The sequence below is a fragment of the Sylvia atricapilla genome, chromosome 4 (assembly GCF_009819655.1).
Source record: "Sylvia atricapilla isolate bSylAtr1 chromosome 4, bSylAtr1.pri, whole genome shotgun sequence".
NCBI lineage: Eukaryota > Metazoa > Chordata > Aves > Passeriformes > Sylviidae > Sylvia > Sylvia atricapilla.
In genome coordinates, this window is record NC_089143.1 from 67,514,094 (window position 1) to 67,586,182 (window position 72,089).

The 72,089-nt window shown below is 41.5% G+C and overlaps 1 protein-coding gene across 1 annotated transcript; it reads left to right on the plus strand.

Moving 5' to 3' along the window:
- Positions 1-3,261: 3,261 nt before the first annotated feature.
- Positions 3,262-43,044, plus strand: ANKRD50 (ankyrin repeat domain containing 50). Its single transcript, XM_066318201.1, has 5 exons — positions 3,262-3,492; positions 4,243-5,529; positions 25,619-25,848; positions 34,261-37,808; positions 40,041-43,044. Exons 2-4 carry the CDS (start codon positions 5,051-5,053, stop codon positions 37,803-37,805), a joined length of 4,254 nt encoding a protein of 1,417 aa, XP_066174298.1. The 5' UTR covers positions 3,262-3,492; positions 4,243-5,050; the 3' UTR covers positions 37,806-37,808; positions 40,041-43,044.
- The last annotated feature ends 29,045 nt before the right edge of the window (positions 43,045-72,089 follow it).

Sequence of the window (72,089 nt, forward strand, 5' to 3'; positions counted from 1 at the left end):
CATGCATGCACCAACCACCACAGAGCCAAGCTCCAAACGACACACAAAGCTAACCCAAGTTTGTGTACATACAGGACGGCTCCGATTTTGATGACTTCAAGGATCAGCCTCACGCTCGCCTTTCTCATTGTGATCTATCATGTTCTCTCGTCCATCAGGAATGCCTGCTTTCATGTCCAAACAACATCGCGCTGAAACTGCTGAAATAATTGAAAAGCACGTAGCAGTCTTTCCTAATACTCTGCAAAAGATGTGGCAAATCACTTGGAAAGCATAAAAGATTTTTGCTAAACCCACCCCCTCGGGTTTTCCCAGCGTTACTGCAGACTTCTGAATGTCACAACTTTTTGTGCAACCTTTTCATTCAAAGTTCCTTCTTTTTTTTAGCCTTAGCTGACTAAATACAAAGCCATACCTAAAATCATGCACAACACAAACATCTCATCATTTAAAATCAGGTGCCTCAGTATGGCTCAGATTAACCAGGAAGGTCCCCACAGCTTCAGACCCCTGAAATGAAAAGTATAAAGCATTTTTGAGGGGTTTTTATTCAGATAGGAAATTTTGCTCCGTTTCATCTTCTTTTAGGCCTTGTCTGCCAGCCTTGTAGCCTGCAAGGGTGCAGCCAAATAGATCATGGCTTGTTTGCTATCTGTGTCAAACGAAGTCATACAAAACCACAAAAATAACGTTTGGTTCTTATCCTGATACTGTCTCATTAACTACAACATTGCACAATTGTATCAGAAATATCTGACCCTTAGCTATAATAATTCACTAGGATGATGTCATCTGAGCTGTCACTTAGGTATAGGAGGTACTATGCAAATAATCTTGATAACAAAATGCCTCCCTTGCTTTTGAAGGTAGACTTCAGGGTCTTAGTTTCTTGTGTACAGATGAAAGATCACGGCGGCGCCTCTACATGCCAACCTTGGGTTTTTAACCCTTTGAACTTATTTTCAGGATTTTTTCTTTTTTTCCAAAAAAATAATTTATCATTGAAAGTGTTTATAGGCTGTTGCTTCCTAGTAGTAGTTTGAGGGGGGTTCAGTGCAAGGCCATTCACTTTTGGCTTGTCCACAGAAAATTTTTGAAAGGTCATGCTTTGGACTTTGCAAGATTTTGCCTAATTATACTTTAGGCCTGCCACATTTTTTTCCAATTTCTATTCCTCTCTCCCTCTACCTCTCCTTCTTCCATTTGTAAATCCAGCAGGTATTTCATACTCCTGATGTCAGCTGTAGGAGTGATATCCTGAAGGGAAACTTAGCTCAGATGCAGTGCCCAGCACTTAGTTTTAGGGGGTTAATTATTTTGTGTCCTCTGTGCCACGCTAAAATCAAATTATTGTCATCTGTTTTAGCATTTATGTATTAGCATGGAAAGGTTAAGTATTTTCAAAGATGTTATCTATAACTCCATCATGCATACACTTAAATATCTGATTTTAGTAAACCATGCTGTTATTCCACCTGCTTCACTATATTCACACCGGATGTTGTGAAATCTGACAGCACCTTTTCATCTAAATTGGGTTTTCACTTCTGTCTTGGTCATCAGAAAGGCACAAGTTGCACCTTCCCCTGTATCTCATCATTGTCCAATTTCTTTTTCTTTTTCCTCCTTGCGTCACCTACCAGTCTAATGCTCGTGCCAAGATCTGCTTCTTAACATGTTGAATCTGCAATTATTTCTTGTGGGTTTTTTACCTTTTTTTCTCTCTCTCAATTTCTGTTTTTTCTATAAGCCTGCTCAGCAGACTAGAGCCGCAATCCCATCATTCCAACCATAACCTGTCTCTATCCCTTTATTGTTAAAAGGAAAAATAAATGAAAAAAGAAAATATTTTACAGTTCAAAGTCTCTTGAACTTGCATTAGCATTAGTTTTGGAAGTCTTGAGTTCCCACAACATTTCAAAATGGAAGGGTGGTGCAGCTGAGAAGAAGAAAAAAAAAACCAAGCCTAGGGAAGATTATCTGCCAAAAGCATAGGGTTAAAAAAATCCAAACCCAACCAAGTCAGAAAGCTTAAAAAAAACCAAAACAACCACACAACGTTTTCTTACTACTTATCTTATTTCTGTTTCTCCCCCACTCCCAATTGCTCTGCGAATTTGTAATTCACTGCTTCCAAAGGTTCTTCAAACTTGTTCTACTGGTTTTCAGAAGCAGACAGACTTGTTTTCCTAAGCTCTTCAGTACACCAACTGAATTTATTTCATTTTTCATTTTGCTCCTGCAAAGAACCGCGGGACGCTCCTTGAAGGGCCCTAAATCACTCCGTTGTATCCTATGGATACATTCAGTGTGTACTCCACACAATGCTGTAATTACCTGGTGTATGAATCCATACAGAGCCGTGCTGAAACGAAGGAACTATTTAGCAGCCGTAAAGACCTCGATCCTTGAAGGAAAAGTGCCTTATCATAACTAATGCCGCCAGCTGCAAGGGGAGCAAATTTTAATAAAAATCCTTCCCTTGCCCTATCCCAGAAAAAAAAAAATAAATATATATATATATATAGGAGGAGAGCGCTTGCTTTGTTGTCATGTGTGGAAGGGACATGTGTCATGTGTTGTCATGTTTACAAGGGCCTCGGAAAGGTGTCCTGGAGCAAGATCCACCCTGTTTTCTTCAGTATCAAAGCTGTCCTGGAGACAGTTCTACCCTGGTTTCTTCCATATTAAGGCTCCTGGTTCCAAGGGTTTGTAGGGACCCACAAGCTGTAAAGCTCAAGGATCATTTTAACGTGGTCTGAGGGAAGGATGTGGGATGCCACTTGGAGTTTTCACAGTCTCGGAAACGTGATTTTTGGATCTGTGTATCGCCAGAAGCAAGCGGGGAAGGTAGTAAAGGTTCAGAATCGGCGCTACGATCTGAGGAGGCTGTCAGGGTAATTACTGGGAGTGCTGCATGAAACGGGCCACTTCGGGGCACCAGGAGAAACGGCGAGGAGAAAATCAAGCTCGGAGCTCTGTGCCTGGTTCAGAAAGAAGACTCAAACGAGGCGTTAATGTCAGGGCCGGAGTCAGCCCCGCGGTAGGAAGCGCTCCCCTCCGGCAGGGACCTTTTCGCTCCAAGTTCGGCGGCCCCGGAGCGCGGCCGTCGGGCGCCTGAGGCGGGCGGGGGAGGCGCGGCCGCCCCCTGCAGGGCCGCGGCGGGACGGAGCGCGGCCCCGGGGCCGGGACAAAGCCCGGGGCGGCGGCGAGCGGCACCGCCCGTCTCCCTCCGCCCCGCATGTCCCCGCCGCCCGAGGGGAAGGAGGGCGGGCCGAGGCGGGGCCGGGGCGGGCGGAGCGAGGGAGGCGCCGAGCGGGGAGAGCACCGGGCGGGCTGAGGCAGCCGCGGAGCGGGAGCGGGGTGGCCGCGGCCCTGGCACGGCGGCGCCCGGGGGCGGGAGCCCGGGGGCCGGGCGGAGGAAGAGGAGGGGCGCGGGCAGCGGCCGGAGGAGCCGTCTGGAGGAGCCGCCGCGGCGAGGCGGCCGCGGAGGTGAGCGAGCGAGCGGCGGGAGGAGGCCCCTGCCCGGGCGGGGCTGACACCGGCCCCGGGGCTGGGAGGTCCCCGCCGGGCGCGGAGCGGGTGCCCGGGTCGCCGTGCGGAGCCGGCCGTGGGCGCGGCGGGAGCGGAGGCTGAGGAAGGGCTGCGGCGGTCCGCGGCCGCTCGGGGGTTTCCCGGAGGGAGGTGGTGGGCTGCCGGGCGGCTCCCGGGCCGTGCGGCGCTGCCCGGGCTGGCGGGGCTGAGGCTCCGGTGCCGCGGGGGGCACGGCCGGCAGCGCGGGGTGTCACGCCGTGAGCCCGGGGCTGCCCGCCGCCGCCGCCGCGAACAAAGAAGCGAGCGGGGAGCAGCGCTGCCCTGCAACACAAACTCCCGAAAACGCCCGCAGCCGGCGGGAGGAGAATGGGGTGAGGAGAGGATTCCGTGATGAAGCCTCGCTAGGAGGAATGTTTCTAGGATGAAAGGATATAGTGGGTTCTCCTCGGGAGAAAATGCAAGACTTGCTGTGGTTTTGAGGCCGCTGTCATATCTGCTCATTGTTTATTGTTGGGGTTTTTGCATGTGGCTAATCACACCTCGTAACAACAGTTTTTCTTTTTTTTTAACGGCTGTCTTGATTAATATGACGGTATTAGCAAAAATAAGGAATACGAGCCCTTGACTTTGGTCTTTGTTGTCTGCGTTTGCAGCTGACTGAATTATGACTTGCATGTAGGGTTAAAAGTGCTGTCTCCTTTATTTCAGAGCTCTAGGGGAAGATGTTGTCTCTTCTGACATCTTGCGATAGAGATACCTGAGAACAGGTTCAGTCAGAATCCAAGTTCCTGAAGAAGACACTACGACTGTATTGAAATCAGAAGCTGTAAACATTTATTTTTTTTTTCCTCCGTCGCCTGTACCGCGTAAGAAATTGTAATGTGAAACACTTCTCGGACACTCTCCCAGATGTATGAAGTCTGCAAAGCTCTCTGTCCAGGCTGGCTGCTGTAGTCAGTGGTACTTGCCACGTTTGTGGTGTGTATATAGTACTCTGAAGAGAAAACACTTTTTTTATGAAATTCCCAGAAGGAACATTTTACTCTGGACAGCTTTTTCTGTATGTATATGCAGAGAGATTAATGCCTAGAGTTGAAAGGCATTTAGTATACACTGCAAAGTTGGCTTTCCCTCAGCTCTTCCAGATGTATTGTCTCCCCTGTACCCTGGGAACACACACAACTGCCTGAGCCACAGATGCAGCCATGGAGCTGCGTGAACTTGTGAGCCGCACCAGAAGTCTTGCTGAGGGCTGGTCCCAGCCACCGCTGCACGATGTCAGCTGAGCTGTGATCGTGCCATGCTGATCCCAGCACAGCACACAGATGGAGTGACACCCTTCCTGCAGAGGAGAGGCTGCTGAGTTTTACGAGGAAGGGCGGCTGGTTGCTGTCAGCTCTGTCAAGTTCTGCGCACGAGATTTGTCCTGTGCCGGATGAACGCGAGTCTCCCGGCTCCTGAGATGTTGAAGATGTGCCACAGCTTATGACACATCCAAGAGAAGAAGCTTGGTAAAATGGCTCAAACCAGCTTGCTGCAGGGAAAGCACTTTTACTGTAGGGAGTGGGTTTTCCACAAGCTTCAGCACTGCCTCCAGGAGAAAGCGAGCTGCGGCGGCAGTGCTGCCAACAAACCATCTCTTGTAGCGAATCCTGGGAATAACACCGGGGTTGTCTCTGGGAAAGGAGCTGCCTGGGGTGTGTTGTTGGTAGGAGGGCCCGGTAGTGGGAAGACAGCCCTCTGCACTGAGTTACTGTGGCCAAGCTCACCTGCAAACCTACAGAGAGGCTTACATCGCCAGGCCCTGGCCTTCCATTTCTGCAGGGCCCAGGACTCTGACACGCTCTGTGTCGGAGGCTTCATTAGAGGTTTAGTCACACAAATATGCCGCAGCGGACTGATCCAGGGATATGAGGACAAACTAAGAGATCCTGCCATTCAAAGTCTCTTGCAGCCCGGGGAATGTGAGAGGAACCCTGCTGAAGCGTTTAAAAGGTAAAAACAAATTAAAAACAAAACAAAGCCTAGCGAAAACAAACCCAAAATAAAACAAACAAACAAAAAAAAAATCTGCTGTTTAGGTCTTCCTTCCAGTGAGCCTAAGATGCAGATAGTTTAAAACATGTTTGTTTCGTGGCTTGTTATCTCTGTCAGAGTGTGCAGACTTAACATGGAAAAATCTAACTGTCGTTATAGCTGACATAAATAAATATTTACTTTTAAAACAAAGTTTATTATTAATAGTGAATTTATTTACATTTGTATATTAGAACCCTCAGATGTAACTGGGTGTTTTGGAAAGACTTGAAAGTAGTTGACTTCAGAGTGGAAAATACCTAGTCCATGGTCTCCCATGTGCCATAAAGGTAGGGCAGTTGTCCTTCACAGACCTGAAACAGACCTTACAGGACCCTTGGAAAAACTTCCAATAACGTGCTCTGTCTAAGAGGAAACTGGGCTAATGGATCTCTGGGTCTGATCCAGCACATCGGTTTTATGTTTGTCTAAAAATATGTGGTAGGAAAATGTCAATTAACTCCTTATGTTACTTCTCACAATCTGCACAGATTGTGTCAAATCTTTATTGCTACTTCTTCTGCAAGTACTTCAAGGTGCTGAAAGGATCAGAAATTGATCAAGAGGGCTCACCCTGCCCCTTAAGAGGTTTGTCAGCTATCTAAGCTGAATGGTAAAGAAATAATTTTTTTATTATTATTAGTGTTCCCTCACAAACCACAGTCTCCTGAGTATGTCAGTGATAATTCTGTTTCTGTGAGGATAAGGATATTGAAAAGGATATAGTACATGTTTATATCAGTGTATATCCATAGATATACTTAGAACAATGTACAGTCTCAAGAGCACAGCCTGTATCAGTGTGTGCCTATAGGTCTTTATTCCTTTGGGTCACAGTGAAGGAAAATTCATGAAGGATGAGGCTTTTCTTCATGAACAGAGCTTCAGTTGATTGTGTTGCCAGGATAAAACTTCTCCGGAATATTGGTTAAACTGAAATTTTTTTGCTGTTATGTAGTGGTGTGACTTTCTGTGGTACTTGAGGGTTTATTGCCTGGTTCCAGTGTAAAATTCCTCTCCTCTGTTTTTTCTTTCCTGATTGCTAGGATTGTGGAGACAAGTACTGAGGTTGAACTGTAGTGCTTGCTCTCATTGTCATGGTGGTGTAAAAGAGCCTTCTAGTTCTGATGGCTGTTATGTCCTTGCCTGCTGAATAAACAGGATGCATGTCTACATTGTTCTCAGTGTAGTGTCTTAAAGCAAATAGTCTAAACCGAGACTAGTTCTGTTTTTTTTTTGTTTGCTGCTGAGTGAATATGCAACTTCTAACAGCTATTAGGGTCCTACTTTCAGAGGTATTAAGCCCTCTTAAATTCTCATGAATAAAAACTGGGTGCAATTAAGTGTCTATAAATGGAATAGCAGACTAGCCATCTAGCTTCAGGCAGTCTTCTAAAATCATGAAAGTGGATTAATCTGGTGAGTAAGAGCCTGTTCATGTTTAAAAGTCTATTACAAGGAAATCTTTCTAATTTAGTATAGGCAGGTTCTCAGTAAGAGCTGGAATCCTTCCTCTGTTCTAAAAGTGATTTCCTTACTGCACAGAACAGGAGCTGGGTAAATGTCTTTAGATAAAAATGCAACCTAGAAGTGTAAAATATAAGAGATATTTGTTTGGACTGATTTTTATTGACATAGGGTTTAATAATGAGCTGTTTTGAGTAGGTCAGTATACAGGATTCTTGGTTTTGTACTGGAAAAATAAAGTAGGCACAACATCCAGGAATAGTCTTTTCCTCCTCAAATTTTGCAGCAGTGATTGTGAAACTCCCATTATTACACTAAAAGTACTTATGGGGTAACACAACAGCTTCAGTCAAGGAGATTTTTCTTTTCATCCTTCATGTATTCCCTTGCTCCTACTTATGCTGATCCCCTGCTCTCAAAAGCAGCTGTGGTGGATGGTCTTCATTCTCCTGTTTCAGGTTTAGGGGAGATGAGGTGTTGGAGACAAGGTGCTGTGCTGGGAATACCGAGTTTTCAGCACTGTGGCAGGGGACCAGGAGGTGGCTGTTGACAGCGGCACCACGAGCTTGTTCTGCTGGGTGACACAATCTCTGTCCACAAACAGGAGGAGGCACTTGGCAACCCCCATTCCCACCATCAGACACCTGGGTCATTGGTTTAATTGAATCTTTGCTTTGTATAAAACCTGCAAGGAGTGCTTTCACAAAATTGTAATTTAGAATGTTCCATGGTTTCTAAGACTTGCCACACTGAGACCTTCAGTCCTCTGCTCTGGTGTGTTTATAGTTTATGTCAAGTGAAAGTTGTTGCAATGTGAAATGAGTTCTAGGAAGACTTACCAGTCAGATAATTGCATCTCTCATTGTGTAAAGGCACTGAAGAAGCACAAAGTGCTTGTCTCAGTGCTCCATCGATTTTTGCCTTATTTTAGTTTATTCAGTAGGAGAAGAGAAAGATTTTTCTTTAAAGGCACTGTCAATTTTTCGCTCTGCTTTTCGCAGCTGCTCCAGACCCAGCCGTGTATTCATGGCCTAAAATGGAAAGATTTCTCTTCATAAGTGCTAAACAAGATGATACCACTCGATTTTTATGCTAATTGTCCTGGAAATACTGAGAAAGAAAAAGCTTCCCAATGTCTTGTAACATGCCGGTTTATAAACAATATAAAGTTTGTTAGTTAAAATAGTGACATGTTTTCCTGAAGGATGTTTCTTTAAATAGATTTTTAACAGTCCTGATGGTCACAGTGATACATGTGCAAGTGATGACCCTCAGAGGTAAGACGTTTCTCACACTATTTAAATGTCTCCATCTTAAAAAAAAAACTTCTTATGCATTTATAAGCTTTAAATGCCCTAAAAATTCTTCCAGAGGCAGATCTTGCAGCTTTGAAGAACCGGAAGGGCTGAATTATACAAATGTATTTAGCGTTTGGCATTTGTTGCTGCACTGACAGCTGAGAGAAAGAACAGCTACTTACAGTACTTGTCTTATCAGGCACTCAGTGCTGGAGCAGAAAGCAGCTTAAAATGTGAGGGAGAGTGCTGAACCCTCACACTCAGAGATTTTCAGTGAAAGTAAAGCAGAAGGGAAGGAAAAATATGTTACAGACACCAGAAGTTAAGAAATGATGTGATAAACAAAGAATTTAACTCAAAAGGTCTATTAGGCTCTTCTTCCCTATTGATACAGAAAAGTTAAATTCTGAATAACCCAAATTTTGCAATGCTATCTCTAGGGTTGTATTGGTTTTGCTGCAGCAAGTTTATGCTTCCAGTGGTTTGGTAGGAATACAGGCAGATACCATTTATCCAAGGCCATGAGGGCACAGAGGAACTCTGATATAAACTATGGATAATGCTGACACTTGTGTAAACTAGGCTGTAGAAAGGCATTTCTCTTGTTCCTGGTGATGTTGTTCAGACAGAGGAGATGACATTGAACACCTTGGGGAGGGGAAGGCTGATAATTCCCATGTGTTGTGCTGCAGTTGGGATTACTGGTGGGAGGCAGAGCTTGCTTCATTCACAGCCCAGAATGTGGCTGTCACTAGAAGTGTCAGCATAGCTTACTCTGCAGAGTTGATTTGTTTTGTAGCCGTTGCTCTTGAATTTGAAAGATACCCAAGGCCAAAGTTCCTGGGACAGATAATTTAGGGGTGGAAAGTCTTAAATAACATAATGTTTTTAAACTTCCACCAAACTCGCCTTTAGCATGTGTTGGTCTGGTACGAACTTAAACCAAACTTTGAATTTTGCTTGGGTGTGTTGCTGCAATTAATAAGTCACAAAAAAATGATGAATTTTCACATCTCCCAGCAGGCTGGTGCAGGTGGAGCTACTTTGCTGTCACTCACAGGTGAAGTGTTTTTTTCCATCATCTGTCTTTTCAGGGAACTTCAAATCTTGTGAGACTGTTCACATCCTTATTTCTCACACACTGAATTTGGGTCAATGTGTCCTAGTGTCTCCTAGCTTGTGAAGTATCCTAACATTTTATTACTGAAAGTATTTCTCATACAACTGCTTTAATGTAAGAGGGTCTAAGTGATTTTTATGAGGAAAAAGAATGAAGGTGTGGATTCAGATTTCCACTTATTGCATTGCTAAAATCGTGTTCACATGCAAGTACATGTCCCTGATCAATAGAGACCTAAAAAACCCAGAAATTTAAAAGAAATAAAGCCACAAAACTGAACCAGAAAGAGCTGCTGAACAAATCTATTAAAGAGCTTCACAGAAGTTTTCTCAAGCTGATGGTAGCATCCTCTTTACCAAAAATGAATACAGGGAATCTGTACCCCAGAGCTTAAGTATCCTTTCTTTTTCAGAAAGGAGACCAAGTTCTATGCATGCTGGTACTAAATTCAGTGCAGTGGTTCCTTTTGCAGATTCCCAGACTATCACAGCTTTTCTTCTGTTTCTATCTCCTGATCTCTGCGTGCTCAGCAGATTTGCCTTGTAATTTAGCATAACCAATAATGTTAAGTGATGTAAAAGCCAAACAGTTTTATAGTTCTCTAAAATATGCAAATACCTGGAGACGAGTGGAAGAGGTGTGAGAGGTCATGTGAGGTTCTCTGCTGACTGCAAGTTTGAAGCAGGGGTTTATGTTGATTAAATTTGAAAGCTTTGCGTGAGTCACTCCCTTGGACAGCGTGTAAGTGCTGCAGGTCTTGTGCCAATTGCTGTTATCTGTGTAAAGTTCCTTCTGCCTGCTTGGAGAACTCGAAAGGATTGAGCCTCTGGTGTTTTGTCTTTGGCAATGTAATGGAAACCTCATAAAGGGCAGAATTCAGAGGAAAAACCTCTGAGTGTCAGCCAGTGCTAACAAGCATTTCCTTCCCCCAGCCCTTCACCTGTATTGCCTTTCCACGTTACTAAGTTATTTATCTTCTTCTTCTCTCAAGAGTTGTGTATCACCAGAAAGTTGCAAATTGTAGGTGATAGTTTTTGCTCCTATCTAAATGTTACGGAGTAACAAGCTTTATTTTAAGTTCTGGATTCTTTGTCTGACAATGTAGAAAACAGTGGTTTGTTCAGCAAACCTTCTGTGACTTTTGTCCAGGGACTTTCAATCTGCACTACTGAAATGTATTTTTCCTGCTTAGATGAAGGAAAAGATGTAGACGTTGAGTTATAAATGATAACAGATGAAGTGTGAAGAAGCTGTTCATTTTTAGAACTTCTTGTACCATCTTTGAAGTCAGTAATATAATTAAAACGATAATGGATTTGTGTAGGCTTTATTTGAACAATTAACTAGTGAGCTTTTTGCTGGTTTGGAGTAGCTTATTTCTAGTTGCAAAAATTTGAGTGCATTTTGGAGTAAATTTGAGATGAATTAGGAGTATCCTGACTTTAATGGGTTTTGATATTGCGCCCTACAAACTTGAGAGTTTTCCTTGCTAGTGAATTAACCACGGTATGTGCTTCTACTGCAGTTTGCAGCACCCAAGTTCTTGGACTGCTGTGAAAAGGTGAGAGGCAGCACATTGGAAACAGTTAAAGATACCTGAGCTTGGGCTACTGGAAACCCCAGAGCTGCTGGGATTTCTATCAATTTACTCTAGAAGACATTAGTAATTCAGTATTAATCTTTTATGCATGATAACTGACTCAATTTTTCTCACTCAGGTTTCAGACTGTCTGGGAGTGATCTACCTCTTTTTCTCTCATCTACTTTCATCTAGAAAAGGGCTGCTACAGAGCCTTTCCCTCTGCTTCCAGAGCTTCAGTACAATCTTAGGAGCTGTAACTCTCAAGTGGTGGCAATAAGGGTGTGAATTTACAGATTTTATCGGACTCTTTTAATTTAGTATAGCTCTAAATGGTACAGGCAAGGACTAACTGTATCCTGTTTCATGCAAAAAAGGATCTGAATGCATAATAAATTAATTTACAAGACCCTTTAAAGAAGAAAGCTGTTAAACTTCCAGTTGGTTTGTTATACATTTACCACATGTAAAGTTCAAATGTGCAATTGTCTGATTTGAACATTGAGGAGGTTGGAAGAGGAGCTCAGAAAAATCAAGTCCAGCATCTCCTTCACCATACAGAAAAAATTGAAGATCCTAGCTTCATCTGCTCTTATGCTTCACAGTTCTTCTAGAAAAAAAATTCCATATGTTACCCTGAGCTGTTTTTTTCTTGCTATAATCCAAGTTTTTTTACTACTTAGGGTGTTCTCCAGAGACCTGGAGAATAAATTCTTTCCTTGCTTTTTGGGACAGCCTTTTACATCTTTGAATATAGCTTTATTCTCTTTCATCTCAACCTGTAATTAATTAATTCATTTGGTTATTGTCTTCGGAGGTCACACCTAAGAATGTGGCATTAAAAAATTCCTTACCTAAATAAAAGGGTTCAGTTTCTAAAGGGGATTTTTCTTACCAATGTTGCAGATGTGTAAATAGGCAACATTCTACTTCTGTACTTCCCCAGATTTTTGTCCATTCCTGTGTCTTTCACTTATGCTTGATTAGAATCCTGAAGCTAGTTGGACCCTAGCCCAGAGAAGCTTGATCTGATAGAAGATTGAATTCTCATTTTAGTAGGAGTTCCCAGTTAAAAACGATCTCATTACAGTTAAAATCAAGTTGTTTTGTTTATCTGTGATTTATTTGATACCCAAAAATGATGGAGGCAAGATACCAACTGAAAATCATAACAATTTATGGGTGAGATGAGAAACTATTTCTGTAAGAACATGCTGCAAGAGGTTAAAAAGAATCTGCCATCTCAGCCTGTCTTTCCAGTGGAGCTGCAGGAGGTAATTTGCTTTGGTGGGAGCATCTTGAATTTGCTTTGGTGAGAGTCTCTTAAATTTGCTCTTGTTGAGAGCATCTTGACTCTGCTGGAGCTTCTGAGTACGTGTATGTAACTGGGCCTTGAGACTTTTGACTGCTGCTGGGTTTCATAGGAAACTGTGTTCTGGTGTTCTCCAGACCATTAGAACAGTTGAGCACTGCCTGAAGCTTAAGTACTTAGTGGCATGTTTCTCTTTAGGCTTTTCCCTTAAATCTGTGGAGTTAACGGGTCACGTAGCAGCAGTCAGTGTTTCTGCAAGAGCAAGCTGTATGTTCCTCTTTCATTGTATGGAAGCACAGCCTACAGACTGAACATAATACCATTTAAGGTTTTAACCTTTTCAGATTAAATTACCATAAGAAAGTTTCCCCAAGGCATTTTAATAATGACAACTTACATAGACCTTTTTGTCTTCTACTTCTATAGGCATTAACATTTTGGCTTTAATCAGTGTGGCTCAGACTTAAACCTTACAGGTTTTCCTATAAGCTGTTTAGTTAGATGGACCTTCATAGCAATTCTTACTTGTTAATTATTTCCCTTCCCTTCAGTTTTCTGTGCACATGTTCATAGCTTGTGCAAGGGTTTAGGTTTCTTTTCCTTTCTTCTTTTTCAATGAAAAAATGAAAGGGATTTGGAGGATTGTGAAGTAGAAAGGATGTAGTGTGTCTTATATACTGGGAGAAGATAGTATTGAAATCTTGCCTCCTGAAAGCAGTGCCTTGAAGAGGTTTCAGTTTGAGTGTGATGATGTGTACAGTACACTGAGAGTGGTGAAAAATCTTCTGTGTTTGTCCAGGAGCCAGGAATGTTTTCAACAACAGTTAATGCAGAGATGCTTTGTGGTTGAAGAATGACTGCTGAAAAAGAAATAATTAGGCGAAAAAAGGCAAGAAAATAATTACTTTGACCCAAGGGTTGAGTTGTACAGTGGTGTTCAAAGGTATTGCAGAGGAGGTGCCGGAAAGAGTGGAGGTGGGTAGGTTCCTGGTCTGCTTGTTGACATCAAAATGTGATAAGATAGCATTAAAAAATAACTGAAAACGAGATCATGAGAAGAAGGCAACTGAGGAAATTCACTTGCTATCAAATTCCCCTCTCTGTCATGTGTTTGCAGATAACCTTCAGGCAAAGTGAGGGCCATGCAGGTAGAAGGCCATCAGACTTTTGGGCTCAGTTGTGGATGCTGCTGTTTAAATTGATGGAGTGAGAAGAAGAATGGAATAAAGGACAATATGTGAGTGGAGTTTGAGTCCACAGACCACCAGCAGTGTCTTTTCCTTGTTTGTTTTTTTTCTTTGTCGTGTTCTTGTAAGAGCTGGTAGTGCTTATGTGAAGAAGGGGAGGTGGGCATCTGGCTGTGCTCAGATGCAAGTTGTGTGCTACAGATCTGTGATATCTTAGAACATGAGAGAGGAAAGGGGCCCTGGCAGCACCTTATTTAAGGTTATTTGCAGCATCATGGAGTTGTTCTGGAAGAAAGAGAGCACAGCTCAGAAGTTCTAGGTCTAGGTAGTTAAGGAAAATACCAGCAGTGTAGAGATGACAGTAACAGGCAGGTAGGGATGAACCTCAGGAGGGAAAACTGTTAAGAATGGGATTACAGCATTAGAGCAGTTAATTACTAAGTCTTGCTTTAACTACATCAGCTCTCCTGTAGTGATACTGAGCAGGATACACTCAGCTGTCTATCCTTTTTCTCTGCTTTCCTGGAGTAGAGTTCAGCAGGACATTAGAAAACAAGCTCAGTTTGTGGGTAAAGTGAAGCTGGTCCATGATAAGAGAAATTGTGTCCTAAAGGATTTTGGCTTACCCTAAATGATCAAAGTCTAACAGGTGGAAACTTCAGCAGCCGACAGCACAGCACTAAATCATTCTGTGTTTCTATACTTCGTTAGCACCTTATTTTATTTTAAATTGTGGTTTTCATTCACAGTAAGCAATTTGTGTACGAATAATCGGAGGGGAGGAAGAGGAAGATGTAGTTCCTGTCACTTGTTCTATTGTAGCTAAGGCTAATAAATATTAGGCTACAAAGTCACTTCCAAAGTTAAATGCATCAGTGCTGTAAGAGTATAGATTCAGATCTACACAGTGCTAACCTAACTGTTATTTGAGAGTAAATTATGGTGACAATACAGAAAGCGTCAATTGGCAAAACAGAGAAACTGTATCTGCTTGAGGCTGGGGATGAAAAAACCCAAACCACAAGGTAACTGATAAGGCCCCAAGGTGATGCATGAGGAACATATGCTCAGTGTACTTTGGGTAGTGTGGGAGAATAATTCTGAAGGGGGCACATGAAAGCTGTTCCATCTGTTGCCTCTTCAACTAAGCGCAATTAACATTAGGACAGTCCATTTTACTAAGGTGGAAAATGAGATGGATGAAGATATATGGTAACACAAACAGTAGGAAAGCTGTCTTGGGTGTGCTTGACTAAGAAGGTAAATTCTCAACAGCTTTTCATCTGGTATTTGTGCAGAGGATTTTCTCAAAATGAGGTTGGACAGTATAATCCTGCAATCAGTTCAGCAGTGGAAGTGTGGGGTGCTTTATGATGGTGTGCAGGACATGACACAGGCAGGTGTGGGACAACTTGATGAGGGAATGATGAAGATTTTAAAATGCCTGTTGTTGTTTAGCCTGGTTCTTCTAAGCTGGCAGTTCAAGAGCCCCCTGTTCTGAAGGAGCAGCTTACTACTGAAACAGCTGCTGCAGCTCCTCTTCTGCCAGCTTCTCATTTAGTGATGTTTGGGTTTTTCCCTTTGGAATGCATAGGAAAAGTCTAACTAATTTGGGGATTGTCAGACTGAACTGCAGTAATGATGGTGGCTCTTTTATTGTGCGTATTAATCTACTGTATTCTGTGTTATGATCATGGAATAATAGAACACAGTAAACTAGCATAGAGCCTGACAACAGCCACACAATTGAATTTATTCAATGCAGTCTTCTACCTGCCTCATCTGGGAGTTTTTAGGTTTCTTTTTGTGCTTTAGCATTTACAATCCTGCCAGCAAATACAATCATATACCTGGAAAGAAATACCTATTCCTTCAGATGTGTTTATGCACTGCATAAATAGAAATGGAAGAAAGAGATTTTTGTCTATCTCCAAAATGTAGAATAATGCCTGTAAAGCTACAAGTTGTAGCTCTACTACTCTGTTATGTACTAATGTGTTCAGATAACACAGCTTATAGAAGTTACATTTTTGTTTAACAAAGAAATATTAGTTTGGGTATAATTAGGGAATCAGGCAGTTAATAAGGAAAGCTGAAAAGACTGAATGTATGTGTGTATATATATTTTTTTTTCATTTGCTGTACCTTTAATTTCATAAATTATTTAAAACTAACCTTGTAATTTTAATACATTCTGTTGCAAATATAAACTTGTTCATTTTCTTATTGTGGTACCCCACTGTTACATGTTGCATTTCAACCACAGGCTTTTGAATATTTGCAAAGTAAGTTATTATCCTAACTTTACATGTATGGAAAATAAGGTGCAGTATAGGCAATTCTCTCATTTCTACTAATGATAGTTTTTAGTGAGTCTGATTTGATGCTTTCATCTCATGCATTTGATGTAAAGTCGTACATTCTTTGGCACCTCCTACTTTTTTTTTTTTTTAAAAAAGAGATCGATATGCAGGAAAAAACACCATTGAGAACTTAACTGATGCTTAATAGAAAGAAAAACATTGATTTTTGACCCTAAGTAAAGAGCTTTAAAGCAAAACCTGCTGGATGACAAATCCCAGGAATAAATCTAAATAGCAGCAACTTAGGCAACAGCTGAAAAACTGGAGCTAGAGGAGGGGAAATAGGCTTAGTCATGTAGGTCATGGGACAGACAAGAAGATAAGTCAGGGAGTAATCAAACGCCTTGGGTATCTTTATACTAATGGAAAAAAGGTAAGGGGTGAACAAGCAGAACTGGAAATTTTAGTGTACAGTGAAGATTGAGTTCGGTGCTCTAAAAGATCTGTCAGGATAACTTGTATAACAGGTATGTGTTTGAAAAAAGTAGCTTGTTTTATACATAATATGCTTGTTTGTAGATCCAGAATAAAGTAAAAAAATTAAAGCCGCTGGAAAATCTGAATAAAATACATTCATGTGTGATGATAGCCCTCCATGTAGGATTTCTATTTCAAGGTTTTTGGTATGCCTGATCCTTCATGGACTGTAAATCAAACTGCCTACCAGCTACCTATCAGACCACTTCGTGTGTCTAAGAGTTTTGCTTTGTCTTAGCAGAGTTCTTGGGAATTAAGAGAGACTCCCACACCTCAAAACCGTGTCTTTTGTAAAATTACAAGTGTTTTACCCTAAAAGCAGCAAGCTCAAGTGAGCTAAGCTGCTTTAAGGTAACAAATGGCATTATCCATGGCATAGAATTTGGATGATGATGTCTGCACAGTTAAAAATTTGAATAACAAATAGGAGATAAAGATCAGCTGGGAAGGCATGATACAAGCCAAGGAGTCTGCCAGTGACCATACTTCTGATGTCAAAGAGGAGAGAATAGCTAGTGGGGAGACATAAATCAGCTTCAGTCAGATTGGAAAAAATCAGCTGAGGAAATGAAAGAGATCTTTTGGATGTAGTGGCTACGAAATTATCTTAAATGCCTGTGTTGGGTTAATGGCTGGACTCAAAGGTCTTTTCCACCCTAAATGATTCTTTGCTTAGAAGGGGAGAAGGAAGAAAGACAAGCTAAAAGATGGAGATGTTCACCATCTCAGAGGATTTGTGAGTAAGATCTGATGAAGACAAGTCTAATGAAAGAAAGGAATTGGCTGGGAAGAGCACTGAGGTCTCAAAGCATTATGTTAAATGTCTAGTTCAGTGAAACTGAGCTCCTTGTCACTCACATGCTAAACTCTAGCAGGAAGGTGGCAGAAAGAAAGTAGAGCAGCCACTAAATGTGAAAGTGAAAGAGTAATGTAAAAATGAGAGCAAGACTACAAGTTCAAGGTGCATTAATCACGTTTCCTGTGAAGTGTGTTTACAAATAACTCCATCTATATGTTAGCAGGAAAAAGACAATATCCACCAAGTGTTGGAGTGCTATTCCTTGGGGAGGAAAAACTGATAGCAGTAGGAAAGCTAAAATTTCAATGCTCATGTATATTGCCCTTTCTTTAAAAACAGTCATTTTGCAGTCAGCTGACATAATTCAAAGTAGCAAGTAACAGGTAAGATCAAAGGAAAATGGGCCAAAAACCTCAAACAGATACCCAAGATAGAATAGATGAGATGTTCTCAAACTGTGGCTGATTGTCTTCAAAGGGCAGGTTATCAGGATCGCTGAAAATTCAGTGTTGAAAGAAAATTTTCTGTATTTAGTGCCTTGATTTAAAGGGATATAAAAGGCGTGGGGAATGAAAAGTGTGTCAGTCGAGATGAAAAATGCCAGAAGAAATAATCAGACAAACTATTTGCAAGCAGCTGAGAGATAACAAAGAGATGAAAAACAACTAACATGGCGTGACATAGTTTTGTTTTGATAAATTTAATCTAATGTCTGTTTGGAAGAGTCACGGGACTTGTGGATAAGGGCTAACCATAAATGCCATCTTGATTGCAGGAAGGCTTTGCTTGCATGAGACTGGTGCAAACAGGCCACGTGCAAGGTAAAACTATATTTGGCTACACGAAATAAGAGATTAGTAACTGTACTTAATTACCAAAACTCCACTTTCAAACTGACACAGCACATCATGTTGGTTTCTCAGAGGTCTGTCCTGTGGGTTTGTTTTTGTTTTTGTTTTTTTTCAGCCTGTTCTTTAATTCTATCAGCCGACTGGAGAGAAATGGTTAAAAATTTGGGGTACTACTGGCTTTCTTGTCACGACCCTGGTGTTATCTGTGGGGCAGAAGTTATGGGGCAGGAAGTATAAGGTTTGAACTGCAGGAAAGCAGCAAAGGTTAGAGACATGAAGGGAAGAAGAGAACTTCCCAGTTTCAAGAATATTGAAGCATTGGAATGGATTGCTTAGGGAGACCTTGCTTAGGGGAAATTGGAATCAGGCATGCCTAAGCTTGTATCTCAAGGATGACAGATAAAGAGCTGATCCTCCTGTAGGTGGGGAAGTGGACGAGGTGACCTCTCCATCACTATAAAACAGCTATGAGAGTTTGTGTGGAGTACATTGCCTTTTTTTTATATTACATGTTCGGGCAAAATCTTTCCATTGTCTCGTGTACTCTCCTCCTCTTTGCCTTTGGGGACGCAGAGATTTTTGTTTGTCAGACTTGGGAATAATACAGAATACATTTTATATGTTAGCACATGTGGCCAGTATATTCCGTTTAAAATACAGTCATTTTAAGCAGTTGTGAATGCTTTTCAGCCCTAGTCCTGTATTCTTTATAACAGCCAAGTTGTTTGCAAACTGTTCTGAGCAGTCCACTGTTAGGCCAAAATATTTGCTCTTAAGGCTTCTGTTCCCCGAGGTTTCAAGTAAATCCACAACTAGGGGTGCTTTGTAGCCAAAAATTACCTGTTTTTGTGTGAGACGGTAGGAGGGCTCTAATCAGTGCCCAGGGTCCAGCATGGGCTGTTTCTGTGGGACCAGTGGCGCTGGTTCCACCATAAACTCTGCTTTTGTCTGGCCCGATGCCCTAGAGCTGGCTTTTGTGCTCTCCTGGTGGGGCTGCAAGTCTGCCTTACAATTGCAGATAAAATCCAGGTTGCTACAAGACATTGCAAAATCAGGTATTGAGTTGCACAAGACTTGCCTGCTGTTTCTAATTCACCACTTCTGAAAAGGCCAGACCCTTGATTTACATCTGTGTGCTTCACCTAGAGCTTTCCCAATAGGTGATTCTCAGGGTGGGTTTTGTTTTGTTTTGGTTTGTTTTCTCCTCTGCCCCTTCCTTCATAAGATTATCCATGGCTGGGTAGAATTGTTAGAGCCAGTTTGTCTTCCTGTGCAGCCTGCCAATAAATAATTTACTGGAAACAATAATCTGTATTATACTGTAGCCCAGGAGTTTGCCTTAATTCCGATATTACACTTATTCAGAAAGTCATAATCAGCTGCAGTGCGCTTTATCTTGTTGAGAAAGTACAGAACAAGTGCCTCGATAACCAGATCAGATGTGTCAGTGTGTACACAGGTGTGCACACATCCAACTGGGTCACTTCACTTTTGCCTGATGGGTTATATTTTGCAGCTTTTTAAAGTCTGGAATTGTTCTGTGCTTCACAGCCTTTGTATTTCATAAATATTGCGAGTTAGTTAAGGGTCCCGTGTGTCTGTTTTTCTGGATGTTATTACCGGTATGAGCAGCTGGGCAATTAGTAAGAAGGAAAGGCCTGTATTCCACATGTATATAGTGCCAAGAATTGGGGTGGTGATATATAGAGAGCAGCTATTGATTTGATCATTAATTTCCCTTTTAATCATTAGCCAGAATGCATTATAAGGCAGGTAAAGTAAGTCATGTTTACTGTAAGTCACCCATAAGATGTAAATGCCTTGTCACAGGACAAAATAAAACACACTCCTCTACAAACAGGGCTACAAGCAATTTGTAAAGATGCTCTGGTTTTTCTTTCTGTGTGAATACAGCTGTTAAAAGTACTTGGAGAGAGGGTAATATTTCATCAGCTGAACAGCAGGAATTGTCAATTTTATTAGAAGTTAAATTCACTCTTTTTTATTGCGACCTGTGCCCCAAATGCAGTTTGGAAAACGAAAGAGAAAAATGCGGCTATTGGTGTAAGTCTGTCTTCGCTGAAGCTTCTAACAGTCTTCAACAGCTTTATCTTCCCTGGCTCCATGCTTTTAAATGCAAATTGAGAACTGGGGGTGGTGGGGACAGACAGCTTTAATGGATTATCCTCCCTGCTAACCAACCCCTGGACTATTACAATATACAAATGAACATGTGTCTGTAGGCATATGGGAAACAAGCTCTGTTGTTTGCTTGTCACTTGTGAGAATTTTTCAAGAAGAGGTGGTTAAAAAAATACCCGGAGTTTAGCATTTTGTTTTCTGTTCTTAGGCATTTAGAACCTCCTATGAGCAGTGGAAGTAGCGACAACCCTATTGTATATAGGTTTGTGCCCTTGAGTACCTCTGTCCTTGGGTATCCTGAGCTCCCCTCTGCACTGTCTGTAGAAGCTCCTTCCCCTTTCCCTGGCATGCAGCTCTTAACTGCCCTGCAGAGCCTTCTCCTGCCCTGTGTGTTCCCCAGCAGTGGGCTGGGGACAGCAGAGCTGCTGCTGCATCCCATTTAGAGCTGGAAGAGGCAGCAGCATCAGCTTTCCCCTTAGTGGTTACGATTGTCGCTAGGTCTCGCCGTGCGATTTTTAGGCAAAAAAAAAAAAATCCCTCTGCTTCTTATGTTGCTGGCAAAAATTACTACAACATTATGTAAATATATTGGCTTATTTACAGTCTCGCTGTGCACTTCATTTTCCGTATTTGCCGGTCCCACATAAATGGAAATAAGTGTCTTAGAAATTACGTTGTAAAGGGATGTGATAGGTCACGTTGTAAACCACTTACAAGAAGCAAGATGCTTGTTTGCTCTTCTGACGATTGAGATGAGCACTTGGAGAATTATTTTGTTATACACTAGGTATTGTTGAACCCTTTATATGTAAATACATGTACACAAAGACATTGATCCAATACATGTACAGGCATATTCCTGATCAATATGCAGGGTTTAGGAATATGACAAATAGCTGGTGAGTTTCCTCAAGGACTCTGGTGTAGAAACACGTGAGAAAAGGCAGGAGGACGTTTTGTGTGGAATAATGATGTTGTCCAGCTTTTTTACGAACTTTGTGTGGAAAGAACAGAGTTTGTAAATTCCTGATGCAGACCTCTGGGGTGGTGGTTCTCGGGAATACGAGTTGGAAATACTGAGATATAACCTCATGGGAGGTGTCTCAAAAAGCAATTTGTTAAAGCATTGTTACGCTGTTTAAAAAAGAAAGGTAAGAGCTCAGTAGTAAGAGTACAGTAGATTTCCAGATATGTCATTTCCATCATGAAATTTGAAATATGTCATGCTTCCCTAAAAGTAGCACTTGGAGTCTGACAAATCAGGGGTAGTGGTTGTGCTTTTCTTTGGGTTTTTTTCCCCACTGCTGCTTCTGACCTGCTTAGGAGATGATTTTTATACACTTGTTCTGTGTGTTTGTCAGTAGTGAATGCTGGCAGCTGGGTAGAGAAATGAGAGCCCTTTTAGGAAGCTACAGTCCTGATTTAAGTGGGACATAGCTGAATTTTTTATACACCAGAGACAGTCAAATATGAAGAACACATTATGATTTCTTTTGCCCCTAGAGCCACTCATTAGTTTCTATTTGGCAATGTGTTTATTCTTATTTTTTCATTTTAAAAAATGTGTGTGCACTCTACTGTGACTCTTTTCAGCCTTTGTGGACAACGCCACTGTCTTTCTACTCTGTTCTGTTGTGTTTTTGTGAATCCCATCTAAAAAATCTCAAGGACAACCATAAGCAGAACTTCAGCATAGCCTGTATGTATTCCTTTCATGTGTGGAAAGTCATGTTTGCATGGGTTCAGTCAACTCAGTAGCAACCCTGAAGAATTCTGTGGGATGGTTCATTGTTCTGAGGAATTCTTATTTGCTGCAGAGCATGTGAAACATCTTTGGTCTGCATAAGTAAGTCATTAGATTGCCATTAAAATGAATTCCATCATTTAAAATACCTAATGGTGTTGTTTTCTCTGGAGATTCTGTACTTTTACTGACTAGTTAGCTTGGTTGTTTTTAATGATGACCATTTTTATATCTGTATTAAACATAAAAGTTGTAATGATAAAGCTGTTACCCTTTCAGAAGGTAAAGAAAATCAACTTCCAATCTTTTGAGAGGCACTCTGCAATTGAGCAATCTGTTACAACAATCTGTAGATGAATCACCCTTGAGGGAAGTGCTTTAAAGACGTCGTTAATTCCGTGTTGATTTATGTTATTTTCCCGTGTAATCAAGAAATGGTAAAGGAGTGGAATTGCTAAGTCACGTTGTGGAGGCAAACACAGACTCATAGGATGGTGTAGGCTGGAAAAGACCTTTGAGATCACTGACCCAGTGCTGCCAAGTGCACCACTAAACCATGTCTTGGGAAAAGGTCTGGCTTAGTGGGGGTTCACTCAGTGCCCATGTCCAGACCAGCGATAAAGATACCAAACAGAACTGGCCCCAGGACTGAGTGCAGACAATACCACCTGTGCCCTGCCTCCAGCTGGCTTGAACTCCCCTCCCCACCTCTCCTTAGACTCCACCATCAAGCCAGTTTGTCCAGGAGGGTGATGTGGGAAATGCTGGCAGAGGCTTTACTGAAGTCTAGGTAAACAACATCTGCAGCCTTCCCCTCATCCACTGAGCAGGTCACCCTGTCATAGAAGGAGATCAGGTTGGTCAGGCAGGACCTGCCTTTCATAGCCCCATGCTGTCTGGGGCTGATCCCCTAGCTATCACATAATGTGAATTCTGGCAAATGAGCTCAGCACTTCCCAAAAAGTTTCACTGTTATGTTTCTTGGCATCGACCCTGAACTTGTGATGTAAAGTGTCTCGGAAGAACAGAATTTTATCAAACAGTTTCAAAGGGCACTTAAAGAGAAAGCCTGATCAATATCTTGTTAATACCACACTTTTATTAATATTACTCTAGGCTGGGGGAAGTCATTGTGCCTCATTTCTTATGTGCATGTACTTTTCCTAGTGGAATTTAAATTATGTTAAGATTCAGAAATACAAGTATTGTGAAGTGGAAGGAAGCAGAGCACAGGGAGGCAAGGGGCTGTGGAATAGCATTTTGTGGAGCAGCTTCAATATGCTACAACTCATCTGCCTGGGAAAAAATAGCTCAGAGAGACTGTGCTACAAATGGCATAGACAGGGGTATTATGGTATTACTGCTCATTGCCCCTTCCAGTCAGAAGCCAAAGGATATCAAATGGAACAAGGACATTTTGGTTTTTAAACTACAAAAGGGTTATTTCATGCAGCGTGTAGCTAAGCTGCAGACAGCCTTGTTGTTGTGAATGCCAGAGCCTTAAACCAGTTCATACAAGACTTGGACAAAGCTGTGGAAGTGTGGTCAGTTAAGGGATGTTAAATGCAAAGACTGAATCTCAGAAAGTCCTTGGAAGCAGTGATTGCTGAGAATACTAGTAAAATTTGGTCTGCTAGTGCTTGCCCAGTGCTTACATTATTCCTTAGACATCTGCTTCCAGCCCTGTTTGGAGGCAGAGTGATTTGGGAATCTTTCCCAGACATGACTCTTTGCTTTTCTTGGTGGTGGTGACAGGTTAAAAACTGACACAAGAATGCTTCTGAATGCTCCTAAAGTATTTCCTAGGCATTTTGTTAGGATCACACAGATTATAAGTGAGATTTTTAATTCGAGATAACCATTACCATTTCTTCATATTTCATGGTAACACTCATTTCTGTAAAAGTAATTTCATACAGAGAACTATGTGGCAAGAGAATTAGTTTTGATAGGGAAAGAAATGTTGCAGGAAAAATGCCTTGACACAAATAGCTGTGGGGGCAAGGCAGCATTGTGGTGGGAGAAGGGGTGGAAAATGTGGTCATTTCCAACTGCCTCCTTTCATTGTGGAATTGGCATCACTTGGGAGAGTAATTTTAACCTCATGGCTACTTTAATTTCCTGTTCTGTAAATTGGTAGCTGCTTAACTTCCCAACTTAGTGAGCAGTGATTTCAGTTGTAGGTCAGGCGTCCTCTGAAGGAGTACTTAGCTGGGGAACTACCAAAGAGTACAAGAAGTCTTGTGCTTCTGAAAAAAAAAAAAAAAAAAAAAAATAGATCGAAGGTCATGTTTTAAAATGCATGTAATACTAAATATTTTCAGATCACGAGTATCCTGTGCATCCTGTTTATACCTCTGAGGAAATTTCCCCCCTAGTCTGTTCTGCTAGGTTCTGCTGTTACTGTCAGACACAAAGAGTGCACCCCTGTTCCCATTTTTTCTTTTTTTCTCAGTCAGAAAAATCAGAAAATAACAAACCTCCCCCTAAAAAGGCTTATGAATAATTTCTGAAATGTGTTAAATTCTTGCATTAACAGGCAAGATTTTCCTGTATTCCCGTTTGAATGCTTGGTAGGTGATAATGTGTTGACCAAAGTCTTCTGAAGGTAAATTTGTTCAGTAAAAGAAATGAAAAGAGGTTATTATGGTCTTGAGTAAAACAAAAAATACTTAAAATAGGTATGCCTTCTGGACATGTGCAAACAGCAAATTTACAAGAGAGTAAACTGTCAGATATGTATTTTTCTCACCTCGTTTCATTTTCCAAAACCTTGTACTATGAAGTCAAAGTTTACTTGCCAAGTGTATTTAAAGATAATTTAGTCAGTGAAACTTCTAGGCCTAAATCCCTATGAAGTAGTTTCCCAAAAAACACTAGTGTAGTATGGAAATACTGAATAGATGCATGATGGTTATGCAGTGCTATTTAAAGATACATGTAAATGCAATTAGGTATATTTTTAAGAACCAACTGATAAAGAGAGCAACAGTAGATGCAAATTTGAAATTTTTAGCCACACAACCAGATGTGTTGTTAGAGCTGCATCCTGAGGATGCAGATAATCCTTTCCCAGTAACTGGAGCTTGGCAACTTCGGTATAAATAAAAGCTAATACATCAAAGTCACTACCGAATGCCTCAGTCTGCTATTAATTTGCATTTTATTTGTGAAGGTATGGCAGAAATTCTGTTCTTTGTAATAGCGTTATTCATTCAGACTTGAACTCTTTGAGCTTTGCTATTTCATGTGTCTTTCAGATTTTTGTTTCATGACCAGCTGTTGTTCTCTACTAGTTTCTGATAAGCAGTAGCAACAGCTTTGGCAGACAGCAGTAGTAAAGTTCTTAAACTTAAGGCCAAGTATCTTCTTAGTGAAACAACGTTTTTCCAAGTCTCCTAATTAGCTTTGAACACTGACATAATTTTAACATACTGTTAGAAATTAAAAGTTCTTGAGAAAGTAATGATACCTAATCAAGAATTGCATTACTACCTCTTCAAAGTATTTCTTTTAGTTTAGTCTACTTCAGTATTTTCCATAGCAACTATTTGAGAAGTAACTTTGAATTTTTAATGTTGATCGTAGCTTCATCTTGCATGCCTGTATGATAGTCAGTGTATTGTTAAATGCATCTAAAATACCGAATTTGTGTCGTGTTCCTTCCAGGTGCATTCTGCTCCCTCTCCTGGGAATGAAGCCCCCTCAGCAGAGCCTCTTCATGCTGGTGGATTCTGTGGATGAGGGCTGTAACGTCTCCGAGGGTGAACTGACCTCCACGAGTTTATCTGGGACAATAGCAGAGATTTTAGCCAGCCACTTCGAGTTCTTCCCCCCCTGGCTGCTCCTCCTGTGCTCTGCCCGCAAGCAGAGTAAAGCTGTTACAAAAATGTTTACAGGTGAGCACAGGAATTGTTTGAGACATCTACCTAGAACCTTGTATTTACGAGCCCTGGGGATGGTGGAAAGCCCTACTGCAGGTTTAGTTGTAAAAAATGACAATAGCAAAGATAGTAATCCTAAAAAACCACACATCCCTGTTTCCCAAGGTCTATGGAAAGCTTAAATCGGCCAAGGATTGTAGAGTTAAATTTTATCTTTGCAAAGCATCCATGTTTTCTTCAGTACTTTGAGTTTTCCTCTTGCTTTGCTCATTTTGCAATGCTTCAAACAGCGTAGGTGATGTGTAAGTGCAGAAGTATTTCAGCTGCATACACCCATTCCTTACAACCTCAGAACGTTTTCCTTTCATCTCCCATTAAAATCTCTCCCTGTGTTTGCAGAAAGTGAGTAATAATCTCTGAAGGTGAAATTGGAGAGAGGAACAATGTAGATGTGGGTTCTTGGACTGTGCTTTTGGCAAAGGCTGCACAGTAAAAAAAATTTTTACAGCTTCTTTATTCAGGCTTTACTGTGTCATGAGAACATTTCTTCACTGTAATGACATTGTTACTGGAAGTTCTCTGAAATTTAATAAAAGGCAATATCTGGACTGGATTCCAGGCCTATGTATAAAGCCTGTGTGTATTAAGGACACAATTAGGACAAAAATGTGATTATAGAACGTAGACACATAGGCTTGCTCGTTTCCACAGTGGCAGAAGGTCAATGGGATAATTGCGTTTTGGAATGAAGTACTGTATTAATCAGTGGCAGACACGAAGAGTGGTATTTGAGAGTATGTGACAACTAAAAGAAACTTTGGGGGAGCTTCACAGGGTTCCTTCAGGCATTCATATGGAATAGTTTTGTCGAAGTTTGGCTGATTAAATATGTTGTTATTGCCAAAAAAACAGATAAGACCGTCTCACAACAGTCCTATTTCCTTTCCATTGAATCATAATGTTTCAGACTAGCCCTAAAAAATTGCTGTTGTCTTCTAAGTATATTTCCAGATGGAATTTCTGACAGGAAAAATCAGCAGAAGTAATGGGTATGCCTTTAAAGAAAATTTAATTCCATCGAGTTAATTTTTCATTTCCACGGAGTTTGACTTGATGAATAGCATAAAGGAAATTGGTGTGTGATACTATAATCCCATGTTCACTGTGGAAAAGGTGCAGCAAAGAAAGAATTGGATACAAATTGAGAAGAAATTAGGTCTCTTTGAAGGAAGCTGTGGTTTAGCCACTAGAAAAGGAAAATGTGACATTACAGCCAATGTGATGGCTCTCCATTTAATGCAGTTGGAGGATTTCCCCGTTACCAGCCAATATTCAGGTTTGCAGAAGGTGTAGTGAGGATATGAGGAGCATGGCTGAAGCTTCTGTTAACTTCAGAAACTATGCAACTTGGGGTCATAAAACTGCAAATAACGAGGATTTCTTTTTTGGGTTCTAGTCTGAAAAGGATTGACTGACATTAACTCTTTTACTGGGGCAAGCTCTTCTCCTCCTTTGTGGTATCTGAAAGTTTGCTTTTAGATGAGCCAGTTTTTAAAGCTATTTATATTTAGTTAGTAGGCAGGCAGAATTGAATATCACTATTTGGACCAAATACAAATCAGTTGCACTGTAACTTTGTAAGAGAGATGGGGATCCTTTTAGGATTGATTAAGAAAATGTATCCCATCTGTAGTTTTTTTCTGTTAAAAAAGTTTTGGAGTATGGTATGAAATGTATATTAACCAAATTAATTTGTTTGCAGTAGGTTTATATCTGCTTTCACTTAAAATTTTCATGCAGTGAAAACTTCCTCTGGATCTGTCTGACAAGTACATTTAGCTCTCATTTCAGCAAAGTGTACCCAATGACTGGAAGCAGGCTTGCTGCAGTGGCCTTGTCCTGATGATGCTCTTTTTTGGGTGTGCAGTGCAGATGGGAGTTGTGCAAGCAGCTCCTTAGCCAAAAATAGTGATGACATGGAAGAGAGAGTCCAGTCTTTCTCACCCACTGACGCTGCCTGTGGTGAATAATCATCCCTAGCACTCTTAGGAATGAGAAAAGGAGGAGGGGTGTTTGTTTTGATCCTCTTTCACTTCTGGTGGAGACTTATTTATGAAAACTGAATAGCTGTGCCTGCATCTGCTGCAGGTTGTGCTCTGAGCCCTTCTGTATTCCCAGATCCCATAGTAGCACAATGTGCTACAGATTTTTCCCCCTTACTGAGATTCTCAGCTTTCATTAATTTAAAAAAAAAAAAAAAAAGTTTTGCCTCTTGTGGCTACAGAGACAGCCTCAAAAATATGAACCAAATGTGAGATGATGCCTGGCTGAGTCTGTGGTCACCCTCCACAGTGAGCAAATGCCAAATGACTTACAAAAGGAGAGGGACAGACAACTGCCTTCTCTTCATATGCTCTGTCACACGCTGCCTGCTTGCCCTTCCTAATGGCTTTTCCCCTAAATTTAACAATTCTGTCTTGCACCCATAGTTACCCACGTTGTCTCCCACATCATCATTTGTTATCATTTGGCACCAAATGCAGACACTCGAGCAGCTACATCAACACAGCCTTCCCAATAGGAAAATGGCACAGTACATAACTTTTTTCATTTTTAACTAATGAGCTAATTCTAATGCTTCTTCTGAAATGAGACTAAATCTTGAAAGCATAGGAGTTGTGCTTACAAAACTAACTTTCTGTCTTGAAAATCCCTCATGTTAGTTGGACAACTTGAGGTATTTTAAAATCAGGCAATTTTACATAGATAAGTTGAATGAACAGCAGATGATTTCTCATCAACAGTGTAAAAATAATAGGCAAAAGTACCTATGTAGAAATGGTTTTAAAATGTTTTTTCTTTTTAATAGGCGTTTACCTAATTTCTTCTTCTTTTGCTAGACACATTAATGAAGTATCTGTGACATCTGGCTTGATTGTACCCCTCAGTTAAACACTGACATTCTTCCAAAGAATTCCTCCTCATGCATGAGGCATGAGTGCAGCAGTGCAGGACAACCTGTGCAGATGTCACATCTCAGGGAGCTGTAGTTCTCATGAAGTTAATAGCAAATACCAGAAAGATACTGGAAAATTCGATAAAAAAAAACCAAGTGCAGGTGAAAGGGTCCAGTATAGCCTCAGAGGCAGCTTAAGTTCCATTTACCCACTTCTCCATAGGTAGGAACCGACAATGTCATCCATTTTTCACTCATCCTTTTATTTGTCATTCAGTTCCAGGCAGACAGGAATTTTTAGGAGTTGATACTTATCCAAATTTGTTCTTTATTGGAAATCTCGGGAACATGTCTTTCTCCTGTTTCTACTGTTTACTGGTCTGAATAGATGTGAAGGATTGTTTTCCTTAAAGCCTTCCCAAAAAAAATTAAAAAGAAGCAAAAATGTGAACATTTTGGAGGAGTACAGTACAAAATCATAATGCAGCTTCTCTCAGAAACCTCAGTTTGGTGATTACAGCTACTCAAGTAGTTCTATTGCTGAATCCCCAAATCAAATCAGTTGCCAGATTTGGAGCTGAACCATTCTACCATTCCAGAGAATAAATGGCGTGAGACTACATCAGGAGATATTGCTTCCAAAATAAAAAATATAAGTTGTCCTCTAGTTTTTCATTGTAGGTTGGAATTTATTTGGGTGATTTCATGTTTCTTTGAAGTCTTCATGAGAGTTGGATTCTTACTATAAAGGATAAACTATGCATTTATGTGGTTGCAAAATTTACTTTTATAATATTGAACCTTTGAAAAAGCTATTTTTATAAAAGTTTAGGTTTGGAGTTTGGAGAGAGAAAAATTATTTAGAATGCTTGGGAAATATATAAGGAGCTTTTAATTACCGTGTCCTTTCTTTTCATTACCACTTTGAAAGCATTGTACTAGGGAATTTCAAATTTCCTTGTAAAAAGTTGTGTGTGAACTTGGAATTTAATTGCCTTGTAATTAAAAAGGGAAGACTAAGTTGTTTTAAATGGGCTATTACCTGTAGATCTAATTAAATAAACTTCTGTGCAGTGACACGGAGCAGTGAGAGCAGCAGATTTCCGCCTCGGTGTCTCGTAGCACCTGCAGAAGAGACAGAAAAATTTGTAATGCATAATACACTGCAAATGCAGTAAAAGCTAAGTGTGCTGCATGAGTCTCCAGGTGCCCTTTACTCTGCTGGACAAGTTATTCTTTTTGAGCAGATGTGCATAAATGGCCACAGAAGTACCTGATTCAATACATGTTTAGATCAGCAGCATAAATTATTAATGCCAAGCTACTGCCATGTTTGTCTCTTGGATAATAATAATTTGGATTACTCTAAAACTAACAATTCAGTTAATTACATTAAAATGTATTGAAAACTTCTGTTATGTACTTGTGAAAATCCATTTAAAGATACAGAAGTGGAAGGATATTTTTAAGTATTGAAACTTGCTAGCTAATAGCTTTTTTTACTATTTAAGTAGGAAAAGGTTGACATGCTATAAAAGTATTTATAACCAAGATACTTTTTTTCCCCTCTTGAATGACCCTAGGTCTTGCCAAGGAATAAATTTGGAACAGATTTGTTTACTGAACTGCCAGAAATGTAATAGATTAGAACAATCCATATTGGAGCTCCCATTGGGTTGAAAGTGATGTGTTGTAAGAAAAATTTTAACAATGCAAGAAGCAGGGTCGTGGGACTGCAAGTTCTGTCTACTGTAACTTCTGTTTTGCTGAGCTTAAGTCGTTCGTGAGAATGCATCTGAAACAAAATGAGCTTTCTTTTAGTATTTTGGTGCTTCTTGTCCATGAAAGTGACTTATTGTATGGCAGGATTGAAAAGTAAGTTTGCAGGGGCTTTGTTTGGAAATGTAAAATTACTTCATTTAGGCAGATACTTGGGGGAATAATCGTAACTTTGTTTTCCTTCTTCAAGCTAGCAACAAAAAATTCAGACTTAAAAAAAATCAGTTCTACCTATAGGGCTTCTTTTGAATTATCTGCTTATTATAGTATGGTCTGGTGCATGGTTAAAATTAACATCCTGTTTATATCCAAAAGTCTGTTACAATGGCAGTTTGTTAATTCCAGCCTTTAAAGGGCATGTCATCCATGGGATGCATGAAGCTCTTGTGTGAGTGTAGTGTGCTTCTTGCTATCCAAGTTTATTTTCAGATCTAATGTATGGAAATACTGCAGAAAAGAAAAAAAAAAAAAAGAAAAGGAAAAAAAGCGATTTTTGGCTTCCATAAACATGCAGCCAATCAAATAGTTTAAAACTGCTCTGAAGCCTTCTGAAATTTTTGTTTGTCTGAAGTGCTTATATATTTGGTGTACCTCAGGTAAGAACAGATCAGGGTAAGATTTTTACCTCTTCTATGGAACAAAGTAATCAGATCGTCTTAGAATGTTTTGTGTTGGAAGAGACCTTAAACACCATCTCGTTCCAACCCCCTGCCTTGGGCAGGAACACCTTCCACTATCCCAGGTTATTCAAAGCCCCATCCAGCCTGGCCTTGAACATGTCCAGGAATGGAGCAGCCACTGCTTCATTGCATACTGATACCTCATTTAAAGGAAAAAAAAAAAAGCAAACCAAATGCAAACCCTTTCTTTTTTATTTGGAGGGCTTAAAGTTTCGTGGTTGTGGGTTGTTTTTTTTTGTTTGTTTTGTTTTGGTTTGGTTTTTTTGTTGTTGTTGTTTTTTGTTGTTGTTGTTGTTGTTCACTTTCCCACCCATTTCACTTCTCTAAATGAAAATTGTTTTTCAAATAATGCTTGCAAGACAAGCAAGAGTCTTTTGTTTATGAAGCAGAGATACAGAGACTGAGACAGAGGTGCTTAAACCATTATCACTGCAAGTTTTCCTGGGAAGGCTGGGAGTCAAGGGAGGTGAAGTGTAGTCATTAGTCAGGCAACACTGAACATCAACTGAAATCTCAGAACTGTTGTTGTGCCAGTCCATCAGGGGTTTTCTCATGGTAGGGGAATGAAATCCTCTACTGAAAAAACAGTTGAGTGATGTAAAAATAAAAATAGCTTACATTTGCAGGTACATATGGGAAGGAAGGATGTGGTCTTGGGATTAATGTGAGAGGTTGGGGATTTTGTGAGCAGGGTCACTTAGGTCTAAAGACAGAGAATGAGTGTGCAGAGCCCCCCTGCCTGTTTTTATTCAGCCAAGAGATAGGGACAGATCTGTGCGAGGAGAGGCAGAGCAGTTCAAAGGAAGGTGAGTGAATTTTGCTCCAAATTGAGCAAAACAGAGCTGTTCCCTCTGCACACACGAGCCAAGCAAAGGGAGACTTCTCTCTAATTACAGCTCCTTGTGTGCCTGTGACTGTGAATCCATGCACCAAGCAGTGCCCTGGCTTTGGTGTTATTTTTTCATTTCTGTACCTTCTGAAGGATCCTGACCTAGAAACAGCCTTTCACTTCAAGTGGGAGTTTGGGACTTGCAGAATCACAGGCCACTGTCTGCTCTTACTCAGCAAAGTCTTTTATTTGGGTTATGTGAAAGAATTAAGGGCTTCACAAAGTTACATACAGACTATTTTAACCAAATATGTAGTAGAGCAATGATTTATGCCATCCTACAGGTCAGGTTAGGACACTACTTGAATTTGTGACACATTATGGTGGAGAAAGCTGGTTCTTTTTCTTTTATAAAAGCTGGTGTTTTCTTTTATAACCAAAAATAAAAAAAAAGAAGCCTCTGGAATGGAGAAAGATTATTTTCTTCCTCTTAGCCTTCTCATTCAAAAATCTTAAAGTAGTCAATCTTACTTGTGTAGTCTTATCCCCTGAACTAAGTGTGCAAAACTGTCCTCCCCAGTGATTTCATTTCGTGGAGAAGCATGATTTTGGTTTAGGTATTCTGTTGGGTTTTCTGTTTGTAGTACTTCCATAATTACTAAGGGAAGCAGAAATATTTTAGTAACGCTTCCATAGTTGGCCTCTCCATTCTCATCTGTCGTGCTTGTACAGTGCTCATGTAGACTAAACAATTAACAGAGTGACCTTAATGAGACATTCAGAGCCTCTGCTGAAGCCACTTGGGAGTAAAAACCACAGCTTTGTTACCAGCCTGAATTTATTGTCAAAACAGCCTCACAGGCTGAGCAGTTTGATCCACAGAGATCTAGATCTAGAAGCAGCATCCTTCAGAGGCTCACTTAAAATTATTTTTTTCCCATGGAGATGAGGCCAGAATTGAATTGAACACATTGGTCTATGGTTGCTTTTCCTTTAGTATAGAGTTTAGTAACTTTGCTTTGGTTTGAAGAGCAGAGTTGGTTTTGTGTCTGACTAGCTGAGCTGGGTGTAAGGAAAGGATCACAACCTGTCCCTGGAGAAGTGGGGTGCAGTTCTGGCCTGAAACACAGTCCCTGAAGCTGCTGCATCTGTGACCTCTGTGGTTTTCCCATAACTTCCGCAAGAGCCGCGTTCAAACAACGCAATGTGTCATTAATCAGGGAGGGCAGGTCCTCAACAAGTGCTTACCTTGGCCCTACCAGAGCAAATATTTGAAATGGCAGAGGCAGCCATGTATCCACACGGCTCTGCCATGGTTCAGCCCCATTCCTGAGAGTCTTATGGCCTCTAAGGTGGCACAGGGAACTTCTTCACACGTGCTGCTTGGAACAGTGTCCCATGAGCAGGAAGGGGACAGATGCAGTCTTCATGTATGTCTCTTTTTCCTCTAAAAGAGTCAAGAGGCTGGAAAAACAGTGAGATCATATGACTACAAGAGAACCTGTGTCTTTGTACAATGAGTCACCTACTAGAGAATCAGGGTGTTTATCTAGAACTCAGTCCTCACTTGCAAAAAGTAGGTAATTTTCCATGCGCAGAGGTCTGAAGATGTTTAAAACTATTTTTGAGTGTCTCTCCTGTATCATAAAAGCTTTTAAAAGAAACTGTGGTGGTCAAGTTAGTGATTTATATGCTTTTAATCATGTATATGCAGCAGGTGTGAATACCCACTTCTGCAATTAAATAAACATAATAATTGTCTTAATCTGAGTAGCTGAAAATTACTTAGAATTCCATTGTTAACCACACTGGAGAAGGGATTGTTCCTTTAATAATATAATAATACTTAATAATATTATTTTGGTTGCAGTTTTGATGGTTTTGCTTAGGTGTTTAGTATTGTCCAAGGCAGATGTGCAATGCCTAATTCAGAGTGATTTTCAATATTATTTTTTTTAATAGCACACATTTTTTTTCTTACAGTAGATGATGATACCAGTGCATCTAATTATCAAAAGTTTCTGCTATTATAATTAATTTATATTCTCTGTGTTTACAGGGGAAATATTTTATTGTGGGTGTTCCCCACCCAAAAATGCCTTGGCTTTTATTTAGTCTTCTTTCAACACTGAGTTAAGCAGGACTGGATCAGAAATAATTACAACTTTCTCCCCTCTCAACAGGTTTTCGAAAAATAAGTCTGGATGACCTCCGAAAGGCTTACATTGTGAAAGATGTGCAGCAATATATTCTGCATCGTTTGGACCAGGAAGAAGCCCTTAGACAACACCTCACAAAAGAAACAGCAGAAATGCTGAATCAGCTTCACATCAAAAGCAGCGGTTGCTTTTTGTATCTGGAACGTGTCCTAGATGGAGTTGTGGAGAATTTCATCATGTTACGGGAGATCCGTGATATTCCAGGAACATTAAATGGCCTCTACCTTTGGCTGTGTCAGAGACTTTTTGTGAGAAAACAGTTTGCAAAGGTCCAGCCCATCCTTAATGTAATTCTTGCAGCCTGCAGGCCTTTGACCACCACGGAGTTGTATCACGCGGTGTGGACCAAAAACATGACGCTGACCATGGAAGACTTTCAACGCAAATTGGACGTCCTGTCCAAAGTCCTTATCGATGGCCTTGGGAATACAAAAATCTTGTTCCATTACAGTTTTGCGGAGTGGTTGCTGGATGTAAAGCACTGTACACAGAAATACTTGTGTAACGCCGCGGAGGGACACAGAATGCTGGCGATGAGTTACACCTGCCGGGCAAAGGATTTAACGCCGTTAGAAGCTCAAGAGTTTGCACTGCATCTCATCAATTCTAATTTACAGTTGGAGACTTCAGAGCTGGCTTTGTGGATGATATGGAATGGCACACCTGTCAAAGACTCGCTGTCAACCTTAATTCCTAAAGAGCAAGAGGTGTTGCAGCTGCTGGTAAAGGCTGGTGCTCACGTCAACAGCGAAGACGACCGCACGTCTTGCATCGTCCGGCAGGCCCTGGAGAGGGAGGACTCCATCCGCACCTTGTTGGACAACGGGGCTTCCGTAAACCAGTGTGATTCCAACGGGAGAACGCTCCTGGCCAACGCGGCGTACAGCGGCAACCTCGACGTGGTCAACCTGCTGGTGTCGAGGGGAGCAGATCTGGAGATCGAAGACACCCACGGGCAAACGGCGCTGACCTTGGCTTCTCGGCAGGGGCACACCAAGGTGGTGAACTGCCTCATCGGCTGCGGGGCCAACGTCAACCACACAGACCACGACGGCTGGACGGCGCTGCGGTCAGCAGCGTGGGGAGGGCACACGGAGGTGGTGTCCGCGCTCCTCTACGCCGGGGTCAAAGTGGACTGCGCGGACGCTGACAGCCGGACGGCGCTGAGAGCGGCGGCATGGGGAGGGCACGAGGATATCGTGCTGAATCTGCTCCAGCACGGGGCCGAAGTTAATAAGGCTGACAACGAGGGCAGAACGGCTCTGATCGCGGCTGCCTACATGGGGCACAAGGAGATCGTGGAGCACCTGCTGGACCACGGTGCGGAGGTGAACCACGAGGACGTGGACGGGAGGACGGCGCTGTCGGTGGCTGCGCTCTGTGTGCCGGCCAGCAAGGGACACGCCTCGGTGGTCAGCCTCCTCATCGACCGTGGTGCTGAAGTCGACCACTGTGACAAGGATGGCATGACTCCCCTGCTGGTGGCCGCCTATGAAGGACACGTGGATGTGGTTGATCTGCTTCTGGAAGGAGGAGCTGATGTTGACCACACGGACAACAATGGCAGGACACCGCTTCTGGCAGCAGCCTCCATGGGCCACGCCTCTGTCGTGAACACGCTCTTGTTTTGGGGTGCAGCTGTTGACAGCATTGACAGTGAAGGTAGAACGGTTCTGAGCATAGCGTCTGCACAGGGCAATGTTGAAGTAGTACGGACTCTGCTGGACAGGGGGCTAGATGAAAATCACAGAGACGATGCAGGCTGGACACCTTTGCACATGGCAGCTTTTGAAGGTCACAGGTTGATCTGTGAAGCTCTAATAGAACAAGGTGCTAGAACAAATGAAATCGATAATGATGGACGGATACCTTTCATACTAGCTGCGCAGGAAGGTCACTATGATTGTGTGCAGATGTTACTGGAAAATAAATCCAACATTGATCAGAGAGGCTACGATGGGAGAAATGCTCTCCGGGTTGCTGCCTTAGAAGGTCATAGAGATATAGTTGAGCTGCTGCTCAGCCACGGAGCAGATGTGAACTACAAAGATGCTGATGGCCGGCCAACGCTTTATATCCTAGCATTAGAAAACCAGCTTACAATGGCTGAGTATTTTTTAGAAAATGGTGCAAACGTCGAAGCAAGCGACGCTGAAGGAAGAACAGCGCTCCATGTTTCCTGCTGGCAGGGCCATTTGGAGATGGTGCAGGTGCTGATAACGTACCACGCTGATGTGAACGCTGCAGATAACGAGAAGAGATCCGCCTTGCAGTCTGCTGCATGGCAAGGCCACGTCAAGGTCGTGCAGCTTCTCATCGAGCATGGTGCTCTGGTTGACCACACTTGCAATCAAGGTGCTACTGGACTCTGCATTGCAGCCCAAGAGGGGCACATTGACGTTGTCCAGATATTACTGGAGCATGGTGCTGATCCCAACCACGCTGACCAATTTGGGCGCACTGCTATGCGGGTTGCAGCCAAAAACGGACACTCCCAGATTATTAAATTACTGGAAAAATATGGTGCGTCGACTCTGAATGGTTGCACTCCGTCTCCAGTCCACACAATGGAGCAGAAACCCTTACAATCAGTCTCCTCTAAAATGCAGTCCTTAACCATGAAGTCCAATAGTTCAGGGAGTACTGGAGGAGACATGCAGCCTGGAATGCGGGGATTATCCAACGGGCCTGCACACGCCTTCAGTTCTCCTTCGGAGTCTCCCGATTCCACGGTTGACCGTCAGAAGTCATCTTTATCAAATAATTCCCTGAAGAGCTCCAAAAATTCTTCTCTCCGCACCACGTCCTCGACGGCCACTGCTCAGACGGTGCCCATTGATAGTTTCCACAGCCTGTCCTTCACGGAGCAAATCCAGCAGCATTCCCTGCCACGCAGCAGAAGCAGGCAGTCCATTGTTTCCCCTTCTTCCACAACTCATTCCCTAAGTCAAAATCATAATTCACCGAGTAGCGAGTTTGAATGGAGCCAAGTAAAACCTAGTTTGAAATCAACTAAAGCGAACAAAGGGGGCAAAACAGACAACTCCAGCAAGTCTGGGTCAGCTGGGAAAAAAATAAAGCAGAGTAGTTCCTCCCAACCCAAAGTGCTTGAGTATGAAATGACTCAGTTTGATAAACGAGTACCTATTGCCAAATCTGGCACAAGCATGCCACTGAAATCAATGCCACCAGAGCCACAGTGCAAAATTTTGGTCCCTCCAGCTCAGCAAGAAGTTGGTCGCTCTCAACAGCAGTTCCTGATTCACCAACAGAGTGGGGAGCAGAAGAAGAGAAATGGCATTATGACAAATCCAAACTACCATCTTCAGAGCAATCAGGTTTTTCTCGGCAGGGTTTCTGTCCCACGAACAGTGCAGGACAGAGGGCACCAGGATGTGTTGGAAGGCTATCCCTCTGCAGAGACAGAACTCAGCCTTAAGCAAGCCTTAAAACTGCAGATTGAAGGTAACGACCCAAGCTTCAACTACAAGAAGGAAACACCATTGTAAAAGGTAACTTACCCAGTCACAAAGGAACCAAATGCCCGCATTTCATTTAAAATGTACTAAAATTACATTTTATTATCCTTCACCATCGTAATTGCTTATGTGATGGATGTTAAAATCTTAGCCTGGCAAGTATTTCCTTAGCTGTCAATTTAAAAGCACCAGCCACAGAGGAATTGGATCACTGTCGTGCTGTCTGTTGAATTCAGTTGCTCAAATTGTGCCCCACAGTCTTTGATAAGTGAGTTTCACGTAGCATTGATTTGGAATTCCATTTTCAAATGCAAGGACAGGTGAGAATTTCAGTTCATGGTATTTTCAGATACAGTCTTTATTTCATTCTTTATGAAAACGCTCCTCAGAAAGTTTCTGAAGGTTCTTATAAGTTATAGGCAACCACTTTTCTGAATGTGGATTTCAAAGGTGAAGCATAAGTATGAAATACTATTCTAAAGCTTTGATTTTATATTTCTGTTACAGTAAAGGTAATCTTCCTATAAAAGAGGTGGCTTTTCTCATTGCAGGATTATAATCTATGTTATGGTACCAATTTTCTGACCATTCTGTTGTTCTTAATCAGTGGAGGTCATTTAGATAGCTCACCTCCTCTCCAATACTGAATTTTAAGCTGAAAAAGTAATTACAAGTCTCTTTTTCAGGCATGAATTGTCAGTGAATCAGCTAAAATAGTTCTATTTTTTTTCCCTCTTCCTGTTGAGGTGTGTTTTTTAAGGTATTTGGAATGTGTTAATATGTTCTCTGTTGGAATTTCAGAGAAGCAACTTTATGAAATGTATGCCCACCTCTTACTGCTCGCTTGCTTATTTTTGAAAATTTTTTGTGTGCGTGTGAATGCAGCATTTTGGACAGCTCAGGCTGCTGCTCCCTAGAACAAGAATGTTCTTGCCAGTTCTGACTCAGTTCTGCTGCAGGTCATCAAAGACAGCGTGTTTCTAGGACAGTTGCAGGGGGTGCAGAATCCACACATGGAAGGTTTCCAGCTGTCAAAAACACATAAACAGGCATTTTCCCAAAAATGTCCTGGAAATTGATTTTAATGGGATACATCTGTAGATGGAGCTGAGGTCCCTGGAGAATTGCAGAGCGATAGAATATTGTGCAGGACCCTGTTGGGTTGGCATTTGGGTTAAATTAAAATGTTTGGAACAATAAAATGTTTCAAAAACATCTGCACTAGAGCCTGCACGTTTGTAAATGCAAATTTTACCAAAGGGTCAGATGAGCTGCGGGGCAGGACAGCAGGCACAGACAAGAATCATCAGCTGAGAAAGAAAAGTCCTTAAATCTTCATAAGAGTTACGAGGACTTCAGATTCCCACAGTAGTACATCATGCCCAAACAGGATTAGAATTTATTTGTAATTTTTTCCTGCTTCCATAAAACTTTAAAACATGTAATTAAGGATTGTATTTCCTAACTTTCATGTGCCTGCACCTGATGTTCATCACTTGCTTTCATGTTATACTTTATTGTAAATCCATTGCACGGTTCTGATGTAGAATGTGTTCATCTGACCTGACCTGTCATCAAAAGACTGGTTTTGGTGAATTTTTCCATCTTTCTTGATTTTAAAATATGAACAGCATATGAAGAAATCTGAACATTCCACATATAAGACTAAAATTTGGCTTTGCTTTATCTGGAACAAATGGTGTGTTACTGAAAATTCACAGTTTCTCTCAGTGAAGTTGTTGGTTATGCAAATGGCTAAAAGAATGAGGTGTGGATAACCAAATGGTTCCTTTTGCTTTTCTCTTAACACTTTCCAGAGCATCACTTTAAAGATGGGAGTTTAGATCAATTCCGTGTGGATTATGAATTGCTTGGCACAGGCTGTAATTTACCTCCTTTTTTGCTAAACCTCAAGCAGAAAAAATGGTAGTTTCCCTGATGGGCGGATAAATGAGTCACCTATGGGGAATCACGTCAGAAATACTCCACGGGAGCACCACAGGAATAGCTTTCCTTCCCTGGCTGCTGCTTCCCAGCTTATCCAACGGGAAGTTCTCCTGTTGTGGGGACCTTGTAGCTGCTTGGGATGGCAGAGAGCACAGGGAATCAGTCACGGGACTGGGGTTAGGCAGGAAACACTTTTTCTCATCAGGTTGTTGTGGTGTGCTTTTGGCTTTAATTAAGGATGATACAGCTCCTTTTCTGACAATACCGTTTGTGTTACAGACTATTTCAAAGCCTGATGTTTTTATTTTATACTTGCAGGCCAATTCCATGATGCTGTGAACAGAAGCGCTTCTGCTCCCGATGATTTATCAGCTGGCTGGGATGAAAGCAAACAAATGCTTGTTTAGTCCACCTAGAAATTCAAGAATGTGATTCCTACAGTACAGTTACCTTAATTACTGTAACGTGCCTACATTTTCAGGCTGCCTTCTCAGTATAACCCTCTGTGCTTCAAAATTTTATTTTGTGTACTTTGTATTTAATACACAGAACGAGCACTTTTTTTAATTGCAGAAAGATATATGCTGTATTTCCCTGACCACAGCTGAAAATGGTAAGAGCCAGGAATTGTGATTTCCTGTCCCAGATCGCTTGGTAGAGGTGCATGTGCCACAGTGAACTGTGTTATGGAAAAGGCAGTGCTTTTTTTGTATTTATTTTTCTGTGGCTAAAAGAAAAAAAAAAAAGCAACGAGTTTGTCACATTTGCATTGTTGTCATGTATTGTCAGGTCCCCGTGTACTTCAAATGGTTCCCTCCAGAATTACAAGTCTTGCAACAGTATTTTATAAATACTGTACTTGTGTGTTCTGTCTGTGTAATTGCTGTTCAGTGGTGGCAAAGTCGGACTGCAACCACCTGCAGTGTCTTTGGGATTTTTAAGAGGCAAAAATCTACTCTCTGGTACTACAGCACCAAATCTGGATGGCAGACTGGGACCACTGAAAGCAATAGGCAAGTTTTGGACACTTGGTCTTCAATAGCCCCTGTTATTGCTCCGGTGATGAGGTAACTAATATGGCTATGTCTGAGGTGCTACAAGGTCTGATCCTGCTTTCTTGTATATCTCTATACATTAGGAACAGCTCTTTCTCTTTTCCAAGGTAAAGGACTATTTTTGGGAACGTCAGTAAAGCAAACCATGGAAAATACAGACCCTTTGTGAGTGAGGCTGAGAGAATACAGAGCGAGAGTGCAGTGAAAAGCACAGCAACAGCGTTGCCTGAGGAGTACAGAGATGGCTGAGTTAGCCCTGTCCTGAGACAATAACTCCTTAAAGCACAAACTTGTATGAATGTGGTTACTGCTTCACGGGGATTAGGTAGAGCCAGCGTGTCTCTGTACCTGGAGCACGGTGAATCAGCAGTCAGGAGAGTCAATCTCTGGATTATGGAAAGGTGGTTTCCTGCCCTTACAGCAGAAATGTTGTACTCGTGTGGAAGAGAGCAAAGTCAAGGTCATTTGTTGTGAAAGTGAGCAGTGTGAGTTTTTCCTTTGAATGTGCACATCTTACTTGCACAGTTCTGCAAGTGATAAAATGAAACAAGTGGGTTCTTTTCTCCTATAAATGCAAGCTATATTCTCCTATTCACCATTACACAGCCTTGCTCTTAAGAAAATAAGCCTATTTTTGTATGCAAGTATTTCTTCTAAAGGCTTGGGTTTCATCTTTTTCATACTCTAATTCTGATCATTCCAGAAATAAGATGATAGCGTGCTGAGGTTATTTTTCATAGATGATTAAATAGATCCTTAAACTTTGATGAAGGGCCCCTGGATGTAGATGTAGTGCATATTCTGAGGCACTAAAGGGCTCCATGTCTGGTTATTGTATCAGCTGTCATCAGAATACTTTTGGTTTTTAAATCTTGCACCTCCATTCTTATTTGCTTTTTCCTAAATGTAAAAAAAAAAAAGGATCTTTTATAGTCAGGCGTTCAGCATATAGTAAAATTAGATGTTAGAAGCTGACACACAGTAATATGGATTATTCTGAATGTCTCATGTATTGAATTTCTTGTCCCTGTGGGACAATTATAAAATAAACATAACAGGAGTCTGGCAGAATGGCCTTAAGAGGGTTAGTGGTTTAGAAAAGTGAAAGTACCAAAATGTTCTCAGCAAACTTGTTCCAAACCTCAATAGTACATTTGCAATACTGTGCAAGAATACAACTTTCTTAGTTATTAGATGTATGTTTTGTTCTGTGGAAAGGGATCCCTGAATGCCAACTTTTTTTTCTACTGACCTTGACTGTCATTGGGATTATATTTATTTAATTTTATTGTATTGTTATTAATTGTACCTTGTGGACAGAGGACGTAAAAATATGGCAAATTTCACAAGGGGCCGCAACTTACAGGTAGTCTGGTGGGTTTTGTGTGAACAGTATTTACATTTGAAACAGTCAGTGGGGAAACCCTCTCTCCAAATCAGCAGAAAGTAAAACACGTCAAAAATGTCTTCAGAATGACAATTCTGCCACATTTTGAATATCCCTTTGCAACAGGGCATGAATTGCTTTAAATCATCTATTTTCTCAGAAAGTCTGTGTCATTCCACATTGCTGTTGTGTGTGGTTTTTAGCATCACCATTTGTGAGGGGTCTGTGTGCCAAACACAGCTGCTGTTCCCCCATTTTTCCCTCTGCTGTGCCCTGTGCCATCTGAAAATGGAGTGGAGGTGAGCAGAGGGGTGGGGCTGTGACTCAGCACAGCTCCTTCTGCCAGGGCAGCAGTTCTCACCACCCAAAAAACCTGAATATAGCAGGAATCCTGTCTCTCTTCATCCCATTTTGCTGGTCATTCCAAGGTAATTTCCACAAGACATCCAAAATTCTTGATGGGAGAGCTGGGGAAAAAGACTGGTTTGTGGACACAGATATCAATACTTGTGTGCATGTGGAAAAACTCACCTGGAGAGAAATGCATTAAGAGATACCAAGGCACAATTGATGCGTTTTTGTCTTCTCTGTGATCAGTATTGAAAACATTACCCTTTCTTTAAAACTAAAAATGTGTTTTCCCTCCTCAGTTATTCTGCTATGCAAATGTCTGTTATGCTTAATATTCCCCATCTGAACTCCTCAGTTAACTTGGTTTGCAGATAGACTGTTTTTTCCTGGAGTGGGTTGTAAATAGCCTTTAATGTACATTGAATGAATTTCACATTGTAAAATTTTTATTTTATTCCTTGTATTATATTAAGCGAAAAATCCCTGTGTATATTAAAGTGCATAATAAATATATTTGCTTTTCAGCAGACATCTAACTGGTTTAATTTTTCTACCTCATTTCCTGGGACATTTCAGGAAAAGGTCATTAAACTTGATTAACTTTCATGTAGTACTAAATGAAGCATGATGTGTGTGTCCAGTGAGCAGCCCAGGCTAGCAAACCTCAGACCCTGGCATTAATTCCTGTGGCTTTGAGCATTTGCAGGAGAAGATTTGCTGCATGTCCTTCTGTTCAAAATGACCATTATATACTGTAAATACCACGAGGGCAAATAAATTCATTATTTCAGTTGCTGTAAGTTCTTTAAAAGTTCAAATGGGTTTTGTTAATTATTACCTTGATGAGTGTTTCTCTGTCATATTTTCAGCTTAAGCAAAAGCTCTCTTAATGGTGGTGGCTACTCATTTTTCTTGAATGTGTTATTCAAAAAGGTAGGGGAAAGATGCTTTCTGGTCCTTGCAATAATACCTTTTGGCCCTGTGATCTTGGTTTGCTTCTTCACCCTAAAGCCACCATGATTTCTCTGCAGAGGGTTTTTGAGTGTGGAGGAGGAGTTTGGCCATGCCTTCTGCAAATGATGCTTCAGATTTACCCCCCAGGCATTCTGATTCACACAAATCCCAGCAGCTGGTACACATGGCTGATTCCTAAGATTAGGTGAATGGTAAAATTGTCATTGTCTGCTGACTTGTTTTCTGTGGATTTCTCTGGTTTCTCACAGCAATTATTGACCCTCCTTTGTTAAGTTCTCCATCTGAAATAACAAAGTATGAGATATGTTAATTCAGTGGCTATTTTTCATTGCAGCAAAGAATTTTCACTGAATTATTTTTTGAGTAAGTTCTGTTACATCCCAGAGACAGACATTTTCTTCAGATAAGCACTGTAATAATATTTAAATAAAATTATTCAACATCTGTTTTAAATCTCTTATTCTATGGAATATACACAATCACATTAAATAATGCTTCATATCTTCAGCGAGATCTCTTGCAACAATTTGGCTTGTGTATTACATGTATTTTCCAAAAGAAAGCTGAGATTGGTTGGCACAGTAAACTAAAGCCTTTCAGTTGGAGGCCTTGGAGAGGCAGCAACGAGAGTTTGGCCTTGATCTAAATCCTAATAATTTCATGCTACAGAGAGTCACAGAAACAGAGTATGGGACTGAAATCTTGTTGGCAAATAATTTTGATTAAAAAGTCTCCAAATGTGTATGTAGGTAATATAAACAGATTGACCTTTATAATTAAAATGTTATTTGTTGGTTGCAGGGACAAAATAAGGCATTGGGGTCTGGTTGTTGGTTTTGGTTTTTTATTTCCTCAATAACCTTTTTGGTGTAGCAGCTTTTAAGCCTGCATCTCCTAGGGAAAAAGGTTTTTTGAAATATTAAGTAATAAAATTCCTCTCTGAGTTAAGGCTATGAGCAGAGCTATTGTCTGCTTGTTATGTCTTGGTGAACATTAGGCAATCTCATTGAGAGACTTTAAAACTCAAAACTTTATCCATAAATGACAAAGACAGAGCGGACCCTTAATATGATTTATTCTGTCATTTTCCATTATGCTGACTATTCAGTTCACCACTGTGTTTTTCTTCCCCAAGAACAAAACATTCCAGTCTTGCTCCAGCTTTAATAATACTGTGATAGTTCTGTTGCTGTTTTTTCATACTGCTCTCACGAAGGGTGTTACTATTCCCCAGTAAATCCCAAAGCACTTCACAGAAAACACAGGAGTAATACTGAGATGAAGATACATTTGCTCTGTCAGTCACTGAACAGGCTCGAAACAACGTCAGGAAAAGCCCCTGGGCCTCTCCCAGCACTAGGCAATTCTGCTGCCTCGAATAACCTGTTATCTGGCATTAACTCATCTCCTGCTTCTTTTTTTTTTTTTTTTTTTTTTTTTTTTTTTCTTTCCCCCTTCTTTTTTTCCAGTTGCTTTTTTTTAGTTGCCTTGTGTGCATTTGCAGTGCAGCTCGCTGGAGGCTGTCCATGCAGCTGGGTGTCACCAGCTCCAGCTCCTGGCTGGCTGCTGGAGCTGTGGGAGAGGAGTTAGCTCTGCTGTGGAGGCTGCTCCACCGGCAGATTCCTGCAGGGTTGGGCCAGGGACCACCTTGCTGCATCTGGCCCGTGCTGAGCAGCGTGGCACTGGGGGAGAGCTTGCCAAGCTCTCTCTGAAGTTGGGCTCATTTTTCCTCCTGCAATCAGAGCTTTTGAAAAAAAAAAATAGGAAAAAACCAAACAAACCCAGGCTTATCCAGTAGCCTCGTTGACAGGTGAGAGCTTTGTGAGAAGCAGTACTGAGCATGCATCCAAGCCTTTGTGTCCCAGTGCCAGTGTTCTGCTAATGTAACACTCTGAATTGAATGGGAGATAAAGCAGTCTGAATGTTTTCTGTCTCTGCTAACATTTCACATCTCCCCTGTGCCTTGGTTAGCTGTCAGCCTGCTGACGAATTAATGGGGATGCCTGTTTCTGAAGGCTGTCACTTGATGGTATTCATGGTGTGGAGAGACAAGATCCTTTTACTGGCACAATGCTCAAAGCAGAGTTGGTTTTCTGAAGCTGCACAGGACCAAGTTGCATGCTTTCCCTTCCAGCTGGAGCTCTCCATACAAGTCCAGTGGTGTACCTGGACCGGAGATGTACAAGGTTTAGTTGCATGAGAAAAGCAGGGAGGAATGGTTCACGTCATCTCTGAAGTCTTCAGAATGCAGCTCACTCTTAGCCACATCTAAAGACTTTATAGCTAAAGCAAATCTTGAGATGATTAGAGGGTGCATATTTAAGAGTCCTCATTTGGCTGCTGGAGCTGTTCGCTGCAGACAGGGAGCGAGGCAGAACTGCATTCACTCTGACTTTGTTGCAGTGTTGGCCCTGGTAACACCAGGGTTAATTCAACTCTACTTGTGCTTTGCTGAGATTTACCACAAGAGCACTGAATGGAGTTGGTTTTGAAATGCTTTTGCTAATTACTTTTTTTAACATGTGAAATTAATGAACAGAATTATTCAGGGACGTTTTTATTTACATAGGGTCAAGACTTCAGCAGTTACAATCCACTTCCACAGCAGTATTTGAAGAGTGTGGTTCCCTTCACCTGAGGAAAGGTAGCAAAATCTGTACGTAAATTGATACTAAAGTGTTTTTTGGCTCACAGTGCTGGCTCATTTACATGCAGCCTATTTTCTAAAAAGGGTAAGTCTTTCCTCTTTGCCAGGATGGGATGATGGATTTAAGAACAGCCATTTCAGGACACACCAGAAATTCATCCAGCCCTGCAATCTGTCATTAGCAATTATCAATATCAGATGTAAATAGAAAAGTACAACAACAGGGTAAATTTTCAATGATTTTTCCTATAAATGTTCTCCAGCTGCTAGTGGTTCAGGGATTTCCAAACCCAGAGACAATGTCTTTATCATTAGTATTTTCTGTGTCAGTGTTAGCTAAGCAAGGAACAAGTGGCTGAGATTGAAAAAGTGCTCTGTAATTTATAAGTAATATTTGTTCTTGGAAGGTAAGACCACTGGACAATCAGCTACTGAACCCAAGTTTTAAGCTGTGGGTAGATTTATACCAGGTCTCTGTATGTCCAAAAGAATTTGGTCTGGAATAAATGTGGAATGAGCGTTACACAATGCAGAAAGTAAAGATACTATTCGAAGCATAAGGATTTCCCTGCATCTGCTGAAAACCTGTTTGGCAGGTTTGCAGAAGGAACATTTCTGTGCCCCAGATCCACGTAGGGAAGTTGGTTGATCTTTTTGCACAGAGACAAGACAATCCCACGAATGTCAGAGTTACTCTTCCCTTATTAACAACACACACAAACTTGCATATTGATCCACCACCTCTCTCTTTTAGCCAAAGCCATCAGATGCTGGTAATAGGGAATGCACACTCAAAAATGAGCATTTTCCAAATTAGTGGGCACAAAGGGGAGCACAGGTGCAGGAGCATATTTCCATGGTGCTGCTCGACAGTGCCGCTGTGCAGCACAGAAGGAACCAGGTGAAAAGGAAAATTACTCTAGCAGATGTACTCCCTCCTGTATTTCCTAAGCTCCCAGTTTGCCAAGCCGTATCCCCAGGATAAAGCACTTTCCCTGCAGAAATAATGATGGTGTTTGCCTTTTCAATCTGTTTTCGTTTAGCTCTGGGATTTTCACACATCACATGGACAGTGACTAGGAGTTGCCAAGTAGCATCAGCTGCTTTAAACTTGATATTCCCAGCACTCCTAATCTAATCCTTCAGAAACAGGTTTCCACAACTTAGGTAACACCATGGTCGAAGTATTCCTTGGCTCCTCCAGTCTTCTCACTCTGGCAGGACCGCTAGGTTGTGGGCACTGTGCCTCACACAGAAAAAAAAGTCCTAATTAATTCTGCTGTGTTCTCATTTAGGCATCCTAATTATTAGGGGGTGGGGTGGTGCTGAGCGTGGAGATGGACAGACAGAGGATGGATGTGGAAAAGAGGCTTGGTCTGTGTGTTTGTTACATCCCAGGAGGAGGCATGGAATACCTTGTCTGAACACCCAGCTCCACGGTGAGCAGCACGGGCTAACCAGAGAGCTGCCCTTCAGGAACAAATGACAGGTGACACTGGGAATCAAAGCCTTCGAAAACACACCGGGGGCTCAATTTTGAGAGGAGGGGCTGTCAGTGCAGAGCACGGGGGCATGGCAAGAGCCGTACCAGAAAAGTTCTCCTCGGGGTGGATGTGGCACGGGATGTGGGGTATGGGAACACTGTGAGAAGAGAGCATCGGTCATCTGCGCCAGAGGTTGCTGAGACTGACACCAGAGGACCTGAAAATTCAGGTGTGATCTGAAGACCAAGCTAGAGACAGAACGTCTTCATCCTCCTCCTAATGTAGTGTGGGCTGTCTCCTGCTTGGGAGCAGCTGGTGGGAGGACTTTGGCTATCAGGGCGCTGCCGTAGCCCTCGGGCAGAAAGCATCCTAGCTCAGCGTGACCTCTCCCTTCGGAGGAGGATTTAATCCACGCGTGTCATAGTTTGAAATTACATAAGGCCGTTTAAGTGTGTTTCTTCATTCTGGGGACGTGTGCCGAGGTCTGTTGTGCAGTTTAGACCCAGTCGCTGTGGCCGGGCTGGGGTCACTCCATGCGGAGGTGGAGCAGCGCGGCTTTCCCGGGATAACTCCGGCCACCGCTGACTGCCGGCGGGCTGCGCTCCCCGGGGAACGAGCTGAGGGCTATAGAGAGCTTGGATCTCTCTCTAAGCATGAAATGCAGCCAGTTCATGGCACAGTTCGTCCTCTGTTAGTTGAGATTAATCGCGGGGTCTCCAGGTACGCCCCCTCAAACACTAGCGCTGCGGGATGCGCGTGGGAATGCCGTGCGCGCACATCCACACGGAGGGCAGCGGGTTTATCGGCAAAAGGCTGCCTTATCCTGACCTGTGCTGGCTCCTGCAGGGCGCCTTCATGCGGAGGTGGTTAAAGCCAGCACAGCATCCTCGGAGACAGGGCAAAATGGAGAGGTCCCAGGGCTGCGATCAGCACAGTGCCCATCCCCACTTTCTTCCCCAGCGAGGTGGGTCCACCTTCTTGGCAGGATTTCCCCTCCAGCACCAGGTTCAGAACATCATCTCTACTCGTTTTCCATAACCATTTTAATCCCCAAATCACTGTTCAGACTGAAGTTTGCTGTATAGTGAGAATGGGTTTAGTTTAAGGTAATCCAAACGGAGCATGATGGAATAAATACTGCTTCACTCTGTTACTATTTCATCTGGCAGTGGGTGAAGGATCTTTAGGAACGGCTGACTAAAAAAGGAAAGCTTCTTCACACAGCAAGAATTTCCATATTGCTTTTAAAAATTAGTTAAATAAAATGAAAGAAAGCAACCCTGAGTCCCCTTTCCTCCCAGCAGACTGGAGCGTCTCAGAAAGAATAATGCAATATCGTGTGTGAAAATGCAGGCATAACTCCCAAATGTTTTCCCTATCTCTGTTTTTATTGCTTCAATAGCAGCTTATGAAACATTAGAGTAAAAAGACTCAAAGCTTGAGTCTGAAAAGACACAGAAAACAATAAAGTGAATCCCACAGGAACAACTGTCACTGTCCTTCAGCATTCCATTGTTCAGTGTATCGACCAGAATGTGAGACATTTATCATTTATTGATCACTTTATTGCTAGGCATTAGTATAGAAATTCTGTAGCTGAAATTCCACTGAAAGAGCAGTGTTTTACTGCCAAGTTCAAAACCCATGAAAAAATACTTCCAGAAACATTTATGATTGCATTTAATCTGTGACAAATCACAGCGGAATACGGTTTGGCCAGTCCTTGGCATTAACCAGATGCAGAGGGATTCAGGCTTCTCCACTGTACAAGAAAATGACTCACATATTCCTCTTTCATCCTAGGGGACAGATGAAAAACTGATTGCAGGCTTTCTTGCCACTATCCTTTTTTTTTTTTTTTTTTGCTCTTGGACTAGTCCTGTGCTCAAGCTGGGTTTAAGGAAAATAAAAGATGTTTATATGTAAGAGGTTAAATATGTTTTGGCTGTAGCCATGAGTTAGTCCCAGCTGTGGCACTGTGCTAAACTTGTGCTGTATCCCAATCCTGAGGCATGGTGACAGGGAAAAACCTTGAGTATTTGCCCCATTCCATTTTTATGCTGCTTTTCCTTCACTGGCTTTGCAGACTTTCATAACCTCAAGACATTGGAGACTGTGCTGGCAAATTGCAATCTAGATTTAAAACATATCTATATATATATACACTCTCTCTTTTCAAGAACCTTACATCCAATGGAATTTTGGCCCTGTGAAGTGATGTTTATAGTACAGTATTTTGAAAACTATAAGTGCTGTTGAGACTTGGAGCCCAACACAACTGCAATCATTGCAGACCCAGAGCAATTGTTTTCAGGCTCGTATCAACAAATTGTGATTAATTTCTTTGTTGTGGTGCAAGATGGTTTCTGAACATGTTCCCCATTAGCTCTGTGAGCAGTCAGTGCAGTCACTGGCACTCTTCACAGGACTCATCCACCCTCCATTCCTCTTCACTGCCTGCAAAATGCAGTGTGCAAAGCTCTGCATGGCTTCCTTCCCTCTATCTGTACCTCCAAGCTAGAAAATGCTTCTTTTTTAACTGCTCTGAGCAGGCATTTGGGTCCAGCAAAGATGAGGGTACTGCTGTCCTTTTAGCAATTACATATATCATTATATACATAATATATGCATTTTTTATTATACATTGCTTTATATATGAAGATAGCAGCAATTCATCTAAATTGAAACTCTTCTGTGGAAAGAAGACTCAGAGTCAGGTCCAATTTTAATTTTCTGCAAAGTTTGAGATCATTGGAACGTTTTCTTCTGTGATTTTGTTACTTCAATTTTTTTAAGTAAAACTTACATGAGTAAAAGGCAGGCATAAAAATGGGATAAGCAGGCAGCATTCTTTTAGCTGATTCAATGCAGTTTCCTCCCTTTTACATCTCTGGGTCAGAGTAGCTTTTGAGCCTGAAGTCTTTAATCACAAAAAAGTTTAATCCAGCTTTAATTCTCCACTCTTTTCACCATATGAGCTTATAAACCTACCATGCGCCAGGTTTTCCAAAGTGTAGGGTGTTGCCTGCTTTTAGCTTGTTTTATTCATCAAAATCACTCAGAAGTATGAGCAAGCATATTCCAGTCTCTCGTTGCTCTGCTTCCTGGCTTTCCTCTGGCTGCCATCCATCAGGGACACGGGAAGAGGCACAGACACGACTTGGCTTTGTGGGGAGCAGTGGTGAGGCTTAAAAGCAGGTGAGACAGCACCAGGGATTGTGGGGGTGGAAATTCATTTCCTCCTCTGGCCTATTTTTACCCTTGATTTAATCACTGCAAGCACCCTATGGATCTAAAACCCGAGCACGGGCGCCTTATCTGCCGAGGTGTGACGTTTCAGAGCTTCTGCTCACAATAAACAAAACAAGGCACGTGTGCTTTCACAGAATATATTAGTGTGCACTTCTGATGCCTTGGGAAGGCTGACCTGGAACAGAGACTGGACAGAGCTAGAGAGTAAAGTAGGTATTTATTGAAAGGCCTTTAGGGTACACCTTGGGCAGGACAAGAGCCTGACCAGGGCTACACCCAAGGTGGACCCAAAACGGTCACAAAATGGACAACAGGTCACAAGGTTTCACTCTTTTATAAGTTTTGGTCCATTTGTACATTGGGGTTTAATTGTCCAATTACGGCTTCTCATTATGAGGTTTCATCCTTCTTATTTTCTCTCTTCAGTCCACCTTTGTTTGTGCTTTTGGGCCTGAAAGTTGTCCTTGATTTCCAGCAGGAAAAGGATTTGTTTTGTCCACCTACTCTGTGAAGGGATCTCACTAACACTTAATATGAGGTTCAGAACTACACCCCTAGGCAGCACAGAATCTGAAAAACAGGAAAGCTAAAACCTAATGCATCATTTTCCCCCCCAAAGATGGAGCATTTTTGGTCACACTGAGGGGAGTTGGGTTCATGGTCATAAAAACATATAGGCCTGGAACCTGGGATGGAATTCCCTGTATGGAATGTGTCCAACAGGCAGGGATTATAGAGCCTGATGCCTTGTCCAGGACCAAAGCCATGAGGAGAGGTCATATATATGCAAGGGAGAGTCTTTGAGGATAAGGATGGTGATACAGGTTGCCCAGAGAGGTGATGGAGGCTTCATCCCTGGAAGAATTCAAGACCTGGTTAGATGGGGATGGTTACTTGAGGATGTTCCTGCTCATTGAAGTGGCTTGGTCCTTTCCAGCCCCCACCATTCTGTGATTCTTTCATCTCAGATTGCCCAGAAGACCCACGAGGTTTATAATCCTCAAGTATAACCCAATTTCCTTTACACCTAGAGCAGTTGCATTGACGTTAACTTTAGATTGGTGCGGATGGAGCCATCAGTGGTGAGGAAAGAAAGGTAATCTCTATTTGTAGGAAAATGCTATGGTGAATTGTGTTGACTTGATTTATAAGGAAGGGAATAATGTCTTTGTTCCTTTATAAGAATGAATAATTATGTTTATTTTAACCACAGCGAACTGTTTGGGGCTGACTACAGGAGATGAAGTAGCTGCTGCGTGATCTCACTCTCCATGGTTCAGGAGTTACATTCTTTTGTCTTAAAACCTCCATCACTATCAGCTTCTGAACAGTTAACAAGCCTGGTGGAAGATCACACAAATTTGGCCTCTAAGGCAGCTTTAATCAGACTCAAAGTCATGTTGTACAGAGCTTGTGGTGCTGTTATTTACTGCACTTCCTTCATTTCTCTCTTCCTTAGAGCCGCAACTCTGCCTTAAAGTCATATCACCTTCTGCTGTGATCAGATTTCACAAGTTAAGCAGAGTCACACCAGATCTGTGCGTGATGGGAGCCCTTAAAAATACATCTAGTGCTGCAGGCAAAGGCATCTGAGTCTCAGCTGGATGCTTATGCTGTGTCTTGGAGGTCTCACGAGATGGATTAAAACATATTTTTGGCACACATCATGACTGCAGCATGAAGGAAGAGGGGCGCAGGACAAGCTTCTTCTCTTTTCTGTTTCTTTAATGCCTTTTTACTTTTGTCTTCCTGCTGTCCCCATGCCTTGTGAATGAAAACTGTCCCCTGAGATGCTCTGTAACCTCACCTTGGGGGCAGGGCTTTGTCGTGCTGCCTCCCCAGAACTAATGAGGTGCCTCTCTACCTCCCTGCTGGTGCTTTTTCATTCCTCACCACCAGCTTTTTGACAGACACACAAAAATGTCACCTCTAAACCAAATCTAGTTGCAAATGGTGTTATTATCATTATTGTTATTACTATTATTATTATTACTACTCTTATTGGTATGGTTATTACTATTTTAGTTAGGGGCACAAAAGTGTCTTTCTTCCTAGCAGAAGGAACCTAGCAGAGGTTCCTTAAGTACTCAAGACCTGCAGAAAATGATAATGCACATCCTCCTGTATCCTTTTATTAAAGCAAGTGCTAAATCTAATTATATAGACCCTGGAGCAATTGCTGGCTCCATTCAGCCACAATGACTGTTAATGAGAACGCTGCCTTTTTTTTTAATTCACCATAAAACAAGGCCTGTTGCCTCCAGCTCTCTGCTGCATAAACCCTGGGATGTATTTTTATATCTTTCCATTTGGTTAGCATTGTCTTGCAGAGAGTGTTTGACAATAACTTTTAATTTGAGGAGATGCTGCTGCAGACTGTAATTAAGGGAGCCAGTTGGGTGTTAGGGTTGTTCTTTTTTTTTAAAAAAAAAGGCAATCAGCCATCAGCAGAATCTTTTTAAAGATCAGGAGATCTCCTCCTTGTTAAGTTCTTCAGACAGGATGTTTCCTAGAGCTTTTTCCTTTGAGAAAATAACCTTCTTTCTAAATGTATTAAATATATCAAGGTATTCTACAGATTGTCTTCTTAAAGGTGACTTCTTAGGGTTTTGCTGATATAACACAAACAAAACTGGGAAGTGTTTTGGTTGTAGCTGGGCTCAAATTTCATTTTGAAGGAGAAAGAGCCTTTTAATTATTTCTGAAATAATTGCTTGTGATAATACAATCTCTTTTGTAATGTTTAGACAGAAGTAGTTTCTATATAAATAGAGACATTTTAATGTAAGAGTAACCTAATCTTTGTTTTGAGCACTGTGATACTTCAAGCCTTATTATAGGATCAAAAGGTTTTCGTATCAGCAGATAGCTGTTAAACAATTTTAATGATAATTGAAGGCCTAATTACTTACTTTGTAATATTTAACTAATATCTTTGCTACTTCAAGACTTGCTAAGAGAGACAAAAGCTCTGCCAATTTAAGCCAAAGAACTCATAAAATATGAATCGTAAAGGGCTGCTTAAAAACAAAGAGTAAAGGTTTTCTTATTAAAAAAATAAACTTTTTAAATTGAGCTAAATTAGAATGTACTTCCAGCTTAAAAGAGGTTCTGAGAGTGGCAGTAACTGCATCAATGGATTTCCACACAAACCACAGAGGAGGGCAGCAACTGTGACTCTTGTTTTACAGAGAGGAAAGTTAAGGAGTGGAGGAGGAGGTACTGCATAGGGCAACCCATCCAGATGCCAAGGAATGGCCAAGTTCTCACCCAGTCAGTGTGAAAAAGAGGATATCGAAGTGATATTTCTATTTCTTTTGCAACCATGGGCTTGTTCCGTCTGTGAGGATTATCAGTGATTCTGACAAGAGCAGGAGATTTCACAGCAACCAAATAAAAGGGATTACATTTGCTGTCTCTAGGATGGCTTCTGGGAGGAGAACAAGGGAAGATGTAATATTTATGGTGTGGAAACCAAAATCCAGGCAAGTTTTTCAGCTTTGTTTTATCAATGCTTCTCAACATTATGCTCTCTACTGTGCATACAGTATTCTTTGGATGGAAAAAGAAGGGATAATATCACCTGCTTTCTCCAAAACAAGCTCATCCTCATCATGGAGATACGGATTTGTGGAAAACCACACGCTTTTTTCTGAAAACATTTGTACTTGTAGGGTTCTAAAACAGAACCATGGAATGTTTTGGGTTGAAAGGGAACTTAAATGTCATCCAGTTCCACACCCCCTCCCTGCCCTGGGCAGGGAATGTGAGCTGCATAAGTACCAGATAAAAAAAAAAAAAAAAAAAAAAAAAAAAAAAAAACCACATTTATATATAAGCTTCAAGAGGGCTTTCTGGCCTGCTAGGAAACTGGTTTAAAGCCTTAAAACTTCTTCTATCCTCAGGATTATACAAGTTGAGCATCACTGATGGGACTTCTGGTCAGTGGCTTAATGGTTACAGTGTACTGTGTCAGGGATTATGAACTCCCACATGTGTGGTGCTAAATTGCTCGTGCCTTGGTTTAGCAGAGCAAAAAAGCTCTGACATTGCACCTGCTACTTTTGATAGAGTCACAGCAGCTCATTCCAGCTAGCTCACAGCCCTTGTGCAGGAAAAATGGAAAATGGGATGGTTTAGATGGGATAGCAGAGCACTGAAGAGAGCTAGGCGCAGCAATTATGATATATGTATTTTTAATTAAATTTCATAGATTTTAAATGTCGTTCCAAGCGGGGAGAATTCCCAAGGCTACCAATCATTTTACACCACTTATAATATCCATAAAGTGCTGCTGCCTTTCATCAAGTCACTGAAAAAAAAAAAGAAAAAAAAAAAAAAAAAAGAAATCCTTGAGCAAAATGTGGAAGATTTATAACTCTGGAAAAGTTTGCAAGGATGACAATGTTGATATCCAAACTTCAATTTTGGCACTGTTTGCTGTTCATTTAATCTTTCTGCTTTAATCTCAGCAAATGAAATCGACTTAAAACCTCTGATTTTTGTTGCTCTCCAAGCTAATTCTAGGGCCAAAAAAAAAAAAACAAAATCTATGATGAGTATGCCTGAAGGATAATGGAAATTGCTGTGCTTGGTGTTTGTATTAGTGTAGGGTGTGCTTTGTACTATATATGCAAAAGTGCTACTGCTTTATCATCATGTGTGATCTTCTGCTGTAATACTTTCCTAGTGCTTCTGTTTGTATTTCATTTCTCCTTGATATCTGTAGAATACAACTTTCCAGTGGCAATATCCTGGTAAAGAAAAGCCCAGGGATATATTTCTGCTGAGCAAAACCTCTGAAAAGAAAGGGAAAACAGATAAAGTCCCCCCACAAGAAACAGCTCTTCTAGAAGATTCTGCTGTTGGAGATATATAATTGCCTAATCGTTCCCATCCTGGTATGAAGCATATAATTAGCTGACATCCTCCCTCCTTTTGAAAGGGAACAAATGCTGCATGGATTCAATTAGAAAATGATGAAGTAAAGTATTGCTGGAGCTCAGCGCAAGGAGGAACCTGAAGGACTCGGATATTTCCTTCCAGTATCTCAGCATCTAAGACAATCACATCCATTGTATCTTCTAAACTGCTCAAAGCCAGGGCTCCAGCAATCCAGGGAGGCAAAACGTGAATCAGGAAAAACTGTTGTGTAAATAAGCTGGCAGACAATGCCAATGAGAATACATTTTAAATAATAAAGGTAGGAATGACTCCTGTTCACCTCTGAACTTGAGCTTTTCTTTAACATGGCCGAGAAAAACTACCTGAGTAAGTTCCATGGGCTCTTTAACAGCAGTCATTAGACAGTATTGTTTAGATCCCTTTGAATGGAATTATGAGAGCACTGTGGGAAGGCTACAATAATTATTAATAGCTAATAATACATATGGTATTTGGTGCTTTGTTAAATTAATGAATCATTATATACCTCAGATGTGCAGTAACTGTGACTCTGGCAAGTATCAATTTATAACTTAACTTGTAGCAAGATTGAACTTAATGGAAAAACTATTAAATTAAGAATGTGAAATCTTCCAGAAAATAATGCTACCATGTGCAGTGAAGACTGCAGAGCCTCTAGCTTCTAATCTCTTCCCTAGCTTCCCCATCTCTGAAGCAGATCTTTTGTTAAGTCAATTAATGAAATTGAATTATAAGTTAAAGAGAACTGCAGGAGAAAATATTCTTTATAAGACATTTATATATAGGTAATAGATAAAAAAGATGAAAAAAACTTGAGCAATTATAATTCCATGCAGTTTTCTAAACAGTTGCAACTGTGGTGAGCTCTCATTCACTTATGGAGGTACAACTAGTTAAAATGCCAGCTCCACACTTCATTTTCATAAATGAGCAATCCCAGCACTGGGGGTTCGTGCACAGCAAACCCATATCTGTAATCTAGAGTCAGCCATGGAGCCTGCAAGAGTAGTTTTTCCACAATCACAGTTATTTTTTCCAGCACACGAGCCCTGAGTCTGGTTCCAATTTTCCTGGCTTTATGCATCGAGTATTATTCCTGACAAATGCTGTCTCTCTGAACGGTTTGGGGCTTGCCATGTGTCAGCAGGAGCCCTGTGGCCAACTGCAGGCTCCATCCCTGGCCCAGTGGAGTACAACCCTTGGCACTGGACAGCCTCTGTGGAAAATGCCAATTATTTCTACTCCAACAGCACAGGCATGGAGATTAACAGAGATACATGCATATATCTACGGGTCAGGTCTGTGTGGGACCCAGTAAGAAAGGAAACTTTTGAGGAGAGGATTTGGGAACTCAGCCTTTCCTCCAAACTCAGGGATGCACTAGCCTGTGACACGTGTTTATGGTGACAACTGTGGGATTTCTGCTGGCATTATGCTGATTTACTAGGAATAAACTGCCCATAGCTTTTAAGATGGGTTTGTGTCAACCCTAAACTACAAAGGACTCGTTTCTAAATTGGCAAACAGAGTTTACCAGGTTAGATCACGGGATTTCTGTAAATACCATCCCATGCTGGCACAATGCTATCTGCTCTGCTGTGGGTTTAAAACAGATTTTGTCCTGTTGTAATTCTTACTTTTTCTTTACTAGCATCCAGATTTTTGCTTATGGCAGTACACACAGGAGAGCTAGAGGAATATTAGCAGGAATGGAGTTTTATGACAGCTGTAAAAATAGTTGATTCCATATACCTTTGTGCCTTGCAAAGCATTAGTAACTGGATCCTGGCTACAGCATGTAATTACATTGCTTGATGCATTGTTGGGCATTAGTAGGATTCCTTCCATCTGTCTAATATTTCCCATCCAAGAATACTATCACATTTTATTACAGCCATTTAAAAATTCCTGATCTTTGTCCAGGCTCACTCGGGGTGTGATGATACAGAATTTCACCCAAAATATTTTAAAGGCAAACCAAGCATTAAAAAGCAGGCATGGATAGTAATTTTTATTACCAATGTCTCAAATTTAAGCTTTTGCTGTTGTAAAATAATTTTGGGCTCATTAAATCCTCTAATTTTTATTTTCACAAAATCATCAGTTGAATACAAAAATGCTTATCAGAGACCAAGGACTTCACAAAATAAAAAATAAATGAATCCATGTTTTCTCATGTTAATTATCTATTAAATCAGCTCGCTCCACAGGCAAATAACTTAAAATCAGATCTGAAGAGGTGTCAGTTGTATCTAAATATGAATTAATTTCAGAGAGGAAGGCAAAAGCGCAGCCCCAGATCTCTCACCATTCCTCATCCTTTGTTCCTCAGGCAGCAGCTGGAGGTACCACATGTAGATGAGATTAAAAGGAAACCTCCAGCCTTTGCTGCAGGTGTTTGAGACATCCCTGTACTTTTCAGGGGAAATGCAGGTTGGATTGGCCTTTAGGGCTGAAAGGCTCCGTGCTGCTGCCCCTTTGGCACCGCTCCCCGCAGAGACGGCTGCAATTCCTCCTCTGCAGGTGCCTCTGAAGCCTTTCTGAGCACTGTCCCTGGCCATGTAGCTCTGCCAGGCGTGGCAAACATGCAGGGCACTGGGATTTGCCTGCTTCCAGGCTGGGGAAAGTGTGGGAGCTTCTGGGCAGGGGATGCCAGGTCTGGCTGTGTGCCCTCCCTCCCAGCCAGTGTCCAGTGCCATTACTGGTGTTGCCCTGATCAGAGCCTACAACAGTTAGCCTGAGCTGCAAATGATCTCAGATGTTTCTGTAAAAAAGTTGAAGGTGCGGTTCTTTCTGCCCATATTTTTGTTTGAAATGTAATTATTGAATGTAAAGAAAAGAAACCTCACAGCCTATCGGCTTTCTGTTGATCTGTAGGAGATACGGCTCCTTAAAGAAACCCGCATGTGGGCTCTTTAACTTCTCCCTTTTGGGATAACCATTTTAAAATTACACATGACATCCCAAAGCTAATTAATTTTAGGGTCAAATTCCTTTTTTTTTTTTTTCTTTTTGGTAATACCCACACACACACTTTCAAATGGCCTAGTTGAAAGAAATGGGCAAAAATACATTCCCTATGCATTTTTGCCTTACCTGGCCAAAAAAAAAAAAAAGGCAAATATTCAGAAACTGAAGGGACTAGACAGCATAGTAAATTCTCTAATTACAGTAGGCTGTAAAAAAACCCTCAGGAAATTGCAAGACAAAATCTGCTTGTGGTCTGCAGTTGGTTTTCACATAATAGGTTGAAGATTTCATTAACATATTGAAGTGGCACCCTTCTGCCCCAGATCAGGGAAGGCTGGAGTAAGAGCTATCTGTTGCTGTCTTTATGCACAGATTAGTCAGAAATTTTCCTTGTTAACTGGCAGAAGAAGATATTGCATGTATGTGGCGTTTTAGGGAGGTGCTAAATTTCCTGCACACCATCTTTTTCATGGACACACATCTAGAAGTATTATTGTGTGGCTCCATTGAAATGTGAGCAGGAATGCTATTTCCTGCCCTTCTCCTCAGTACTTTTCCTATTGTTTCAGCTGTCTCCAGCATCTTGCTTTGAATCGTTGATTATAAATGACCTAAATTCTCGAATTACCATTTTTGTATTTTCTTCAGGAACCTTCTGTCAGATTCCATGACATAATATTTTAGGATGAAGAGCTTAAAATAGACACATATGATTTTGATAAATAAAAGAAAAACACTGCAGTCTGCAAAGCCATCTGAGTATAAAAGTGGTTTGTCTTTTGCCCACTCTAATTAGGCTATCAAAAATAGAAATATTGAGCCAGGCACATCCAATTAAGTTTGCCATTCACCAAGCTTGAGGCTTTCTTACGGAGATTTCTACCATAATGATAAGGAGATGGAAAAAGAAAGCAGTCATTAGCAACGCTCAGGGAATTTGGTTTTCTTGATGTGAGCCGCAGCCGTGGTAGATCTGGGAGGCGGCAGGACTTAGTGGCTTTTTCTTAGACAGTTCTCCTGCTGGTGCAGAGGATAATGATGGTCTTCTAGTGGCATCAAAGCTTGCTGGTGCTGCTACTGAAATGGGTTTGCAGACTTGAGCAGTCACCATCCTAGCAGTTGTGTAAGATTACGGGGCTGGGAGGGCCTGCTTGATTTTGATGGCTCCCAAAGAGTAGGGGTGTGAGGTCCTGGAGCAGCTCAGAAGCCTTCCAAGGGCTTGGATTTTGTGTTTACATGGAGATGAGAGAAGGAGGGTTAAGCAAATGCACTCACAAGATCCCTTACAGCTTAAATTTTTCTATGTGTTTCTGTAATATCTCGAGTTGATAAGGATTGCTTGGAGACAATGGTGGAGGATTGCTTGGGCTCAATAATCATCCTCTCGTCCCCATAAGATCTTTTTGCCCGATGGAGCTCATTCAGCATCACTCTAAGTGAGCAAGTATCGCTTTCTGAATGGTGCTGGCTTGTGCCAGAAAGCTGTCATGCCCTGGAGGAGCCATGGCTTTCTGAACAGCATGGCTTTTGTAGTCACAATCTTCAAAGAAACAAAACCAGTGCGACCCACACGTGAGCGAATGAAATGTTGTCACCTGCAAGACAGGCTGAGAATCATTTCCTAGTGTCAAGAGGGAGGTTTTGGAGCACAACACGTCACTGAGAGATTAATTATTACACAGAGCAGAAAAAGAAAAAGGAAATTGGGAAGAAATTGGGAGGCCAGTGTACACACATTTTGGTGAAAACTCACCCGACGTAACCTTGATAAGCTCTAAGACTAAACAATTCATCAGTGCTCATTTGCTGAAGGAAATTGGTGAATTGCTAAATTATTGGGTTAATTTCTATCTACAGAAGTAGTTCACCAGTTCACAGAGAAGAATATTTCATACTAAGGGCTGGCTCGTGTTTCCAACTGTGGATTAATAACAACTGAGTGCATGCTGGCACATAATTTAGATTCCAGCCATGAAGTCTCTGAACTGTGGGCTGGAAGCTACAATAATGTATTTCATAAATACAGCTATTGTTTTTGCTGGCATCGTGTTGCACATAGCAGTTAAGAGAGCATGGTGCAACATTTAGTAAATTTAAAGGCCAGGGAACTGTCTGAAAATGAAGTTTGCAATATTTGGGGGATCAAAAAGCTGTTCCAAATTGAACTGATACGCACAGATCAAGTTGCTCAAATGGAAAGTGTGTGTCTATGGGTTTGAAGTTTTCCCTCATTTGAAATTTTCACTTATAAGGGAATATTTTATTTAAAAAGTTATTCTTAAGTTGAATATTTATATAAATATCAGGCTGTAGTTCCTCTCCACCCCCAAAAGAAACATTTGCAGATCTTAAATATTTGGTATCAAGGACAAATTCAAAAGGAAACAAAACATACCACTGAAGTGAGCAACTTCATTTCCCTCCTCCAATGACATGATCGTACACCCCCTTTCCAAATCATAGCTTTTAGAAATTAAATAAATTTACTTTAGCTTGGGTTAGGGTTTCTTTTAGGTCTGGAAACAAAATCACTGGCACTGAGCCTTAAAGCAAATTATAATCTAAACCCCATAAATTCCCTTTTAAATGTATGTTTTTAGGTGTAATTCTCCATTCAGACTAACGCAATTTCATTTTAGGTATGAGATATATCTGAATACTTAGATAAATAAGTACTCCTTTTTAGTAAGAAATTTTTGGAGCATGTTGCTCTTCGATTTTAAATCACATAAAATAATGAGGAGGTTGAAATACACTTTTTTCACAGCATGATTCCCTATGGTTAAGCTTTTGCTTATTTATGTGAATCTTAAATGGGGCTTAAAAAAATTTATGGTTTGGTCTTACTCATCCATATTCTAAAGCTGATGAAGGAGCTTAGGAGTGAATCAGTTGTGTTTATTTCAGGGAAAACAGAGGCAAGGAGGAGCAGCAGTTCTATCCCCTATAGAGTAGAGATTAAATCGAGATTAACTGAGAAGGTGTCGTCCATCGTACTCAAAAAAGTTTCTATTGATTTCTGAGGGATATCATGCTGAGTTTTTTCCAAAAGAAAACAACACATGCTACAGGAATAGTGCCCGGACATCCATGAAGGGTATTAGGAGCTCAGTGACTCAAATGAAACACAGAAGCTTTGAGCAGCATTTCTGTTACCAGTGGTTTTACCAAGAAACTTGGACATAAGGGGGTTCAACTCACACACACAAAAAAAGAAGCTTTTAAATTCACATGGTCTATAAGTCAGGCTCAGGGGTGCAATATACCCTGTGGCAGGAACATGTAGAACTCCCCACTCTTGGAGTAGGTAAGTCCCCGCATGTGACCTAGCACGGATGGGAAGAGTCAGATATGCAGGAAGGAAACGGAGAGAAGACTGAGCAGGAAAGGCCAAGATGAGACGTTTTGCTCGCAGTCCATCTTTCAAAGACACTTGGAAACCTCATTCCAGACTAAAGAGATGCATTTAACCCTGAAATGAGATGACAGCTGTGAATCGTCTGCAGTTAATCATGGCGATGGCCTTTCTCAGCATCCCCCTCGATATTCCAGGAGGGAGGAATGAACCCTGTTCGGCAGCATTTTCCCTTGGGTTTAGATGCTGACTGATGAGAATACAAAAGCAAAATTAAAACAGTTTTGTGTATCCATTTGGACATTCAACATGAGCAGATACAATCTCCCATGGCCATTCCAAAACTGTTAAAGTTCCTTAGTTTGCCAGGGGGATTCCTGGCACAAATCAGAACTGTAACTTAAAGCAAGTTAGTTATTTATGCTTGAATACTCGAGTGAACAACTGATAAACACATCTGGATATATTTATCTTTCAGTAACCACTGATCTGCTCCTCCCAAGTGTAAAACAATATTTGTTGCACTCTTGTTTATTGAGGTTCCTTACCAGATTCAGGGCACTGAGTCATGGGAGTAAAATACTCAAGTATAAACTTCTTTGCCTGTGAAAAGCCACACTTAATTCAGTGATCTTCCCAATTTCTGTGTCCAGGGCAGGATTAATGAAACAGTGCTTAAGAAGCTCCCAAAACCACTTTGAGATTGTTTTCCCTTTGTTTCAGTTAAAAATAGGAGTATTAACTTTCTCAATATGAGTATTGATTTCCAGATAATTTACAGGTGGAACTTGCATCGTTAGGAACACATCTATAATGAAACATGAGAACCATTCAGAGGAGCTGTCTGGAATTAACAGCCAACACACTGTTGGGAATCCAGCCACTTCAGCTCAAATCTGGGAAATTCAAAGTCTTTTGTAACTGATATAATCTCTCTCATGAGGCACACTCCTCACGCAGGATGTTGTGGCAGCAGGGCTCCCTACCTGCTGCTTCTCCTCTCCTATTTTCACAGGGAAAGCTACTCCTGTACACGCTCTCCCCATCTGTCCTCCAGACCATATACATGCATTTCATCCCCAAGAAATTACGCAGGAAGCAGAGTGCTTGCAGCCCTTGAAGTCAGGGGACTGAGTTGTCTGGTGTGTTCTTGTTTAGTCTTGTCATCTAAACACATCATCACACGGCTACGGCCTAAACATTTATTCTTCACGGGCCAGGGAGCACTCCCAGCCCTTCTGTGACATTTGGACAAAGCCAGAGTGGTTGAAATTTATGGTGTCAGGCTGCAGATCTGTGACTGATCAAATAGCACCAATCTATCAGAGCGCAGGGAGAGAAGGAAGGGCACATAATAAATAATAGGCATTGCCTGTATTGTAAAGCATGCTGGGAATTGAGCTGTAAATGTAAATCCCCTTCTTCCTCCGTATGGGACTCCGAAAGCAACCAGTAATTGGAATTATCTGGTACGTGTTATTAAAGTGAAGAAGTGTTACAGCTTTTAGTGCTGAAGTCTCCCAAAGCACATTCTCTATGGGCTTACTCACCCCTGGAGAGGTCAGTAACCTTTAATGCAATCCACTGGGGAAATAGAAATGTCAGAACTATAAAGTAGCCTGTATCAATTTCCAAATAACTGGTTTGACCTATGGATCTAAATACTGGAAATAAGGAGGAGTCTGAGCCACAGAGATGCCAACCACCTCCACACTGCTTGGACTGCAGCAGGAATGACCATTTTGGTAAGGATGCCAGATATCATTCAATAGTGATGAGTGACCATTTTTCATTAATATTGCTTTTTCAGCATTTCAGGACTGCTGTGCTGCTCTCAGAGTCAGTGACACATAAGTCATTTGGCTGACATTTTAACAAACATCTGTTTTTTTCAGAGCAAGACACAACGGTCATCTTTGTTAGGGTTTCCTGGCATTCTGTTGTTGTCTCCGTGGATATTTGCAGTCTGTTCCTGCAGAAACAAAACAAATATAAAACCAGCCAGCCCCTTCAGAGCTCACAGTGGGATGGAAAGTCCTTGAGAGCTTTCATCCTCCTCCATCCATGCTTCTCACCCGCAGCTCTGCTGTGGTAAGAGCTCACAAGAGGTTAGCACTTGCTTCCTCAAGTGGTGATGTCTTCCTGATGTAGAGCAAGGTTTCTGGACTCTCCAGGGTGTGAAAACTTGGGAAGAGCGACATTATTCCTCATGATCATTGATGAGCTTCCAACAGCCCGAGGAGATTAAAGGGGGTGCCTCAGAAAAAAAAGGGCTTTGTTTTAATGTAGTTACCTTGTGATGTCCATATCAGCTTATGCCAGGGTTTAAATGGGTGCAGTTCTCTTGCCCTAAAAATGCACATATTTTTCATAGTGTGGGATGGTGGGAGTAACACTGTTTGAGGTGGTACAAGAGAGAGAGAGAGAGAGAGAGACTGCTTTCTCATAAATTGCCAGCTTAAGCAAATAGTGAGAGTGCCAGACAACCAAACCTGTAAAAATAGTTTTGTTTCACTGCTTCTTAATCCCTCCTGGCCAGGAAATATTGAGAGAGTTCAGTAGTAAGAGCTGTGTTGTGCTGTGGAAATATGCTGTTATGACTTAAGAGTTCCTGTCAGAGAAACTGAAGTGTTTTCTGAGGTCACAAGGTGAGAAACTTTAGAAAGTGAGAAACTCTCTTATTTATGAAAGGATATGGGCTCACATTAAATGTTTTCATCTGATAACAAGTATCATTAAAAAAAGGGGGTTGGAAACGTCAGCATAATCTTCTTGTATTAAAGGACGAAAATGCAGTGAAAAACCTAAGCAGACTATTTAATCACTGAGCACATGTGAATTTATGTTGTCTTTGCTTTTATCAGAAGTTATAGAAGACAGGGATAACAGCAGCAAGAGTATCTGGGCTAAGTAATCTCAAAATATAATGCAGCCAAACAGTGTGACTTGAGAATTGTAAATAACCTCCTACATGCACGTACAGAACAGAAACTAACTACAATTTGTAGTATGAAAATTAGTTTTACTCCAGCGCTAACCCTGATCATCACAGAAGGTCCTGCAGTTTTTTTGCCTGAAGCAGAAAATCAGACAAGACACTGAACCCATTTTTCAAGGTTCAGCTGGATTCCTAAAGGAGGTCTAAAGTGAGGGTATTGTTTTGTTGTGCTGGGGGATTTTATTTATGTTAATTTTTAGGATACAGAACTTGGCAGCTGCCTCGTAGAGCTGGGTCTGCCTGAGTGCCTTGGAGCTGCGCTGGGTTTTATGGCAGATTCAGGAAGGAATAGAAATAGGCCAAAACATTTAAGGCCGCTGGAAGGTTACAAACTTCAAGGAGAGGGGAATCATTAAAAAAAGTCAGAAAGGAGGCAGGGCCCCAGGTTATCCTGAGAGTAATTAAAAAATAACAGTGCATAGGACTTACAGGTAACTTCTTGGCAGTGGATTGAAATGCTCCTGAGGGAGAGGTCCAAGACTTTATCCGCCTTATTTTCAGATGGAGAAGCTGGCGTCGTGAGTGGCAGGGGATTTGCACCATCCCTGGGAGGTCAGGGTGCCTGTGCAGTCTCACCGGCTCTCTGGGTGGTGTGACAAATGTTTCACTCCCCGTGTTAAAGCACCTCACTCCAGGCACAGGTAAGTGCGGCTCAGGGCAGTGAAACACAAACGCCTGCACCAGTGACACTGCCCAGCTCGGGGGAAAATTAATGGTGGTGCTTTAATTGCTGCTTTGGCAAGCGTTTAATCTGGAGCTCTCCTGCAGCTCCCACCAGTGCTCTGGGCAAGCTTTCCCTGCCTTCTCACACCATGTCTGCGCTGAGCCCTTGAGCTCCGCTTTGCACATTGCAGGGCCAAATCCAAGGCTCCCATCCATTCCCTGGGAATGCCATTGCTCATTCCTGTCTCCTCACAGGGCAAACTGTGAGGTTACTGCCGTTCTCTCTGGTCCCCTCAGGCTCCCCATCCTCTGGGCAGTTTTCCATGATGTCCACCAAGATCCAAGGAAAGGCAGATGCGTGACAGCAGTAAGGCAGCTCCAGCTAAAACCCCTCAGCCAGCCAGATGCACAGAGCCCTGCCCCTCAAGCATTTCCTTTCTCACTGGATCCTCTTCCAGAGAGGAGAAATTGAAGGCAGGGGGGGTCAGAACTAGGTGATCTTTAAGGTTATTTTTTCAACCCAAACCATTCTGTGGTGATTCTGTGATTTTGTGCATTGTCCCAGGTACTGCAGTAAAGATTATCTTTGAAAGCCAGTGTCAGCAGGCACAGACTGTGTCCCTGCTCCTGGAGGAAAGGAGAAAAGACACAAAGCAGCTCTTTCCATGTGTGCTGATCAGACAGAAAACAGAAATACTGCCCATCTAACCTCTGACTCATTGAAGAAACAAAAAAACCTCTTGCTATCAAGAGCTGGCTTAAAAACAGTTTAGGACAGAGGAAGGGTACTAATGGGGTAAAAATAACTGGATGAGTTAGCACTACCTGACACCCTTTCCTCAGCTATAATTTCTGCCTTACAGTGCAAATGCACCTAACAGCTTAGAGCTAGTGAATTACTGCAAAAGCAGGTATTCCTGATCCCTCATCTCAGCCCAAAAAGCAGTTCAGCTCCACCACAAGCCTGTAGGGAGGAGTGCCTACACCATGAGAGTTTTGGAAGAGAAATAACTGGCAGCAGTACCATTCCCCACTTGTTGAGCTATTATTCTGCATTCAGCCAGGAAGCACAAAAAATACTGCACAACCCCAGTGTCCACGTGGCACAAAGGGAGAATATCTGGAGCAAAGAGACTATGCACTAAAAAAAATATTTTCCTGTGCTGTGCAGCAAGGGTTTGTGAATAACAAACAGATTTTCCCTCATCTGAGCAGCCTGAAATTACTTTCTGATGCAGAAACAGCATACACATTTTGGATAATTTACATGGAATAAATTAACCAATAGTGCTGCTTCTCTACGTTTAAGGAGTAGCAGACCCCTTACAGATCCAGGGTAACAGCAGGCAGTGATAATTTCAGATAACCTACTTATATTGTACTTATAACCAGAATATGGTCATAATATAATAAGTTTGAAGCTGAGAGACAGAAGTTTGGGGAAATAGAGGTCTGAAGTAATTTTTCAGTGAGAAGAAACCTGCCCTTCCGCCCATCAACCATCTAAAAACCACTGAATTTCATTGTCAGAATTAAGGCTGCTTTCTCCTTCCCGGAGTGCCCCTTTGGCTAAACGTGCATTTTTGTCAAGTGGAAAACAGAGCAGCACGAACAGGACCCATTCACTGCTTAATTTCTCAGTGCACTGGTGATTCCACCCACATCTGCTCAGATGGGTCTGAACATGATCCAGGCTCCACTGAATCCCCGGTAGGAGATTTTAGATCAGGCTCCACGTATAGCTGGTTCCCAAGACAGAAAGAGCATTTTTGACCTGTGTTTTAAAGGTGTTAATGTGATGTAATTGCAGCTGCCCTGAGACAGAGTTTAAGAAGGTGAAAAAAAATTTATTCCATGGCTCAATTCCAAACTGAACTGCAACAAACCTGGTGTTATATTAAGATATGAACACTGCACAGTGAATCTTCTCTGCTGTATTAAAACCAGCTGCAGGACCTTGGCAAAATTGTTGGTTAACATAATGATAAAAATTGGAGTGTTCTCACTGCATAGTTTAAAAATAATTGACATTTTTTCAGAGATCTTGGTTTCTGTCATGCTTAGATATCCCTGTTAACATGTTTTAATGTTATCCATGGATAAGTACCTCTTATCCGTGTACTGATAGATCAGGGATGAACCTAACATCTAGTGATAAATCTGGCAAAATGACAACATTCCTGGAAGACAAATGACTTCTGGTGGGGTTTTTTTGTTCCAAAACCTCACAACAAATAGCTGCATTACTCTCTCTAAGTCTCAATATAGTCAAAATGGACATCTGAGGATTCAGAGCTAAAGTGAATTTGGCCTGGCCTGCAGCTGAGCTTTGAATTTTGCCAATTAGTCTCTCAAGCAGAATTCAAAGTTTACAGAGTAATCTGGAAATTATCAAAGCAACAAATGTGCTGCATTTTTTGGGACTGTACAAAACACACTTAGGTTTCATTTTTTATTTTTAAAAAATCCTGCATTTTCATCAAAAATAAAATTGTACCTGGATAATTAATTAACTTTTTTTTTTTTTTTTCGGTGTCACTGTTAGAATTCTATATTTCTTAACCATTCCTCAGCATTAAGAATGCTTAATACTCCTTTGGGACTGGCAGGGAGTACATTGTGTTCAACATTTTCCCTTTGCAGTGCCTGGGCTCTGGCAGGTTTCACGCTGTGGCTTTCCCTCCTTGGTGCTGTTTTTGGGGTGTGCCTTCCACAGGACAGAAATGCAGAACGAATCTTCTGAATGGAAAAACTGGGCAGGCAAGTCTGACATTTCTGTGGTTTGTATTACCTGCTAGTCAAAGCAAATAAGCAAACCCCAGCCACACGATGGAGGGAAAGAGAATAACTTTATGCACGAATTTTCAGTCTCTCAGCGTTTTTAATTACCCAGGTTTAGTTCTTCACTTCTCATTTTCCTAGACTGAGAAAGCACACACTAATGATCTCTGCTAAAAGCAACTATAAACCGCTCTAATGGTTTTGCATTTGTCGTAATGGCATCAATTATTTATGGATTGTTATTCCTGAGTAGAAGCGAGGAAACCTTTCATTATGCTTTTGTATCAATCCCCTTCTGAAACGTGTTTCAGTATATCCTTGCAGCCTGTGCAGTAGGAGGAAGGCTTTAGCACTAGTTTCTCACATCCTGGTTGTATTGATCTGAAGGCTGCACTCCTGGAATGAAGTGGATCCTTGTTTTTTGGAGGAGGGAACGTTGCCAACTGATTAATAAGGGGCTGACTGTAATACCTCAGCAATGTCAACTTTTTTTTCAGAAGCTCAAAGTCAACATTTGAAAGGCAAGCGCTGCAATATACAACCTGCAGCTCAGAAAACACGTCCACAGCAAATATCCTGCTAATCATACCAAATTATACCCAATAATTGCTCTCACTTTGTGATCTTGGCAGCTTTAAGACTTTGGAAATTATGGTTTACTATGGGAAACGCAAAATGTTTTCATGTATGAAAGCCAAATTAGACACAGTGCCATTTAATACATGGGGTCATTCAGATATGGGAGATTTTTTTATTTTTTTTTTTTTGAGATCAGTGAAGTACAAATGCATTCTGTATTTATTTATATATTTCATACTTATGTACAGTACCTTATATTTTTTTATTTGTAGCTTGTTTCTACCTGTCTAGCTCTAAAATGTCCTTCAAGTACACACATTTTGGTGTACCTTTGAAAAATAAATGAGGGCAGGACTTCAAACCTTTATTAAAAAAAAAAAAAAAAAAATTATAGCGTGTACAAGTAGAAAATAAAAAGGGCTTCTGTGATGTAGAAACCCTGGCCAAGATCCTTGCCTTGGGTGGAGGAGGCTGTCACTCCTACCAACGACAGTAGGATGTGTGGATGTCCAAGGCCACTGTCACCAGTGCAGACACAGGGAATAGAAATTAAGTGGTTTTTTTGGAGTGTCAGCAACAGAACAGCATCACCATGGCAAATAACAAATGTTTCTCCAGATGTGTCAGGTTCAATGCCTCTCCCCAGCCAAGTTTAGAGCCTTTTGCGGCTGAGGAAACGCCACGTAAATCCAGTGCCACACACAGCCCTTGGAGAGGGCTCCATCCAGGGAGGGACAGGGCAAAGAGAGCTGGCAAGTCCAGGCAGCTTTCCCCAGGGACAGCAGGGAGCTCTTCCCAGGCACCAGGAGTCATCCTCCACCCCTTCGAGGGGTATGGACACAATTAGGACATGTTTTATGCCAGGGGAGAGAGAAATGGTACCTACATAGCTAATTCCTGAGATTTTATCCCATTTTTTCCCCATTAAAATTGCCTTTTAGTTGTAGAAAATATTTGCTGTCAGTGCAATGGAAGCAGTTGCACCTTGGAGAGGGGATAATTCATTTTCCCAGACTCTGGGAGCTGGATTTGTTGTTTGTTCTGGCTTCAGGAGGAACCTGACCCGTCTGCTGCTTTGCTGAGCAGAGAAGATAATTTCTTCTGAAAACTGCCCTTATCATGAAACCCGCCTCCAATGTTGATCCAATCTGTGCCAGGCAATTCTTATAGTGCAGAGGTAAAACTGGAAAGTTATCTACAGAGCTCCATCATTTGGAGGAACTGCCATGACCTTCTTTTTGCAGAAATATTTGTTCCACTGGACAAGTATTTTACACTGGAGTCCACCATGTCCTCCAATTTCTGTATAAATCATAGAGATAATGTATTTTCACCTTGTCAGAACATTATAACTACATCTCTCCGCTTGAATTTCTGTGCTAACTTTTATTTTCAAGCCAAAGCACTTTTAATTAGATTTAGATTAATTTAGACGACACAAACAAGTCCTAAATAGGTGAGACAGCTGCTCTGTCTGCTGTGATAAGCCAACTAAAGAGATCATGTTTGCATTTGTCATAGCCCAGGATCAGCTGGCAGGGATAAATTGCAAAGGTGGGATGGTCTCTCCCCTGGCAGATGCAGACCATAAACATGAAAGAACGCCACTAAACTGGTGAGCCTTAGTGACAGCTGGGAGTTCCTTGGCACAGGAGAGCTGTCTCCCAGAGATGCTGGCAGCAGGAAATGTGAGTGCCAGCAAGGAGGTCTCTCAGCCTTGCTTGCCAGTACAGAGGTATAAAGTACCTGAGGCAACTTCTTGGTGGGTTACCTTAGGAAGAGGAGAGGTGTTTTGGGGGGAAAGGCATGGAGAAGGAAAATTACAGATGGCCTAATACCCTCTTCCCAAATAAATGACATTCTTATGGGCTTAGAAATCAGGACATAGGTCCTCATCCACAGTTTGATTCATACCCAGCCCTGGAGGAGTTTCCATCCAGGTTTTGGGTTGGTCCCATAGGCAGGTCTGCCTCCAGATTGTCAGTCTTCAGCTGGATTCACTGTGTGTGCAGCACATTTCTCCACATCACACTGGTAGCCTCAGTTTGAACTGTTCCTCACATTTGCACCTTAATTCTGATTCTGAAATCAAGACTGAGGATTTTTTCATGTTCCGTTTTCAGTGACAAAACAGACTGCAAAAGTAAAAATGCTTTGTTTGCACCATTTGGAGAAAGGAAGTGGAAGGTTCCAATGCTGCTGTTACTCCTAAAGCTGGAGTGCAGCTTTACCTTTTCTCCCCCTGTGGCCACCTTTTTTCCTGCTGCTCTACCTTTCTTCCTCTTGCATCCTGCAGATTCATTAAGCTGGCTGTGAGCTTGAGATTTCTAAAAAAACAGGTCTGGCTGACTCCTTCAGTGCCAGGAGAAGCTGTTGTATAATTGAGTCTCGCTCTGTTGGTGCATATTTGTGTCAGGAATCCGTGGCTATCATGAGTGGGCATGTGCTGGCTTGAATTTCTTGCATGGCTCCAGGTATTTGATGGCTCCTTTTTGTGGTTTCTTCTATTTAAAAAAAAAATTAAAGCCCAGAAACTTACTTCCTTCCTTGACACATATTATAAACAATAGCTCCCTCTAATTTAAAAGGGTTTTCTTTCTTAGATGCTGAAGAGAAGATATTATAATGAGTAAAAAAATAATAAAAGAAGATAATATCACATTTACTTCTGCATGCAATAAAGTCAAAAGTGTTTCCTGAGAACTGAATTTTCTCTTCTGGCGAAAAGAATGCTCAATAATGTTTGAGTATAGATGCCTTTAAATGTACTTCCTTTATTATTCTATAAAACTCTTCTAAAAATGGGGACAGTAGCTATGACTGTACAGCATCTTTTTCTCTAAGTATTTCCTATCTTAGGATTTGGGGGAAAAAAATTGCATCCCTGTCATAATGCAATCTCCTGACAGCATTGGCAGCAGCAAACTTTAGAAACGTACAAAAA

Bases quoted from the DNA above. Each gene is read 5' to 3' on its own strand.
- ANKRD50 (XM_066318201.1), top strand. From the start codon at position 5,051: ATGGCTCAAACCAGCTTGCTGCAGGGAAAGCACTTTTACTGTAGGGAG. The intron at 5,530-25,618 runs GTAAAAACAAAT...TGTTCCTTCCAG, and splicing joins CCTGCTGAAGCGTTTAAAAG to GTGCATTCTGCTCCCTCTCC. The intron at 25,849-34,260 runs GTGAGCACAGGA...CCCTCTCAACAG, and splicing joins TGTTACAAAAATGTTTACAG to GTTTTCGAAAAATAAGTCTG.